The sequence below is a fragment of the Lactuca sativa genome, chromosome 4 (genome assembly GCF_002870075.4).
Source record: "Lactuca sativa cultivar Salinas chromosome 4, Lsat_Salinas_v11, whole genome shotgun sequence".
Lineage (NCBI taxonomy): Eukaryota > Viridiplantae > Streptophyta > Magnoliopsida > Asterales > Asteraceae > Lactuca > Lactuca sativa.
This window is the reverse complement of record NC_056626.2, coordinates 200,225,341-200,297,429: the sequence shown is the minus strand read 5'-3', so window position 1 is coordinate 200,297,429 and position 72,089 is coordinate 200,225,341. Positions and strand designations below refer to the sequence as shown.

The following is a 72,089-nucleotide window of genomic DNA, read 5'->3' as shown; positions in this document are numbered from 1 at the left end:
TCAAGAAAGGAAAGGAAAACCATAAGTTAGAGAGGGTCGACTCGTCAAGTCCAGGGAGGAACTCGGCGAGTCGGAGCGGGATCCTGGTGTAAAGTAAGTGACCGAATCGGCGAGTCGGCAAGTGGACTCGGCGAGTCTGGTCTGGGTTGGGAAACCCGAATTCCAGGACTTGGTACCCTATTTAAGCACCTTATTCTCTTCCCCAGGGCTCATTTGCGGCCCCTATAGTCCAGAACCCTAAACCCTAGCCACCATATCCTTTTTGGAGCAAGATCTAGCCTTGGAGAAGTAATTTGCAAGCTTTGAAGAAGAAGAAGAAGAAGGAGAAGGAGTTGGGAGGTCCAAGGAGAAGCTTGTTGGTCCAGGATTAGCTTCTCAAACTCATCACTTTCTGGTAATAAAGCTCTCACCTTGGCTATTGTACTTCTAGATCTAGTTTGCCCCCAAATGGATGGTTTTGAGCTCAAAAACCATAAATTCATAATGATGAAGCAGTTGTATCGGTTCATATTGTATATCTAGACATCCTTGAGCTCTAGGTGCTCAAGAAAGACATCTTTTGGTATCCATGACCTTGTTCTAGCGCAATTAGCATCCTTAATAGTTAATTTGTAGTGTTTTGGCTTCATTGCATCATAGACACACGTAAAGTTAGAAACTTTACGTGTTCAGATAGTCTTAGAAAAACAGATCTATTGTTTGGAGCAAAGGAGAAGCTCTGTGACTCGAAAATATGGGAATGCACATATGGACTCGGCGAGTCTAGGAGATGACTCAATGAGTCGGGCTAGATATCAGACTTGAGTCGCGTAGTAACTCGGCAAGTCACATGGGTAGACTCGGCGAGTTGTATGAATATGGGTAGGAACTCGACGAGTTGGAAGAACAACTCGGCGAGCCTGTTGAAGATTGCCTTAGACTCGGCGACTCTGTTCTTGGACTCGGCGAGTCAGGTCGCGAAATCCAAACCCTTCGAGTTAAGACTCGGATCAGTGAGTTGAGTGGGGACTCAGTGAGTTGGACAACCCAGGACTCGGAAATTAGTATACTCGGCGAGTCATCTTCTGACTCGGCTAGTCGAGTCGCGAATGAAAGGGGTTTTTGAGCTTATGAACTCGGCGAGTCAGTAGGATGACTCGGCGAGTTGGGTCAACCTGGAAGGTTGAATTTGACCAGGACTTTGACTTTGACTAGAATTGACTTAGTTGACTTTTGGAGGACTGTCAGACTAAGTGTTATATTGATATTGGTAGCACGAAGAGCTAGAGGAGCTGCGCCTCAGAGGGTTGTCGGTTAGCAGCCAGAGGGTTATCAACAGAGCTCAACAGTTCTGGTGAGTTTTCCTTCCAGTAGGAACGGGTCTAAGGCCACAATGCCGACCCGTTTAGCTAGCAGCAGTTTCCAGACTTCGGCCCGATGTAGTAGTTAGTATGTTGATGCCTTCGTGGCTCAGACAGGATTTATATGTTATGTGTTCCGGGCTACGGCCGGATGCAGTATGCAGTATATGTGTTCATACTAGTTGATATGTTTATGTTATGCTATGTTCAGTTAGTTCCGGACTTCGGTCCGATGCAGTTAGTCCGGACTTCGGTCCGATGCAGGGGACAAGGTCCCAGTCAGTTTCCAGACTTTGGTCCGATGCAGGGGGCAAGGCCCCAGTTAGGGGACAAGGTCCCAGTCAGTTTCTGGACTGCGTTCCGATGCAGGGGGCAAGGTCCTAGTTAGTCCGGACTTCGGTCCAATGCAGGGGACAAGGTCCCAGTCAGTTTCCGGACTTCAGTCCGATACAGGGGCAAGGCCCCAATTAGTCCGGACCTTGGTCTGATGCAGTGGGCAAGGCCCAGTATGTGCTTTATATGTTATTGTATGGTATGTGGTAGTTTGAGGGAGCTCACTAAGCTTCGTGCTTACGGTTTCAGTTTTTGGTTTCAGGTACTCAGTTTTCAAAAGAGGAGCTCGGAGAGGTTGTAGTGCACGCACCATAGTTAATTAGCTTGGGAATATTTACTCTGATAATAAGATTATGTTTTGGATTAATACTCTATGTTATGATTTATGATGCGGTTTTTATAAATATGGTTTTAGTAATGTTTTTAAAAGAAATTGTTAGTCGTGATTTTTGGGTCGTTACCCATCATGAGCGAAAACTGAGACGATGCTGAAAAGACTATTTGTGAGTGGGCAACATAATAGGTTACCCAACAACCTTTGTGTAACACCTTTCCAGAAGCTCAGAACTTTGAGCTAAAATCCAGTTTAATCTATCTACTGCCCGCATTCCGAGGACTTGAGAATGAAGACCCTCACAAATATCTCAAGGAGTTCCATGTCGTATGTTCTGGAATGAAACCCCATGCAGTTACTAAAGAATTGATCAAACTAAGGGCGTTTCCTTTCTCTGTTCAAGATGCAACAAAGGAGTGGTTATATGACCTCCCGTCTGGTTCAATCATAAGCTGGAATTAACTTGCCAAACTTTTTCTAGAGAAATATTTTCCTGAGGCGAAAGTTTCAAATATGCGCAGAGAGATTCTCAGTATAAAGCAAGGCAAAAGAGAGGCTCTCCACACTTATTGGGAGCGGTTCAAAAATTTGCTAGTCCGATGCCCTTAATAGGTCATTAGTGATTATCAGCTATACCAGTGTTTCTGCGAAGGCTTGATACCCATGGAGATGCGACTTATAAATGCATCAAGTGGAGGGTCAGTTTTAGACATGACACCAACAGAGTTCCAGACATTGATTGCAAAGTTGACAAATGAATCAAAGCATTCAGAAATTGAAGAAGAGTGGTACTCGGAGCAACCAAGAGGAGTCAAAGAAATAAGTAATGCCCACTGGAATCTAAGATTTCAGAATTGACTAAGGCCGTCCTTCTGTTGACAAAAGAAAATTTTATTGAACCAAAAGTCAAACCTTATGGGATCTGCTGCAAAACTGGTCACCCAACAAATATGTTCCCACTACTTCAAGAAGACTCTGAATCTGTTCAAGCTATTGGAGGACTTCATCAAAGTCCATTTGATTAGCATCACAACAACCAAGATTGGGGAGGACCTCAAACTAACAATTTCCAGTCAAGGCCTCAATAGAACTTTCAGCAAAGAAATCAATACCAGGCTCCACCTGGATTTCAACAACCTTTTCTGTAGAATCAGCATCAAGGTAACTTTCATCAACCACATGTTCAGTCACAAGCTAGTAGTTCCATCATGTATTTGGAAGACACAGTTAAAAATCTTTCTACCAGTGCCTAAGCTTTTCAGAATGAAACCAACTCCATCATAAAAAATTTGGAGCAACAGGTATCACAACTCGCGAACTCTATGAGCAAACTAGAAGCACAAACACAAGAAAAATTCCCATCTCAAACTATGAAAAACCTGAAGCACAATGGTTGTGTTGTCACCCTTAAAAGTGGTAAAAACTAGAAAGGACTAGACCAGCAAGAATATGAGGAAGAAGAGATCGTGGTTGATCAAGAATCTGAGGCAACTGAACAGGTGCAGAAAAAGGATGGACATGCTGAAGCTTAGGTAAAAATCACTCCTCCTCCTTTTCCCTAAAGACTGAAAAACACGAAAATAGAAAAGGAAGAAAAAGATATCATGGACTTCTTTAGAAAGGTTGAGGTAAATATTCCCCTTCGTGATGCTATTAAACAGCTACCCCGGTACGTTTCTTTGCATTCAATTATTTGTTAAAGAATCTACCCATCTAAGTATAAATCATTCTTAACAGTTGGTATCAGAGCAGGAGACTATGTAATTCATACGCATCTCTTCTGTTAGAAGAATATGTTTAGGGTTTCTTCTTTTATCGATCTATAGGAGCCATCATCTCTTTATTGATAGTGTTTCCTGTGTTTGATAAAACCCTAATTCAATCTTTACAAGTCTGATTCTGAGCAGATAGTTGAAAGAGGTCATCATGTCTCAAGAAGATTCTCAAACCAATCCGATCAATATCTCCAACAGCATTGGATCTACAACTAAGAATCCAATCCTTTACACTCAAGATTATGAAGTTTGGATGCATCACTTTGAAGACTACGTAGTTGGATCTGAAGACAATGGTTATCTAATCTGGGAGGCAATGACATTGGGTACTTTTATTTATTCTGGAATAAATAGAACCATTAAAACTTAGATGGAGTATAACAAACTCTTGACCGATGTGGATAAAATTCCTCAAGACGAAAAGGACAAGCTGTTATGAAATGTCAAAGCTATGAGAATGATCAGATTCGACTTACAATTTGATACTTTTCGATTGGTATGTCTATGCAGCATTGCAAAAGAAATATGGGATAGGATTAAGGAGTTGTATTCCACTGATGAAGATCTAGAGCATTCGATCCAAACTCTTATGCTTTCTGAGTTCAGTGCCTTCAAACAAAAACCAAAAGAAAAACTTATTCAGATGTTTGATCGCTTTAATCATATTCTAAGCAAGATGATAAAGCATGGTATTGACAGAGAAGTGATCGAGCAGAAAGTCACATTTATGAATGGTTTAAGATCCGAATGGATGGCTGTGGTTTCAACTGTGAAAGTACATGAGCAGTTTAAAACCTATTCATTGGCAAAGCTAGTGGGTATCCTCAAGTCACATGAAAGTGTTGTGACAAAGGAAGCAAAGGTAGTGTCTGATATAGGATCCTTGGCCCTTCTCTCTAAAATCAAGCATGTAGCAAAAGATGAAAAAGGGTCTGAATTGTCAGAATTTGATCTTACAAATGAAGAATATGCTATGATGGTTTCTAACCCGAAGCGGTTTGCTCGTAAAAAGTTCCCTGTCACAAAGAACCGAAATTGGAAGGGAATCTATAGCTCTGAGAAGGCGAAAGAAGAGACCAAAAATGCTCCACGAGAAGAAGAATAGAAGAAGGAGTGCAAGCTGTTAGGAGACTCCGGATATGATTGCAACTTTTTCCATGGCAAAAAGCATTTTGCCAAAGATTTTATGTTGATAAAGCTATCGGAGAAGAAGGATGGTGAAGATGATGAAGCTTACTATACATGTAAGATGGAGGAGTTAAAGTAGAAGAAAGCGTCTTACAGTAACATGAATGCTCTGATTGTGCAGGAGAAAATTGTTGACGATGAGTTTGGAGGCGTAGAGGTCTGGTCTACCGACTCAGAAGATGAAGAGGTTCGCAAGCCTTCACATGGCAAAGCTTTTGTGGCCAAGGAAGATCGTGAAAAGTATGCTGGTAGATGTTTAATGGTGACTGCTAGAGCTACGTAGATGAGGGGCTACCACATTGTATGACGGGCATAATGAGGCAAACCAGAAAGAAGATAAGTGCCTTGCTACCAAAACATTGAGCGAACAGATCAATGACTGCGATCAGTTGATCAAGAAGGTACATTCTGTCCTCGGTTCCCTTAAAGTACCAGTAACAGATTATGAAAAAGACTTAAATGAATTAAAATTTAAATTTACTAATTTAAGTGGAAGTCTAATGCAAACACGCCTATCAAATTCTATCCTAACTAATCAACTCAGCAGGATGTCTTTCAAGAGTGACGAAAGAAGGATTTGGATAGAGCAGAAGAAATTCGAGTTAGTTAGGGCAAGAGATGAGCTCATTTATTTATAGCGTGATAATTTGAAGCATTTAAAACAAAGGAATATTTTTTGCTTAATTGCTAAACGTTTATATTATAATATCACCCAGTTTCATCTAGATTGTGAGAGGCAAAAAGATCCATAAAATGATTTTGCCCTTCCTTGAATTCAAGGAGGACGAACTCGATGCTGATTGTTACAACCGTGAATCCATTGTGTCTTCAGATGATATCTTAGATGCCTACAAAGTTGGACTGGAAAAAATCGAGCCCTTTATTGAGTCCAAGGACCATAAAGGCGAGTTTAGAAAACTGTTGGACGAAAATGACAAATTGAAAATTAAGACCGAAACCATACAAAAATTTGACTCATTGAGTACCAAATTAAGTTCAGAAAATAAGATGAATGTGGAAAACAATTCTGAATTTGATGAGAACAGTGATATGAGAGAAATCTCTATAGAGGAAGAGGTTGACTGTTTAGAGTTTCTTAAAAGCGAACCCAAACCGGAAAAACCTCTCATATATGAAAACTCAGTTGAGTTCTCTCGTATGTCCAAGGAAAAGTCCAAAATCCTTAATGAAAATGCAGTTGTTTATCAAAAGGTGCAAACGGTTCCAAATCAAGTGTATACCGTCATAGGCATAAGCAAGGACCAAATAGCGGAGTTGACATCCTTGGTTAATGAAGACAAGTCTGATGGTTGTGAAAATTATTTCTGGTCAGCCCTCATTGACAATGCAGATGAGACTGTTGGTTTATCAGAGAGAACCTCATGGAGAGTTAAAAGCAGATATGTGGCAGAACCACTCAACAAGCCTACAAGCTTTGACGTACCAAGCACAAGTGGTACCAAAGAGATACCAAGTGAGCCTGTGAAGGTGGCAAGTGAAACCGCTTCATTGAAGAATGAAACTCAAGCTGAGAAACCAAAGCTGAAAGGAAATATTCACAAATCTCAAAAGAACTTGCTGAACAAAAACGCCAGTGAAACAGGAGAAATCAAAAGAATCTCAATGAAAGGAAGCAATTTTTGGCAATCCCAAAACTCTGATTATGTTCGCACAGAAAAGGCGTCATATCTCAAAGCGAAAGCAAGATCAAAGCTTAACTCTGGTCCATGCACTTATTGCCAATCCTGCAGTCAGGCAAACCGAAGAAGCAGTTTCGGTCTAAAATCGAGTAATGACAACAACCGAAAGACCAAATATGGGTCCGAATCTCATCCTTCCCATTCTTACTCAAGGAAAAACCCCAAAAAGGATGTCAAGGATGTCAAGGGAAAAGGGAAACTCGTCTATGAAGACAAAACACAAACAAAAAAGACGTTAGCTAACCTTAGGAAACTCGAAAACAAATCTGTTAACAATCAAAATAAAAATTCTCAACTTGATTTAAACAAACCAAAAGATAAAAAAAATCAAGGTTTTTACCATCAAAAGAAAAGACGAAACCACCCTAATAAAAAGAACCTATATGGTTGATCTTTCAATTGCTATTCCCTATTTAGTAAAACGCTCACGTGGACCCAAGCAACTTTGGCTTCCTAACTTTGCTTGATTTTTGCAGATTATTCGTGACGAGCAGTTTGACGACGAATGATACATTAATAGTGGCTGCTCACATCACATGAGAGGGAGAAGGGAAGAGCCGAGGGAGTTTCAGGCTCTAAAAGATGGTGGAAGTGTCAAATATGGAAACAACTTGTATGGGACGATAAAAGGCTACGACATGATCAGAAATGGAGAATTCTGAATCCGAAGAGTTGCCTATGTAGAGGGGTTGTAGCATAATCTTATAAGTGTCTCGCAATTGGTTGTGGGAAGTGGTCTGAAAGTCTCATTTGATGATGAAGGTTCTGAGATAGTTGAAAAGAAGATGAAAACAGTACTGTTGAAGTCTAAGCGTAAAGGCGAAATGTATCCTCTTAATCTCAATCTGATATGATGGAAGTCAGTTGTATGCCTACTGACGAAAGCTAATTCAGATGAATGTTGGTTATGCCTACTGACGAAAGCTAATTCTTGGTAATCATGTGTGAGGATTTCCTCTTCTCATGTTTGATAAGGAACCTTTATGCGCTGCATGCGAAATGGGAAAGCAAAGCCGAAAGAGTCATCCCACTCGTGTTAATTCAAAGATCATTGAACCCCTTGAACTTCTGCACATCAACCTATGTGGCCCTTCTGTAATTGAAAGTATCGGTGGTAGTAAGTTCATACACATAATTGTTGATGATTTTTCACGTTTCACCTGGGTTTTCTTTCTTCAACAGAAATCAGAGCCGACACTAAAACTCAAAAAGTTTATCACACAAGTGGAGCTTCAACTGTGAAAGGTTGTTCGAAATATCCAAAGTGACAATGGTTTGGAATTCAAAAACCAAAAGTTTGAAGGATTTCTTGCTTAAAAAGGGGGTGTCTCATAACTTCTCTGCTCCCTACACTCCACGACAGAATGGTATAGTTGAAAGGCAAAACCCTTCATTGTGTGAAGCTGCTTGAACCATGCTAAGCTTCGCTTCTCTACCTTTGTATTTATGGGCTGATGCTATAACCACTGCTTGCTATACCCAGAATTGATCCTTCCTCAACAAGAGATTTTCCATCACTCCATACCGAATTTTGAATAATCGGAAGCCAAATGTCAAGTTTTTCCATGTATTTGGTTCCAGGTGCTTCATTTTCAATTCTAGAGAAAAACGAAACAAGTTTGATGTAAAGGCAGATGAAGGGATTTTTCTTGGTTACTCACTCACATCAAAGGCATATAGGGTTCTGAATAAGCATTAAAAGAAAATTGAGGAAACTTATTATGTTACTTTTGATGATAACTACATGAAGAAACTTCGAACAAGCGAAGGACCAATGGAGGAAACCTTTCAAAAATCAGGTCAAGTCTTAGTTCCTTTATCTAATTTGTTTGAAGAATACATGCTGCTATTTGATGAACCAGAGATAGCAATTCACTCTGAAGCAAAAGCAGCCGACAATAAAATCGACCACTTGAAAAAGATCATCTATGAAACTGCTAAAGGCATGGAAAGTGAAGTTCAAGGTCCAATCGAGAAGCAAAATCCAAGCAACCCATAAGACTAAAGCGATCGTCAAGATTCCTATGAACCTCCAACAAAAAGCTCCACTTTCCACGGGGAGATTCCATCATCAACTTCAAATCATTGAAGTCCAACAGAGGGGGAGAATCCATCATCAACTTCAAACCATGGAAGTCCAACCGAGGGGGAGTATTCTGAACTGGATGTTGAAATAGTTTCTTCATTTGAGGGGGAGAATAATAAAACAAATGACAAAGATTCTCAATCAGAATATAAGGAAGACATAAATGTTGAATTGGATCCTGCTTATGATCCAAATTATCCTCCACTCATTAAATGGACACGCGATCATCCAAAAACTCAAGTAATTCACGAATCATTTCAGAGAGTTCTCACACTCTCTCAACTGAAAGCGAAGCAAACTGCTTTATTCTCTCAAGTAGAATTTTAATGTTTAACTCCTTCGTTTCCAAGATTAAGCCGAAAACAGTGAATATTGCACTTGATCACTCTGATTGGGTACAAGTTATGCAAGACGAACTCAATGAGTTTGAGCAAAACCGAGTTTGGAGATTGATTCTCACACCTAAAGATGCATCTGTAGTCAGGTTAAAATGGGTTTTTAGAAACAAGATGGGCAAAGAGGGAAATGTAATTCGCAACAAAGCTAGGTTGGTGGTGAAGGGATACTCTCAGGAAGAAGGTATAGACTATGAAGAGACTTTCGCTCCAGTAGCAGGGTTGGAATCAGTGTGAATCTTTCTGGCAGATGCTGAACACAAAAACTTTGAAGTTTTTTTGATGGGCGTAAAGTGTGCTTTCTTAAATAGAGAACTAGAAGAAACCATATACATTGAGAAACCTCCTGGATTCTTGAGCGAGAAGTATCATGATCATTGCTATATTCTGGATAAAGCGATATATGGTTTGAAGCAAGCCCCAAGAGCCTGGTATGAAACACTAACTCGCTTTCTCAAAATGTCTAAATTCAAACAACGTTCGGTAGACCCAACCTTCTTTCATAAGAAAGAAGGCGAACACCTAATGATTGTCCAAATTTATGTCGATGACATCATCTTCGGTTCTACGAATCCTAGCTTAACAGCTGAATTCAGGAAGTTGATGGAGACTAAGTTTGAGATGAGTTCAATGGGTCCGATTAACTTTTTCCTTGGACTGAACATAAGATAGGGACCCGAAGGAATATTCATTAATCAGGAGGCTTACACAAAGACTTTACTGGCGAAGTTCGGTATGATGGGAGACTCGAGACTAAAGGTTCCAATTGCTTTCGGAACAAAGCTGACATTGTCTCTGGAGAAACCGGCACCTGATATAACCCTCTATCATTGAATGATAGGGTCATTCATGTATCTAACAGTTTGTATACCAGATATTATGTTTTCTGTTTGTGTGACATCCCCAAAATCACGGCCAGAAAAGACCGATTTCATTTATGCTTTTTAAAATAATTTCAGAGTAAATCCTTTTGATTTGAAAGAGTTGCGGAATTTGTTCCCAAAACAAAACATGATAAAATAATATTTATCCAAAGCATTTCATCAAGAGATGCATTTTCATTTATAATCAAAACTCCAGATGTCATGTTCTGATACAGACCATAAAGCTTAAACGATAACATTACAAGCCATTCAACAAATATATACATATACAGATTTGTAAACAAAGCAACAAGATGATCCATCCATCTTACACCCTTGCGCCACTTCCTGTAATACAAATAAAACTGAGTGGGTCAAACTTGGGAGCCTGGTGAGCATATAGGGTTTTCAACCCACAATAAATAAATTATATTTAATTTCACCAACCAACACTATCCCGATTACCCGTTCCCGTTATCCTCACTTTACGTCCCTAAAACAACATCTATCTCAAGGGACCTAATCTAGGATTTTCATCGGGACAGACATCACTGCTAAGGGGTTTCCTCAACAATAGATATCCTAAAGGCAACCATGAGGGGGATAGAGTACACCGGTGAACACATCGTTCACAACACCTACAGGTTATGAACCTGCTAGCGTTCCACAAGACTGTCTAGAAGGAGTCTATGGTCGTTATCCATACTCCGCTGAATAACTAGATCAACAACAACAACAACATCGAGGCCTCTCATCTGTTTATTACACACCAACTATCTACCCATGTTCTACCCAACATATTAGTAGATACAAATATATATTTTCATACATAGTTTAAAACTTGTAGAGCATTTTCATTCAATATATATTCCACATAACAGATGAGGCACACCCACATAACACTTATTTCATAGAAAACAAATCAGATCTATGAGATAGAAGAGAGTGAATATACATTCACACACATAACAACAAAATATACACATAACACGTATTTCGTATAAAATACTTCATAATTATGCGTTAGAAGAAAGTAACTACACACTCACTCATATAAACAACAATATACTTAATACACTCAAACCATACTTGTACTATTATCGTGTTTATGAAAGGTAGTATACACTCACTTGATCAGAAGATGATCGGACAGCACTACGACTTGCAGAAGTAGTAATCCTCATCAGATCTAGAAGATCTCTACAAAAATCGAACTTCTCGTGGGCAGAGCTTCGGCTCGGGAACCGCACTTCTCGGGATCTTCGGGGCTTCGAAACTTGCTTCGGGGCTCGGGAATATTACCGGGGCTTCGGGGTACTTCTGGCACGCAAATCGAGGTAAAAGGGAAGAGAGAAGAGAGAAAATGAACAAAATAACCGGCTGCCCTCGCATCCTATTTATAGGAGGCTGGAGCCTCGGAGTACGCGGGGCGTACTGGTCCGAAATCGTCACTGCTTACGCACCGAAGAACTCGAGTGCGAGTGTCGACATCCCTCGGTGTACGTGGGGCGTACATGAGTACGCAGGGCGTACTTCGGATGAGTCCGATGACTCCTCTTCGGATAATACCGGGATTTTTCAATTAAAAATAAATACAAATTATTTAATAAACTTTGGAAATTCATATCTTCTTCATACGAACTCCGTTTTCGATGTTCTTTATATCCACGCGTAGGTGAGACTACGCTCTACGACTTACGTTTAGACTCCGTCGGCTAATTTTGACTTTATTTTTATTATTTATTTTTAATAGGCCGGGACAGAAAATTTCGTTATAAATTCATAACTTCTTCGTTTGACATCCGTTCTCGCCTAACTTTTTATCGCTTTGATACCAACAACGAGATCTTCGATTCTCGTTTAGATTGCTTCGGCTAAAAACCGCTCGATCTCAAATCGAGTATTTCGGGCTGCATACCGCTAAGTCGAAACTTCAGAAAATCATAACTTCCTCATACGAAGTCAGATTTGGGTGTTCTATATATATTCGGAAACGTCGTTTCAACTACTACAACATTATCCAAAGATATCGAGTTTATTTTACACTTAAATTTTGACGCTTATTTTTATTCTTAATTAATCAAACCACATAATTAAGCAATTAAGCACAAAACACATAATACTCAAATAATACACTCTTATTATTTCAAAACGGGTTACAAAGGTTAACCTAGACTATTACATTGCTAAAAATGGCAAGCCCGGAAACACAGGCATTACAATTCTCTCCACCTTAGAATGATTCCGTCCGCGGAATCACACATCAACAAACAAATGCGGATAGCAACCCATCATGTCACTCTCCGTCTCCCAGGTGAGATTCGACGCATTCGTGTGTTTCCATCGGACAAGCACTAACCCAACCATCTTGCGTCGCAACTTCTTAGTCTTTCGGTCAACAATTGCCTCTGGTTCTTCAATCAACCTTTTGTTCTCATCGATTCTCAACTCCGAAAGTGGAATCATGTCGGAAACTTCTCCCGTGAACTTCCTCAAATAACACACATGAAAAGTGTTATGAATTCCATTCAGTTCTTCTGGTAGTTCGAGCTTGTAAGCTTGGTTCCTAATCCTCTAAAGAACTTTAAACGGTCCAATAAACCTTGGACTTAATTTTCCCCTTTTAGCAAATCTTATAAGTCCCTTCCACGGATAGACTTTAAGCAAAACCGAATCTCCAATCTCAAAAGTCATCAGTCTTTGCTTTTTGTCAGCGTAGCTCTTTTGACGATCCTGAGCTGCTAACATTCTTTCCCTAATTATTCTCAACTTTTCAGCAGTTTGATGAACCATCTCCAGTCCCATAAACTGCTTTTCCCCAGCCTCAAGCCAACAAGACGGCGTATGACACTTTTGTCCGTACAAAGCTTGGTAAGGTGCCATCTTTATGCTCGAGTGGAAACTATTATTATAGGAAAATTCTACCAAAGGTAAATGTTCATCCCAATTACCTACGAATTCCAGAGTACATGCCCTCAGCATATCTTCAAGTGTTTGTATCATTCGTTCGCTCTGACCATCAGTCTGCGGATGGTAAGCTGTACTTAAACACAACTTGGTACCCAATTCCTCTTGTAGACTTTTCCAAAACCTCGAGGTGAAACGACTATCACGATCCGATACAATCGTTAACGGAACACCGTGAAGCCTCACAATTTCCTTCACGTAAGAATTCACAATCTTTTCCATAGACCATTTCTCCTTGGCCGCTATGAAATGCACACTCTTAGTGAATCGATCAACGAAGACCCAAATCATGTCGTGACCATTCTTTGTTTTGGGCAGTTTAGTGACAAAATCCATAGCAATGTGTTCCCACTTGTCCATAGGCACAGGCAATGGTTCTAAACTCCCGTATGGTTTCTGATGTTGTGTCTTGACTCTCGCACAAGTCACACACTCAGCCACATACTTTGCAACATCAAGCTTCATCGTCGGACACCAGTAGTAGGGTTTTAGGTCCCTATACATTTTAGTGCTACCGGGATGAATCGAGTACATGGTCTTGTGAGCTTCTTCCATCAGAAGATCTCTGACTCCTCCTGTCTTAGGTACCCAAATACGATCTTGGAATACCTTCAGTCCATGACTGTTTACACCGAACACCAACGTTTTGCCCAAACGTTCTTCCTTTCAGTCATTCTTCTCAGAAGCTTCACTTTGAGCTTTCTTTATACTTTCCACAATGGTCGAGACAACTTCAATTCTCAACGCTCTTGGCCTTCTCTTTTCAAGATTGACTTTCCGACTGAGAGCATCAGCAACAATATTAGCTTTACTGGGGTGGTAAAGTATCTCGCATTCGTAGTCTTTAAGTAATTCTAGCCAGCACCGTTGCCTCATATTTAACTCTTTCTGATTGAAGGGATATTGGAGACTCTTATGATCAGTGAAAAGTTTGCACTTCGTTCCATAGAGGTAATGCCTCCATATTTTCAGAGCGAAAACTACCGCTGCCAACTCCAAATCATGAGTTGGGTAGTTCTTTTCATGCTCTTTCAGCTGTCGAGACGCATATGCTATCACCTTTTCTCTTTGGGTCAAAACACAACCCAATCCAACCCCAGACGCATCGCTATAAACAGCGAAGTCTTCAACTCCATCGGGTAGAGAAAGTACCGGTGCCTCGCATAGCTTCTTCTTTAGCTTCTCGAATGCTTCTTTATGCTTCTCACTCCAAGCATAAGTAGCTCCTTTGTGGGTCAAAGCTGTTAATGGAGTAGCGATCGAAGAAAAGCCTTGGATAAACCTTCGGTAATATCCGGCTAATCCCAAAAAGCTTTGGATCTCCGTGGGACTTTTCGGTTGTTCGCACTTCATCACAGCTTCGATCTTCGTTGGATCAACCATTATCCCTTCTTGGTTGACCACGTGACACAAGAATTGGACTTCACGAATCCAAAAATCACATTTAGAGAACTTAGCATACAACTTCTCCTTCTTCAAGACTTCTAACACTTCTCGCAAGTGTCTGCCATGCTCCTCCTGGCTTTTCGAGTAAATCAGAATGTCATCTATGAACACTATTACAAATTTATCAAGGAACAGATTACAAACCCTGTTCATTAAATCCATGAATGCTGTTGGAGCATTGGTCAGTCCAAACGACATAACCAAGAACTCATAGTGTCAATATCGCGTTCTGAATGCAGTCTTCTCTATATCCTGCTCTCTTACTTTCAACTGATGATATCCTGACCTAAGATCGATCTTTGAGAAATAGCTCGAACCTTGAAGTTGATCGAACAGGTCATCAATCCTTGGCAACGGATATCTATTCTTTATTGTTGCCTTGTTCAGCTCTCTGTAATCAATGCACATTCTCATGCTTCCGTCTTTCTTCTTTACGAATAACACCGGAGCTCCCCAGGGTGACGAACTAGGTCTAATGAAACCTTTGTCCAATAACTCCTTAAGTTGCATCATTAGCTCCTTCATCTCCGTCGGTGCTAATCGGTAAGGTGCTTTTGCAATTGGCGTTGTCCCTGGCAACAAGTCTACTCTAAACTCCACTTGTCTATCAGGCGGTAATCCGGGAAGATCTTCGGGAAATACTTTCGGATAATCACACACCACTGGAATATTCTGCATCACCTTCTTTTCCTTCTTAGCATCGATCATGAATGCCAAGTATGATGTACACCCCTTGGTCAAACACTTTATGGCTTTCATCAATGAGATGATTCCAGAATTTACTCTGCGTTTATCTCCATACACCATAAACGAATCTTTCCCAGGCGGGTTCACTTTGACTATTTTCTTTTTGCATAAAATCTCGGCATCGTTGGCGCTAAGCCAATCCATTCCCAAAACGATGTCGAAACTGTTAAGTTCGATAGGCAATAATTCCTCGTGGAACTTATTCCCATTCAGATCAATTAAGATGTTTTTCATACGATAGCTAACAGGTACAAACTTGCCACTAGCAACTTCGACTAATAAGGCATTATCTAGTCTATCAACAGGCAAAGCTAGTTTTCTACCAAATTCGTGCGATATAAAGGAGTAGTTGGCTCCAGAATCAAATAAAATTTGGGCAGGCAATTTGTTTACGAGAAAGGTACCTGAAGCGACATCAGCTTCATCTTTAGCAGCTTCCAGTGTCATCTGGAATGCTCTCGCTTTTAGCTTTGGCGGAATGTTGGGTCTAGCTGCCTCCTTCTTCTTCGGGCAGTCCCTTGACAAGTGTCCCTCCTCACCACAACTATAGCAAACCTTCTTAGAGAGGGTACATTCATTTGCATAGTGTCCTGTCTTTCCACATTTGTAGCATGTGGCCGCTACCTCGCATCTTCCATGATGCTTCTTTTTACATTTGTCGCACCATCTTGCTTCGCCTCCACTTCCCCTCGAACCAGACTTCGAGAACTTGTTTCTCTTGTTGGACCCTGAAGTTCCATCGAACTTCCTCTTTTCACCAACTTCTATCCTTTCCAGACCCTTTTCCTTCTGCTGGGCCTCCACATTCTTGGCTGCACGAACAGCCGTTTTCAGAGTGGTTGCCATCTTGACTGTCGGACAAAAGTCGGCAGGCAGTCCATTAGCAAACCTCTCAATCTTGGAGAGTTCCGTTGGCACTAGGTACGGAAATAACTTCATCTTCTCAGTAAAGGCAGTGGTATAGTCATCTATGCTCATCCTCCCTTTCTTCAAGTTTTGGAACTCATTGTTCAGATCAATCAGATCTATCTCTGAACAATACTGCATCCTTAGTTGTTCCAAGAACTCCTCCCATGACATTTTCAGCGCTTCTCCTCGTGGCATAGTATCTGCCAACAACTTCCACCAACTCAAGACTCCAGTCTTCAGTTGTCTAACTGCAAAGGCGGTCTTCTGTTTGTTGCTACAGTCGTAACTTTCAAATACCATCTCCATTTCGGAGATCCAATCCATTATTTCAACAGGCTTCGGGCTTCCAGAAAGACTTGGCGGCTTGGCGCCCAAGAAGTTCTTGTACATTCGCCCATCCTTATTGTTTCTCCTTTCCGGATCGTTCCTTCGTTCCCCTTGAGTCCCAACTTGACTCATAATACGACTATTGTTCCCTTCCTCCGATTGCTCGGGAATCAATTCAGGTTCCTCAATAGGTACGATAGGTTCGTCCCTATTATTATGCAACATCTGTCGCATTTCCTCCCTTTGTTCGGCTAACATAGCCCGAATCATGGCTTGCACCCCAGCCATTGTTATTGGTTCTGGTGCTGCTGCTACAATCGGTACTTGTTGAATTACAGGCGGTTGATTCCTGTTTTCATCCGCGTTTCCAACGCCACTCCTTGTTCTCACCATTTTTGATCTACACACCGAATAGGGTGAAATTTAGATCTTCATTCACGATAGATATCAAATCATCCTTCGTACACCAACGATTACATGCTAGTTCTAATATCGTATACATACGCTTAGAATCCTAAACACATAAACCTTCAGATCCGGTTGGCAACAAACCGTAGATCCGAACAAATAATATCATATATGGCAACATATAACATTTAGCACGTAAAAGCATTTTAGGCAACTTTCCTAAAATAAACTAGTGCTCGTGTCTAAAATCCAACAGTCACACATCTCAAAATTCCACTTAGCATCCTAAGTTTAAGTCTAGAAATCCTACAAATTCCTAGTTCGCTTAAACTAATGCTTTGATACCAACTGTGACATCCCCAAAATCACGGCCAGAAAAGACCGATTTCACTTATGCTTTTTAAAATAATTTCAGAGTAAATCCTTTTGATTTGAAAGAGTTGCGGAATTTGTTCCTAAAACATAACATGATAAAATAATATTTATCCAAAGCATTTCATCAAGAGATGCATTTTCATTTATAATCAAAACTCCGGATGTCATGTTCTGATATAGATCATAAAGCATAAACGATAACATTACAAGCCATTCAACAAATATATACATATACAGATTTGTAAACAAAGCAACAAGATGATCCATCCATCTTACACCCTTGCGCCACTTCCTGTAATACAAATAAAACTGAGTGGGTCAAACTTGGGAGCCTGGTGAGCATATAGGGTTTTCAACCCACAATAAATAAATTATATTTAATTTCACCAACCAACACTATCCCGATTACCCGTTCCCGTTATCCTCACTTTACGTCCCTAAAACAACATCTATCTCAAGGGACCTAATCTAGGATTTTCATCGGGACGGACATCACTGCTAAGGGGTTTCCTCAACAATAGATATCCTAAAGGCAACCATGAGGGGGATAGAGTACACCGGTGAACACATCGTTCACAACACCTACAGGTTATGAACCTGCTAGCGTTCCACAAGGCTGTCTAGAAGGAGTCTGTGGTCATTATCCATACTCTGCTGAATAACTAGATCAACAACAACAACAACATCGAGGCCTCTCATCTGTTTATTACACACCAACTATCTACCCATGTTCTACCCAACATATTAGTAGATACAAATATATATTTTCATACATAGTTTAAAACCTGTAGAGCATTTTCATTCAATATATATTCCATATAACAGATGAGGCACACCCACATAACACTTATTTCATAGAAAACAAATCAGATCTATGAGATAGAAGAGAGTGAATATACATTCACACACATAACAACAAAATATACACATAACACGTATTTCGTATAAAATACTTCATAATTATGCGTTAGAAGAAAGTAACTACACACTCACTCATATAAACAACAATATACTTAATACACTCAAACCATACTTGTATTATTATCGTGTTTATGAAAGGTAGTATACACTCACTTGATCGGCCAACACTACGACTTGCAGAAGTAGTAATCCTCAGCGGATCTGGAAGATCTCTACAAAAATCAAACTTCTCGCGGGCAGAGCTTCGGCTCGGGAACCGCACTTCTCGGGATCTTCGGGGCTTCGAAACTTGCTTCGGGGCTCGGGAATATTACCGGGGCTTCGGGGTACTTCTGGCAAGCAAATCGAGGTAAAACAGGAGAGAGAAGAGAGAAAATGAACAAAAGAACCGGCTGCGAGTGTCGACATCCCTCGGAGTATGCGGGGCGTACGCCAGTACGCAGGGTGTACTGGTCCGAAATCGTCACTGCTTACGCACCGAAGAACTCGACTGCGAGTGTCGACATCCCTCGGTGTACGCAGGGCGTACACGAGTACGCGGGGCGTACTTCGGATGAGTTCGATGACTCCTCTTCGGATAATACCGGGATTTTTCAATTAAAAATAAATACAAATTATTTAATAAACTTCGGAAATTCATATCTTCTTCATACGAACTCCGTTTTCGACGTTCTTTATATCCAAGCGTAGGTGAGACTACGCTCTACGACTTTCGTTTAGACTCCAATGGCTAATTTTGAATTTATTTTTATTATTTATTTTTAATAGGCCGGGACAGAAAATTTCGTTATAAATTCATAACTTCTTCGTTTGACATCCGTTCTCGCCGAACTCTTTATCGCTTCGATACCAACAACGAGATCTTCGATTCTCATTTAGATTGCTTCGGCTAAAAACCACTCGATCTCAAATCGAGTATTTCGGGCTGCATACCGCTAAGTCGAAACTTCAGAAAATCATAACTTCCTTATACGAAGTCAGATTCGGGCGTTCTATATATATTCGGAAACCTCGTTTCAACTACTACAACATTATCCAAAGATATCGAGTTTATTTTACACTTAAATTTTGATGCTTATTTTTATTCTTAATTAATCAAACCACATAATTAAGCAATTAAGCACAAAACACATAATACTCAAATAATACACTCTTATTATTTCAAAACGGGTTACAAAGGTTAATCTAGACTATTACATTGCTAAAAATGGCAAGCCCGGAAACACAGGCATTACAGTTTGCTATTATGATAGGTTCCAAGCCAATCCACGAGATCTTTATATGGTGAAAAATATCTTCAGTTATTTGAAGCGAACCTCATCTCTCGGTCTTTGGTACCTAGCGAAGTTAGTCTTCTTTGTTCAAGCATTCTCTGATGCTGATCTTGGAGGATGTGGTCTTGACCTAAAGAGCACCACTGGTGGTTGTCAATTCCTTGATGGTAAACTTGTTATTGGCAATCCAAGAAACAAACGTGTGTGTCACATTCTACAGCCGAAGCTGAATACATCACAGCAGCGTCATGCACTTCACAGGTCATCTGGATACAAAGTGAACTTAGAGACTATGGCTTGAACATGAAGAAGATTTCTCTCTATTGTGACTCAGAAAGTGCTATTTGGATATGTCATAACCCAGTTCAACACTCTAAAACGAAACATATCACACTGAGATATCACTTCATCAAAGATCACGTTGTAGATGGTAACGTTGAAGTCCAGTTTTTTCGATCAGCTGATCAAGTAGATGATGTTTTCACAAAAGCCTTACCTGAAGCAAGTTTTAATAAAATTCTCCAAGGCTTAGGAATGATGGAAGCTGATTCAGTACTAAAACCTCTTTCACCTCATTAAAATTGATCAAGCGGAATTTTCAGGTACCGAAATGAACCGAACGCTCGGTCCATTTCGCTTCATTATTTCTAAGGTATAGTTTCAGTTGTATATTTTTTTTGTCCTTGTTTATTAATTTTATGTTTTTCTTTCTTTTCATACAATCCAAAAATATTTTCCTTTGTGTTTTTATTTCTTTTCAGGAAATTTCTAAAATTCCAAAAATATTTTCTCTTCTTCGTTTAGTTTTATATAAAATCAAAATACAAAAAATATTATCAGAATGGAATCATGGACATCTTCCAATGTAGTAGCTGGGGTAGGTATATTTCTCTTTATCTTTGTACTAGCTAAGTGTCCCTAGAAGCATGCTGTTGCATGTTGACCGAAACCTCAAAGACTTCAAGTGAATCCTTAATGATTCGATATACACATATCAATTCTTCTCAATTAGGCTGATAAATTCACTCAAGTCACGAGCTACCTTACTCTTCTCATATTGAGTAAAGAGTTCATTGCTTGGTCACTTTCTCATATCAGAGGTACTTTCGGTTCTTTAGCAATCTCATCACTATTCTCCATAATACTTCACTTCATGAATATAACCCTTGAGACTCTTAGAATTTACCACTAAGGTTTATGGTTACACAACATCTGTGTTAATGATCTTAGTTTTGTTTCACCACGTGCTGAGTGAAACCCAAAATCCAACACCTACAATGAATTGACGGTGAATAATAAAATCTTCTAGTTTTCAGCCAAGAATTAACGAAACCATGTTAGTGGAAGGTACCAAGAAATATCTTTTTATTTTTGAGCGATCTTTAGGAAATTGTCTAAATACCAAGACTTGTCTTCCCAAAAGATCCAGTTTTTTTTAAAGATTTCTACATTGATCACCAAGTCACTGAAAATTATTCAAACCTACTTGTTTTTTAGGCCGCATCGGTCTCACAAGTACTTCGTCCTATGTTCGGTCTTATATCAAGATCGGTCGTTCGATTGAATCGAAAACCACCCTAATAGCCTTATTCAGAAAAGATGCATTTCAATGCTTCTTGAAAAGCATCTAATCATATTTCAACGAGAAACCACACAAAAACTTCTAAGTCTCTCTTGACTTTGAAGGAATAGATTCGTACCCAGGATCCATAGATTCATGTCTTATTTGACATCACATATATCCCATAAATCATTTGCTTTATTTCTTTTTCTTTGGCATACTCTTGCACGAAGATCTTTATGATTTTCAACAAGTCTTATTCATGGTACTAATGGCAATATTTCAGATCTATTGTTTCGGTTCCAAATGTGTTGATGGTTCACTTTGTTAAGGAGCGAAGGAAGTCTGATTTATATGAAGCTAAAGGATGAATCTCAATTTCCAAGGGAATTTGAACTGTTTCGAAATTAAAGAGGCGGTTAATGGATAAAATTTAAAGCCGAGTCACTAGATAAGAATTGAAACGGGCGCGTGAATTTGAAACGACTTCCTTATGTTACGCCGACTGATACCATTTTTCTTGGGGAAACAAAGTTGTCAAATCGCGCTTTTTCAGGCGTAGATTTCGAAGATCTTGGAATCATTACTAAGGATTCTTTCTCCCTCCTGGTAATCGAATATAATTTCTTTCACACCCATTGTACCTCTTTATGACTTCCAAATTCTCTCAAATAAAGCATCGGCGAATTCTACTGTTCATCTTCTTCTCCAAACCTGCAACTATGGCTGAATCTTCCTCTGTTCATGAACAAACTGCTTCATCTTCTCTATTGACCACAAAGCCCAACCAAAACCTGATTATCGATCTGAACCCTTTCCATTATGATCCCTACATGATTCAAGTGGTTGAATGCCTCAAATATTCACCACTTGTGATCAATATGACACAGGTGGAATCAGTTCGGATGACTTTGCTTTCTCAAGTATATACAACGGCATTATATGACAAAAGTAAGGAACGCATTTTCTTCGAGATTTTGAATCACAAAACTTCAGTGTCTAGAGTGTGATTTTGCTCCCTGCTAGGGCTAGACGCCGATGATACCTTGGTGAATCCTTATTTAATATCTACAACTCAACTATTCACTATGTTCTATGATATGGGATACATTGACCATCTTACGACAGCCACCAAGTTCAAGAAATCGTGCCTTCCATCACAGTGGAATGGATTATTTACTCTTTTTTTCAAAGCCTTTGCTGAAATGGTTACTAGGTCAGACGGAGCAAGTAAAGCGTTCATGACCTTACTCTATGGACTTTATCACAACATCAACATGGACTATGGATCCATTATATGGTCACAACTGGTACAAAGTATTAATTCTTCTTCTTGACATTCTAAAATCTCTTGTGGAAGGTTTTGGACTCTCGTTACTCAACGGGCCATTGAGAAGTTTAATGTTCCTATCATGGCGGATGCACTGCGATCGTCGATCAGCACCCTCCACACTACCAAGATCATCGACTCTGATCCGACCCAATTCCTGTTCGTAGGTTCAATTCCTGAATCAATGTATCGGTGTGTCTCTGCTGAAAGCAATGTCATCAGTGAGTAGAAAAAGCTCTCCTTTAGGACCCAGACAACTCACTCCCGAAATGCAGAAATCTCTTGAAGAAGCTGACAGGCCAGCAAAATGTGGGAAGAAGCGTGAACAAAAGAAGCAATAGAAAGAAGGTCAATCCTCTAAAGCTTCTACACCTAAAAAGCATAAGACCAAACCAACAGTTCTTTCTGTGCCAAAGAAGAGAAAGTTAAAGAAAATGGCTAGAAGACCGAAGGTACCTTCGCCTAGTGACTCTGAGTATGTTCCCTCCGATAATGTTCAGGAGGTTTTTGGTGATAGTGATGGTCATCATTCTGAAGGCTCGCCTAGAGGAGATTCGCCTCACCATACTACATCTACTGAGGTACCAATCTATGACTCCATTTCAACTCCTCCTCCTTCTCCACCTCATACCACTATGCCACTTCGGTAGGTTCCCAGCATATTGCCTTGCTGGTGCAGAGGTAACAGGAGCAGCAGTGGGGGTAGTAGCAGCATGGATTGCCACTATTCGTTGCTTCTTGGAAGGTTCCTGTGAAAATTGACTCTTCCTCTTGTTCCAAAACTTGTTGTTGTTGGTACTGGTGTTGTTCTTGTTTTTTCCTATGGTTTGCTCCGGGACAGCAGTTGCGAAGCCTTGACAGACTCCATTGTCAACGAGAGCTTGTGCCAACTGTTTGGCGCTATTAAAAGTGACTGGTTTAGAAGCTAGTACACTTCCTCGGATCTGGGGTGACAGTACCCATATGTATCTTTCGATCTTGTTGCTCTTTAGAGCAACCATGCCTGGTCAAAGGATTGCCAGATCACTAAACCTATTGGTATAGGTTGTGATGTCCGAGCCTACCATAGTAAGGCCCCAAAGTTCTTTCTCTAGCTTTTGTACTTCTCCCCTTGGACAGTACTCTCGCATTAACATTTGCTTTAGATTCTCCCAGCCCATTGAATTTTCCACTACCAGAGTTAGTGACTTGATGTGGCCATTCCACCACGTCAGAGCTTTCTCGGAGAATGTACAAGTGGAAAATTTTACCTTGCTCACTTCCAGACATGCACAGACCTTGAAAACCGCTTCTGTTTTCTCTATCCATTGTGATAGAGCCATTATCCCTCCAGATCCATTAAAAGTTATGGGCTTGCTATTGGTGAAGTCCTTAAAAGTGAGGTCCCCAGAACGGCCCGGGTGTTGGCCATTCGTAGAGCTATTTACTCCACTTTCGGACCCATTATTACTCATCTGTGCCATTGTTGTTGTTACAGCAACTATCAAGGCGGCATTACCCATTGATGGAGGTGGTGGTGGTGGAGGTGTTGCGTTGTTGCCATGGCGTGGAGATCTACAGGGCGGCATCGTGCTGCTAAGGAAATAGAATCAACAACATAAGTTTTTAATGATTTGAAGTTGTGTGTCAATAAGTTTGTTTTTTTTTTATCAATTTATAAATTCGACTGACCTACCTAAGGTTTAGAGTTTGACTCATAACAAAATCTTGAATAGTGATAGATAAACTTATGAATATGAGTGGTAGTCCAAGAATTTACACACAAGGAATTTCTTCATATATATTAAACACATTCCGAGTTACATTAGAAGTTAGGAAAATTTTGACCCTTCTAAGGATCTCCGATACAGAAGTTAAAGAAAAGTAATACTTTTAGCTTAGTTCCTATTCTATAACAAAATTTTTTGGATTTCGTCAAGTACTACTTGCGTTGAAGGTTGTGTTTGGAGCTCGACTCCGTGTCTGATTGCTTTGCTTCCATAAGATGCCTATCGAAGGCGGCTTGCTGTTCCCTTATCTTACAGAGGGCTGCAATCAGTTGTTCTTGGAATGTGTCGGCGCGGAGTTGGGCATTATCCTGCAACTTGTCCAGTCAACGGATGTCGGAAGTGTGAACTTGTACCTCCATGTTAACTTCCCGAATCCGGTCAGCTTGAACCCCGGATTGATAGGGCTGATTGGCTAGTTTTTCCCACCATGACTGGGAGTGCTCGGTCTGTTGAACCTCCATCCATGACGTCATAGAAGTCCCGACACATACCGTAGGGAGGACGTGACCCTTGTTGTTGGCTCCAATGGTGAAGGTGACTTCTCCAGATGGGAGTTGGTCCCTGAAAGTTTCTCCTAACTGCGGGAGGTTGAGCGACTCGTAGGTTGATTACTTCTGGTTCTGATTCTGTTCCAGAGTCATCCCCTTCCTCCAACTCTATAGGTTCTTCATCCTCTTTGGGGTCCTCCTCTACACATCCTCCATTGCCCTGATTTGGGTAGTAGGGATCCCCTGGTGGGTGGAATCCATCCATTTCGTCTGTGCGAGAATAGTGATATGAGATATGTCTAGAAATTAATACATGTAAATCTAGACACATAGGTTAAACTATTATATTTACCAAATACTCCTTTAGTATTTAAGTTTATATGTTTGATACTAGTGTTATTTTGGTAAGTTTTGACTTGTTGCTCACTACGACCATCCCTCGACATACATTAGTCCGATTTCGGATAAATATACTTGATCAGTCTATATTCGTCCCAAATCCGATTACATCTGGGGTTGTCAACCCACACCTGTCGGTTTAACTGTAGCTAACAGTTTAGGTGTGGGATTGTCAATCCCGTATAGATCTATACACAAGTATCATGCTCTCCCTGCAAGAGATTATGGTATATAATACAGGACTACTGCATACTTGAAAGTACGTGAAGTTGAATGTCTCACAAAACTTAGTATCAAATAGATTTACGTATGAAAAGTTCATTTTTTTTGTATATGAAAGTATTTCCCTAATATAGTACTCATAGTATGTAAAATCTCTTGAATATCTAGTAAACTATACCTATTATAGTTTTTCTCAAATGTATGATTCGTTTGTAGGAATAACCCTAGTGCAGTATCAGCTTGGTATGTAAGTATAACATTTGTAATAACATTATTGAACATTATACACCAATATATAAATAAAGTGTTTGATATTTTTATAACAACATGTTTTTACTCTTGAAGGACAAAATGTTATTGAATAAGTGTTGCATGCGAACATTTTCATATGATAGTTATGAATCACGTATGATTTGTCATATAAAGATAAATGTAGTAAAAGCTTAATGTTTTCCACATGAGAGTAACCATGTGTTTACTTGTATTTCCCCCATTTAAAGTGTATAAAAGCATTTGAAAACGTAGTGGTAGAGGTATGAGCTCACTTGATAGACAAAAGAAGGTGAAACAAAAACTGAGCAGAACTTCGAGTAGGGAAAGTTAAATTTCTCGGGATTCTCGGGAATCTCGAGAGTGAAAAACCTTCCTTTGGAACTTGGATATGAAGACCGGGGCTTCGGGATGGCTTCGAGGGTTTAAACGCAGAGCTTCGGCATGAGAGAGAGAAGAAATGAGCACTCGAACCCAACACCTTCGGCTGCTATTTATAGCCCAAATTTGGTCACCACGTCATGGTACACCTCACCACGTCGTGGTGAGGGATTCTATCCTCTTCCATTGATGAGACGTTTGCTGACGCACCTGGCACCCATCAATCACATTACCACGTCATGGCCACTTTACCACGTCATGGTGGGCCTTACAGCCTCAGATTTTGTGCCGAAAACTTATAAAATTCATAACTTCCACGTACGAACTCCGTTTTTAGCATTTTTTATATCCACACGTAGGTAAGATTATGCTTTAGAACTCTCATTTAGACTCCGTCGGCAAATTTTGACTTTATTTTTATTTTTATTTATTTTTATGTATTTTTAACGGGCTTGGACACGAAAAGTCCGTTAAAAATCTATAACTTCTTCATGTGATGTCCGTTCTCGTCAGACTTTATTCCGTTGTGCTACTGTTGTTGAGATCTTCGATTCTCATTTAGGTTGTATCGGCTAAAAATCTCTCGATCTCTGTTTCGAGTATTTTAGCTGTCTGCTGCTATATTTGAAACTTGGAAAAATCATAACTTTCTCATACGAAGTCAGATTTGGACGTTCTTTTATATACGCATACGGTCTAATGATATCTACAACTTTTATTTAGATACCTAAGACTAAATATAATTGTATTGAAACTTCGCGTTTTACGCTTATTAGTGTTGCTGGTTTTAGTGTGATTCTTAGATTGGTCATAACTTCTTCGTTATAACTCGGATTTTTGTGTTCTTTATATTTCTGAAACCCTTGATATGATGTTTTTCATTTTATGTAACCCAATAGAGACTTTTGAACATTCCAAATTTTGATGCAAATTTCATTACATTAAAAGAGATTACAAATTCTTGACTTTTTAGATCATTACAATGATCCGAAAATATCGGGTTGTCACAGAAGCTGATCAAAATCCTCCCAAACAACCTCTTGCAAATCTGAAAGTCACCACTAGACCGAAGGTTAATGAAGCTTCGGGTCCTAGTGTGAAGGACAAAGGAAAGGGCATTATTTTTCAAAGTGATGAAGAAGAAGATACTGAAGAGGATGCTCTGAGAAGGAAAAATCAAGACAGAGAGATTGATGAAAATCTCAAGATCGCAAGAGCTGAAGAAGAAAGGGAGAGAAGAGAGAAAGAAGCTCATGACACTTTGGTTTGTAGACGAGCTCTTTTTCCACTGTGGACATTAGAGAAATTAATCAAAGAAGCAATTGCCTCTCCCAGCTCTCATTGGCTTGAACCAGTCGTTTCTTTTGACTGCGAGAATACCAAAGATTCTCAGTTTGATATGCCGATCACGTGTAAGGCATTTGTGTTTCATTGTTCTAATCCGATAGCCAATGTTCCTTCTCCTGACCCGAAGGCTGATCGAGATCTGATTAACTACTCTCTTAATTTCTCTCAACCGCAATATTTGACTTGGAGCTCATAGAAGATTACATCAGTCAAGGTATTGAAACCAACTCCTGCAGGGCCATTTATAAATGTCAAATTCAGGGTAACCCGAGGATTTCACAATTCGGTACATATGATCTCTTTGGCCGATCTACCGAATCTGAATCCACATGATTGGATCCTTCTCAACAACATTCTGCTTTCTGATCAACTGCAATATGAGACCATTATTGACCATATCAAGTGAATGTTAGCCTCTTACATTCATGAGGTTGCAAATATGGATCAAGAGATTGCAAGCGTCTTATGGACGAAGCCCACTATCAAACCGATTGGGAAGACGGGCAATGTGAATAGAATGCGGTTGGGCAAAATTGATTCAAAGTATCACATTGTCATGTTCTCTCGAGGCAAAGGTCAAAAATTTGTGTTTGCTCTCGTTGATAAGAACCTGTTCTCGACTTCTTGTTTGGAGCATATTATTGATATTATACATAGGTGCAAACAGAATAGTGAAAATGATAAGAAGAACTTTACGGATATGCTTCGGTGGTACATTACTTTTCCTTAAACTCTTCTTGCCATCATACCGAATATATTCAAGACTGTGAAGAAATCCAGTCTTGCTCAACCAACATGATCTCACGCCTCAATCGACGCAAAGTGTGGGATTTTTGAGACTAAGAGGTTGCGTCATTAGGCTTAGCTCTTAGGTCCATTTGTTTACTCGGTCTGGGCCTGTCCAGTCGTGTTTTGTTATTAGGGTTTAGTATAAATAATGCATGCATGCATTATTATCGTTAAGGTTTTAGAAAATCACTTTTGTTTAATCGTATTGTAACCCTAGCACGCCTCTACAGTTGTAGTTCTTTATCAAGCTCGTCTGAGCTGGGGCATATTAATCGTTCGACACTGTTTGATTCAATTGAGTGTTCATTTGTTTCTTTGCAGGCAATTATCTGTTAAAGAATCTATCGATCTAAGTATAAATCATTCTTAAAAGTTATGTACTTCAAAAAGAAAATTAAAAGGAAACAAGACAGTTAAAGTAAGTGAGAATGTTTCAGCTGTTTTATAGAAAATGTTGACCCCAAAATGCAAGGACCCAGGAGTACTTACTATTCCTTGCAAGTTGGGGAACCTTTCAGTGTCACAAGCATTGTTGGACTTAGGAACTTCTACAAATGTTTTTCCTTACTCACTTTTTAAAACTATCGGTGTAGGGCCACTGAAAAGAACAGGAGTTATTATTCAGTTGGCTGATCATTCTCTAGTACACCCAAAAGGTGTCCTGGAAGACGTTTTGGTTCAAGTTAATGAACTCATATTCCCAGCTGATTTCTATGTTTTAGATATGAGGGGTGATAATTCACCAAATTCAGGTTCCATTCTTTTGGGGAGACCATTTTTAAAAACTGCTAGAACCAAAATAGATGTTTATGATGGTACCCTTTCATTGGAATTTGATGGTGAAGTAATTAACTTCAATATTTATGACGCCATACGTTATCCTGATGATGTTTTGGCCCTTAATTTCATTGATGTAATTGAACCATTATCTTCTGAATATTTTGAGATTGCTAACCGTGAGTCACTAGCATTGGTGCTCTCCAAAAATTTATCTATTGATGCAACTCAGGCTTTATCAGAAAATTATGTGGTTGACAGAGAACTTCAAGAGATGGCAGCTCATATGGACCAGCAGCGAAAGTTGAGGTATGGTACCCAAACTCTTAAATTACCAGTTTCTAACTCCAAACTTTTTCCCTTTGTAGTGCAAGCACCCATATTGGAGTTGAAGACACTCCCAGAAGATCTAAAATACGCATATCTTGGAGAAAAAGAAACACTTCCAGTTATCATCTCCAACAAGTTTTCAGAAAAAGAAGAGTTGTAACTGATCGAGATTCTAAAGGAGTATAAAAGCGCGATTGGGTGGACTATTGCAGACATCAAAGGACTCGACCCATCTCTCCACATGCATAATTTTTTTATGGAAGAAGATTATAAGCCATCGAGAGAAGCCCAATGCAAATTAAACCCACCAATGATGGAGGTGGTTAAAAAAGAAGTTATGAAGTAATTGGATGCTGGGATGATATACCCAATATCTGACAACAAATGGGTCAGCCCAGTCCAGATCGTACCAGAAAAAGCTGGGGTGACAGTGGTAGAGAACTGGTTCCGAATCGGGTTCAGAACGGATGGCGCGTTTGTATTGATTAAAGAAAATTGAACGCAGCCACAAAAAAAAGATCATTTTCCTCTCCCATTCATAGATCAGATGCTTGAGTGGCTTGCTGGAAAATCTCACTACTGCTGTTTGGATGGATTCTTAAGTTTCCGTCAGATTCCAGTTGCTCTAGAAGATCAGGAGAAGACTACCTTCACCTGCCCATTTGGGACATTCACATACAGGTGTATGCACTTTGGACTCTGCAACGCACCCGCTACCTTTCAAAGGTTTATGGTTAGTATATTTTCTGAATATGTCGAGAATATCATAGAAGTCTCATGGATGATTTTACCATCTATGGAGAATCCTTTGATATTTGTCTGAAAAACCTCACAAATATTTTGCAAAGCTGTATTGAAACAGACTTGGTCATAAATTTTGAAAAATGTCAATTTATAGTTGACTAAGGTTTGATTTTGGGTCATATTGTTTCGAAATGAGGTTTAGAGGTCGACAAAGCAAAAATAGACATTATAAAAAGCTTACCATACCTGAAGATTTTTCAAAGATATCAGTTCCCATGTGCCACCTGCTGCAAAAAGATGTTGGATTCAATTTCAATGGAGATTGCAAGAAGGCTTTTGATGTGCTGAAAAATCTTCTTACTTTTGCCCCTGTTATTTAGCCACCATACTGGAGTTTAGCATTCGATATAATGTGTGACGCAAGTAACACTGCTGTTGGAGCTATTTGAGGACAGATAAAAGACTGGGTTACCCACGTTATATATTATGCATCAAAAACTTTGGACAGCGCCCAAACAAATTACTCCACCACAGAAAAAGAGTTGATGTCAATTCTTGTTGCATTGGAAAAATTCAGACAATATTTGTTGGGGACCAAATTCATAATCTTTTCTGATCATGCAGCCATTCGGTACCTTTTTTCCAAAAAAGAATCAAAGCCAAGGTTGATCAAATGGATTTTGCTGCTACAGGATTTTGATATAGAGATCAGTGACAAAATTGGGAGAGAAAATTTGGTAGCTGATCATCTGCGTCGACTCACCCCACCTGAAGACCTGACACCAATTTGTGAAACCTTCTGTGACAAGCATTTATTTGCTATCCAGAACCCTCCTTGGTTTGTTGATATAGTGAACTACTTAGTCTCTAGAGAACTCCCTTCAGATCTCACCCGAGCCCAGAAAGATAAAATAAAGAAGCTGGAAAAAAGGTATGTCTGGGATGAGCCATATTTATGGAAACACTATGCTAATCAGGTGATTAGAAGATGTGTGCCCCAAGATGAAGTCAAGTTATGGTCCACAATGAACCACATGTAAGGAATTGGACATCGGTCTTTATTGGCTTCAAATTTGTCGCAACTCCTTTTTGTTTTGCGAAACTTGTGAAAGGTGCTAAATGACTCGGTCTCTAACATCTCGGACTCAGATACCACTTACTCAGATTTTGGTATGTGAAATCTTTGATGTTTAGGGTATAAATTTCATGGGCCCGTTTCCGCCATATTTTGGGTTTGTGTATATTTTACTTGCTGTGGATTACGTGTCTAAATGGGTCGAGAGAAAAGATACATGAACAGAAGATGCCAAGGTTGTAGTTCATTTTGTCAAGAAAAACATATTCGCTAGGTTTGGGACACCGAAAACCATTATTAGTGATTGGGGTATGTATTTATGCAACCGCACCCTTGAATCCGTGCTTAAGAAATATGGTGTCACAAATCAGGTATCCACAACATATCACCCACAAACGAACGGGCAAGCAGAAGCTTCAAACATACAGATCAAGGGAATTATAGAGAAAATCATTAATTTGGTCAAGAAATATTGGAGCATTTCGTTGGATGACGTGTTATGGGCTCATCGGATAACATACAAGACTTATGTCGGTATGTCACCATACCAAATTGTTTTTGGCATACCTTGTCAATTACCGGTTGAATTGGAGCATCGAACATATTGGGCCGTCAAAAATTTGAACTTGAGCATGGATGAGGCTGGGAAGAAGAGAAGGTCAGATATCCAGGAGTCAGAAGAAATTCGGAACGATGCTTACAAGAATAAAGCAATTTATAAGGAGAAGACAAAAGCTTTCCATGACAAAATGATCTTGTGAATGGTATTCACTGTCATTCAAAAGGAACTCTTATATTATTCTCGTTTCAAACGTATTTCCGGTAAATTAAGGTCTCGTTAGGTGGGACCTTTGTGGTTACTAACATGTTTGATCATTGTGCCATTAAAATAAAGAGTGAACTAACTGGAAAGATTTTTAAGGTTAATTGTCATCGTCTCAAACCATTTTACGAAGGGTTTCATGTTACAAATGAGGAAGTCGAGGTCATAGAGGTCCCTACTTACCGAAATTTAGGAAATCAAGTGACAATGTTGAGCCAACGACAGTAAAAACGGGTAGCTTACCGAGAGGCGACATGGGCGCTTGTTATTAGTTTTCATTTTTGCAACTTAATTTCGCTTTTTGTTTGTTTTTAGTTACTTAGGTCATCTCTTTTTAATTGAATCGTTTTTTTCGTACAAAAAGGAATAGAGACAATTTGAAATGTTTTGAATAAAATCAACTTTTGTGGTACATGAGATCGCAGTTCAACCCTTACGATCACGTCTTATGTTTTTTTGGTCGCAGGAGGTAATCGAGGATTTTTTGAGCCGATATTTATCAAAATTAGAGTTTATGTGATCGCAGTTTGTCCCTATGCGATCGCATGTTTATATTTTTTTTTTTCAATATTACATCCTCGAACCATTATATAACGAATCAAGCAACTTTTATAAAAGTTGGGATTGTAGGTTGCATACATGCGATCGCATGTTTTGAGTAATTTATGCCACGAGGTTCGTTAATGCTTAAAACGTTTATTTTTGAAAAAAAAAATAATAAGTTGGTATCGCAGGTTGTCCCTATGTAATCGCAGGTTGTGTTTTTCTATAAATACCACTCGCAGCCTCATTTGACACACACCACAACTCAAAAAACTCTCTCTAATTTCCAATTTTTTCGATTTCTCTCATCCAAAGTCACACAAATCACTCGTTTTTCCTCCAAATCAAGCAAAAAAGGTATTAATCTCTTCTATTTTACTTTTACTACATCTATACGGTAACAAAATCATTATTCTACGGAGGAAATTCTCCAAAAATATAGTTTTCTTCATTTTGAAATTTGAATTTTGGCGAGTTTCTTTTTCAGATCTACACCCCGTAAGCACTCCGCAGGTTCCAAAAACATGAAACGTTTGCACCGGACACAATTCAGAAGAGGTTCGTCCGAATGGAATTTTAAAACTTGAAACTTTTCAGACGTGAAAAATATACTGCTGCTCAGTGCGCAGTCAGGTATATTCGTTCTAAAACTAAACTCTTTTGTTTTTATAATATTTTTGTGCAGGTTTGCGTATCTGCTGTTGGAGTAGTTAGAAAAAGTTATTTATGCTTGATAATTGTTTATTTGGAAATTGTGTCTGACCTGTCCCAGTTTTTGACCTGAAAAATGCCTCCTTGACCTTCCTGTTCACGAAGAAATGTTGATACTTTGGACCCATCTTACATTATTCAGGTGGACAATGTGACCTTAGATTTAGGCTCCCAGGCTACATTAGACGGTTTTCAGCAGCTTCAGGAATGAGAGATTGTATCGCAAGCCTAGTCCCCCAGCCGCACATTGATCCTGGAACTCCATATTTAAGATGGTGTTCGTGCTCTCTTCACCAATATTGGCTGGGAGCGTCATTGAGCTGCGAATTTGGGTACTTGTCCTTTACTGACTAGAGAGTTTTTAGCTACATTAAGTGAAGTTAACCAGGAAGGAAACTTTGCTTTTCGCATTTTTAGTACCCCTCACTCTATCCATGTTGACCAGTTGTGCACCTTTTTCCGTACACCCATCACCAACTTATCTCATCCTGCCCCTACTTTCGATGTGCGCGATTTTTGGCATTCCATTACAGGATTGGACTATTACGAGTCGTCCCAATCCGTTCAGACCAACATTATCCATCAAGTTCTAAAAATCACTTAGAAAATTATTTGCAATATTATTTACGCGCAGGTTGAGACTACCAAAGCCGACAAAGTCGGGCTTTTCATCTTATGGTGCATGGTCACCGAATCGTACTGCCCTCATTTTGGTGATGTAATCATAAAAAGATTCCACAATGTTATAAACCTTTGCACCGTGCCATTCATTGTGGTGGTCTGATCACCGTCATTGCCCGCACCCTCGCGGAGTAGTCTCCCCAAGAGTACACCTTTTTTTTCGGGTGACTCCTTTCGCTTGACCCTATGAAACCTTAGGGCCATGCACCAACTACATCCCGCTCCGGGTGGGAATGTAGGGATGCTTGGTCTATCCACTTATTTCAAGCTCACTGGTCCTGATGACATCGCCCTTGCTAACCCCATTAGCGAGACTGCATGGGCTCTTTCGTCAAACACTCCACCACCTCTTCGCCCACTTAGGTCACAGCAACCCCCCCTCCCCCCCACATCCGCATTTTGACAAACCATCTTCATCCACTATGCACCCTGATTACACGGACACCACACCACTCTCCTATAGTCAGCCTGATCCCACGCAGACTGACTTTTAGGACGAACCCCATCATACCCAACCACCTTATCCTGACCCCAATTCCCCATTTACTTATCAGCACCATCTTGACATCCGCCATGATATTGCGGCTCTTCAGCAGACTATAACTAGTCTCCGCCTCGATTATCAGCTTTATAGCTCTCAGGTTTCCAGGTATCGTGACGAGGTCTTAGGTTATTGCGACAACTTTACCGATTTTCACGATGAGTTCTTCCATCACTTTCTAGAGTAGTCGTTTTCCACTCCTCCCTAAGCATTAAGGAAAATGCTTAATTTTATGCTTGGGGAGGGGATTTGTTATCTTTTTGTTCTTTTAAAATAATATGTGTGTGTGTGTGTGTGTATATATATATATATATATATATATATATATATATATATATATATATATATATGATGACACTCTTTACATATGATAGCTCTGTGAAGTGGGATATTGATAATTAAAACTGAAAAAAATCTAAAGCAACCTGATAGTTATTGGAAGTGTAGAATCAACTGTCATAACTAGGGGACCCAAACACCGTAATTCGAGAACCCAACCTTAGATAATAAAAAAATGGAATACTGAAACGTCTTATGGACGACAATAAAAGCTTTAGGATGATTTGCTTTTGAATGTATAAAATGAATCTTTATCGACAACTCTAGACCCACATAACATGATCCTAATTGTTGACACGCGTTACCTTTACGATAACAAAGAGCTTAAGTATGAGATCCACACAGTCAAAGAAGAATAAAGGGTACAACGTCATATATAGTACCCAATTCAAGAATTTCAAGTGCTCAATTGCAGAAATTTCAAGAAATTCCAAAAATAGATTGAAGAATTAAAGCTCAAAACGAAGTTACAAATCCAAGTTCAATCAAATTAGAAGCCACTTCAAAGTCATATCTGGCGAATAAAGAACTATGTGATATGATACTTGTGGCTCTCGAAAAAGTGAAAGCATAGAGCTCACACTCCTACGGGGGTTAGCCCTTGCTGCTTCGGCAAAAGCTGATTTGGTCGTGCCAGGTTCTTAAGGATGTGTCGATTATGATTCTTACCTATCTAGTCTTAGGGACATGTGATCCGGACTGTGTTATTTTCTCTCATAAAGCTAATTAAGGTTTAAAGTTTAAATAAAACTAGGGTTGGACTATTAGGTTACACCGTTTCGAGGTCTTCCTCACTTTGGGGGTCTGTGATACATGAACGATAGCAGGATGGTTGCTTTAGTGTTAGTGATTGGAACCCTTTTCGATGTAAAGTCTGATCGTATATATATATATATATATATATATATATATATATATATATATATATATATATATGGGACATTCAAATAACAACAGTAAATAGTGTGACAACGTAAAAACACTATTTTTATGTTATTGTTCTGCAATGAATTTTGAATCCACAACTTTATGTGATTATTCAGCAATGAATAAACGAATAGTCACAGGTTAAAACTAAAATTAGAAATTACTACAAAAATACACATACATAAATTCATAATAGAATAATAACACATATACCACATTCATTACAGAATAATAACATAAACATAGTGTTTTTACGTTCTCACACTATTTAATATTTTTATTAGAACTTACTTCAATATAGGATATGGATCCAATAAGAAGTGAGAAAATGGTAAGAAGGTAAGAAGAAAAAGTAATCAATGCTGCACAAAAGGTATAGTGGTAATCTTCTATCTAAAAATTTATTTATGTAAGGGTTCTTTATATGGGTGGGAGTAGGTCACGGTTCCAATTTTACATAATAAACAAATGCATCAGTTACAAATGAAAAAAGGTCTGCGTTTTTTTTTTTTTTTTTTGGGTTATTTTTTGTATCATCAAGACATAAACAAAAGCAACTATTATTACGAAACTAATATGTACATCAACCAATTCACGACCAACAAGCTCATATGTACAATAACAAATTAGAAGATTGAAACTATTAAGCAACATATTCATGCGAAGAAAGAGACGGAAAAGTACATAGGTTTGTGTTTTTGTTTTTTTTAGTGTTATATAATGCAGATTATAAAAGTGATAAAGAGTGGGAAAATTGATTCAATGAAGCAATGTTTAATGATTCAATAGAGTTTGTTATGCTATTCATGTTAGTTGGTCCTGTAAGAAAAGAAGATGACAATTGAATAGCAAAATATGTGAATCAATTTTAGTTGCAAGAAGTCGTATGGTAGACTGATGGTGAATTGATTGGAGTATATTGTGAACTAGTGTTGTAACAGTTATATCATATTGATTTTGTTAATTTTTGTTAGTTAGCATTTCACTAAATCTGACATAAAACTTGATATGTGTTGCAGATATGTTTGATTCGTAACAAACAAGTATTCAATCTGATGGGGTGCAATGTCTTCAAGTTGTTGAAAAGGGTATGAAGCTTGAATAAACCTTGTCAAGTACGCACTAAAAAGACACCAATAACATTAATTTTTTGTTTATTTGTTGCAGATATGTGTGAATCGGAACCAACAAGTTTTCACTCTGATGGGGTTCAAGGTATACTAGTTGAAAAAAGTTGGACACCAAAAACTGAGTTGAAACCATTTGTAGGGAAATTATTTCCGTTGTATGATGATGCACTATCGTTTTATAGAGAATATGCACGTAAAAGTGGGTTCGAGATACGAAAAGGTACTACAGAGCAATCAAAAACAAGAGATGGGTACTCGCGTAGGTACATATTATGTAATAGGGAGGGCGAGAAAAAAAACAAAAACGTTCATTTGATAGTTTGAAAGACCGGAGCAAACAAAGACGAAATCCGCCAAGTCACAGAAAAGGATGTAAAGCTTGTATCCGATTGAAGCTCAATGATGAAAATGTTTGGGTAGTCAGACATTTTGAGGAGAAACACAGTCATGAGTTGGTTAATCCAGAAGACTTCCATTTTTTGAAAAGTAGCAGGAGGCTTACATATCATCAAAAACAACTTATTCATGATGTATCAGATATAAACATTGGTCCGGTTAGAGCCTTCAAAATATTGAAGCAAACACAAGGAGGATTTCTCAACATCGGGGCAACAGAAGTTGAATGCAAAATTTTGAAAAGGGATTGGATAGAATACATTGGTGAAAATGATGCGGACATGGTAATAGACAAGCTCAATAAAAAAAAGAATATTTACACGACTTTTCTTTTGAATATCGTGTGGACAGTGAGGGAAAGTTGTGTGGTTTATTTTGGGCGGATGAAGAAGCAAAGTGAAATTATTCAGCATTTGGAGATATTGTCGGATTTGATGCTACATACCGAACAAACAAGTACATAATATCTTTACATATTAAACAAATATCATGGTTGTTAAATTAACGGTGGTAATAACTTGTATAATTCATATTGTATATTTGTTATACAGGTACTTCATGATTTTTCGTGCCATTTACAGGTATTGACAATCATAAAAAGTGTGTCACTTTTTTAGTTGGGCTGCTTTCTAGTGAATCAATAGAATCGTATAAATGGTTGTTAATGGCTTTTAAAACGACTTTTGGGCGAGAACCAACTGTGTTGATGACAGATCAAGACGCAGCTATCAAGCAAGCGATTCCAGCAGTTTTCTCACCATCTTGTAGGCATCGATTGTGTATGTGGTACATATCACAAACGTTCACCGACAAGGTAAACAATATACCCTCAAAATAGTATGTATATATGGGAATATTTAGATAGTGTAACTGAATCGGCACTTAAAATTAGTTGAAGCATCAATTAAAATCGTATGGGCATTGAAGAATATTAAGTTAGTGAAACTGAATCACGTTTTGTATGAAGCACTTTAGTTCTGGTACTAATTTCAGTTGGAATCACAGTAGCTTGGAAGTGTAAGTATTTTGTATGGAATCGCAAAGATATTGAAATTGAGGCACCACTAAGAACTGAATCACCTGTTACCAAAAGAAACTTAGTTGAAGCATCACATAAAATCGTATGTATGTACAGAAATTTTAAGGTGTTCGTGACTGAATCATGTTTTGCATGAAGCAATTAAGTGTTGGTACTTGAATCACTGGGCAAAACTCAATTCAGTTGGAATCATATTTTGCTTAGAACTGTTAGTTAGTATATTTAAATGAAATGGTTCAATTTTCACTATTGAAGCACCTGTTACCAAACAAGATTTGTTGAAGCATCAGTTAAAATTGTATGCACGTATAGGAATATTAAGTTAGTGTGACTGAATCATGTTTTACATGAAGCACATAAGTGTCGGTACTTGAATCACTTGGCATAACTCAATTTAGTTTGGAATCACATTCTGCTTGGAAGTGTAAGTTAGTATATATGAATGAAAAGATTAAGTTTTTGCATTGAAGCACCTATTACCAAATAAACTTTGTTGAATCATCAGTTAAGATCATATGTATATAGGAATAGTAAGTTAGAGCGACTGAAGCATGTTTTGGATGAAGCACTTAAGTGCTATTACTTGAATCACTAGGCAGAACTTGCTTCTGTTAGAAGCACATTTTGCTTGGAAGTGTAAGGTAACATATATATATATATATATATGAAAAGATCAATTTTTTACATTGAAGCGCTTGTTACCAAACAAACTTTGTTGAAGCATTAGTTAAAATCGTATGTACATGTAGGAATATTAAGTTAGTGTGACTGAATCATGTTTTGGCTGAAGCACTTAAGTGTTGGTACTTGAATCACTAGGCATAACTCAATTCTGTTATAATCACGTTCTGCTTGGAACTCAACTCTCTTGAAGCACCAGTTACCAAACAAATTTAGTTGAAGCATCACTTAAAATCGTATCTATACATAGGAATAGTAAGTTAGTGTAATCGAATGATGTGTTACATGAGGCACGTAAGTGCCGGTACTTGAATCACTAGGTAGAAATCTATTCATATTGAATCATATTTTGATTGGAAGTGTAAGTTAGTATGTAAAAATGAAATTATTCAATATTTTCTGTTGAAGTGCCTGTTACCAAAAAAGTACTTGGTTGAAGCGTCATGTATAATCATATATAAATATAGGAATATTAAGGTAGGTGTGACTGAATCATGTTTTGCATGAAGCACTTAAGTATCGGTACTTGAATCATTAGGCATAACTCAATTCAGTTGGAATCACATTGCACTTGGCAGTGTAAGTTAGTATATATAAATGAAGTGAGTCAATTTTGTCTATTGAAGCACCTGTTGCCAAAAAATACTTAGTTGAAGCATCACTTAAAATCATATGTAGATATGGGAATATTAATGTAGATGTGACTGAATCATGTGTTGGAATCACATTTTGATTGGGAGTGTAAGTTAGCATATATAAATGAGATGATTCAGTTTTTTCTATTGAAGTAGTTGTTATCAAACAAACTTAGTTCAAGCATCACTTAAAATCATATGTATTTGGAAGTGTAAGTGCTGGTACTTGAATCACTAGGCATAACTCAATTTAGTTGGAATCACATTGTATTTGGAAGTGTAAGTTGGTACTTATAAATGAAATGATTCAATTTTTTATCAAAAAAACTAATGATGATTACCCATTGCTTTTTCAGTTGGGTTCCCATATGTCAAAGACGGGGGTTTTGCAACGATTAAACGATGTTATATGGAATGAACGAATCAATACAAGAGAGTTTGAAATAGAATGGCAAAGGATAATGGATGAGTATGAGTTAAATGATAACAAATGGTTTAAAGATATGTTTGCAATTCGTGATAAATGGATTCCTGCCTATTTCAAGGATTGCCACTTTTCAGGGTTAATGCGAACGACATCAAGATGTGAAGATGAAAATTATTTCTATGGGTTGATGACAAATACATATTTGCATTTAATTGAGTTTCTCGGTCATTTTGAAACGGCAATGGAAGCACAACGTTGTGTTCAACGTAAAAATAATCATGATTCCCGCTACATAAATCCTGATATTAAAACAAACTTGTTGATTAAAGAGGAGGCATCTGAGACCTTTACACGAAATGTGTTCTTTGAAATCCAAAAGGAGATAATGGCATCCATGCTTACATGTTACTCAATTAAAGTCGAAGAATATGACAGAATTAATAAATTCAGCATCAAAGATACTGACAAAGACGTTAAGCATTTTGGTGTTTTTGAGGTATGTAAATTGTACTTGGTTTTATCTAGAAACGGTTTTAAAGAAAACAAATTTTAATACTTTGCTATATTGACAGGTTTCATTCATGAAATCTGATTGCACAATTACTTGCTCTTGTTTACGCTTTGAATTAACCGGGTGCCTATGTAGACACTACTTTTATGTATTAAGGATGTCAGGAGTAGAACATTTCCCTAGAAAATATGTTTCAAGAAGATGGACAAAGGATGTGGTATCGACTCCATCAAGTGGGTATAATATGTGTCAGTCTCCTAAAGATGATGCAAATGATGCCTCTAAATCAAAGATCCGGGACATATACTATTCTGTTGACTATTGTGTTGATCGGCTAGTTTCTAATATGGAAAAGTTAAAGTTGTATCGAGAGAAACTAAGGGAGATGACGCAAGAAGTTGATGAAGATACAAGAAGTGTACAACCCATGACGAACAGAGGCTTCATTGAAGCGGTGTTTGGTGTTGAGAAGCGAGATGAAGTAAATGTTAAAATTCCAGAAGGAATTAGAAACAAAGGTAGTGGGTCGGTTAAGAAAAGGGTGATAGGAGAAAAAGAGATGGCGATTTTGAAGGCTAAAAGGGGTTCGAGAAAATGTGGACGATGCGGGGAGTATGTTGATCATAATGCTCGTACTTGCAAGAAAAAAGCAAATGACTCTGCTTCTAAATAGTTTGGTTTATTTGTTTCTTCTTAATTATTAAGTATTCAAGATAACAATGTTATTTTATGAGTTAACGTGAATCTTTGAGTTTAACATTTAGAAGCGTTTTATTTTTAATGCAGAGAGTTAGAGGCTTTTTATTTTTAAGATATTAGTATCTATGTGTGAATCAAATGTTATGGTCGTTGGAACGCATACATGATAAGTGATGCCATAACTACATGGAGCATCAGTTTAGTTGGCATATGTAGTTAAATGACATGAATTAGAAAAAGTGATTGACTATCATGAACGCTTAAAGTGAATGGTCAAAATTGAGTAAAATGAAGATGTCACTAGGTCGAGGTAGTAAGATGGTATTCACTTGAATGTTAAAATAGAGTGTTAGTAATAAAACTCAGAACAAAGGACTTATTTGTAGTGGAATGAATCAACATGATTTAATATTATGTTTTTAATGCAGGTGAGTCATACGTAGACCTAGATTGCAGAATGTGATTGGAAGGGGTAATTGCAATAAAATATGAAATCAGTTTTAATTGTCATGATGGCTTGAAGTTAGTGATAAGAAGAATTCCTGCAATTAGATTTTTGTTATTTGTAATCCATGGCAGTGTAAGTGTCATTGTAACTTTGTTTCAAAATTGATAGTAAAAAAATACGTAAATGGTATTAAAAAGGTAAATTGTAGTAAATATCAAACACACATAATAAATTAATAAAAACTATTGTAATTAAAGATTGGTCACTTAAAATCAGACAAGACAAACGTAAATAATATTATTGTCAAACCTTTCAACAAAACAAAAGTAAAAATAGCGTAAGACATGGTTCAAAGCTTAATGTAAATCTAATAAAACAAACTGATTCTACGCTCAATGCGTTGGAGATGTTCTTTAGTGTTCAAGTTTTCCTTCTCCGCATCAGATAACTTATCGTATAACGCTAACTTTCTATTGAGAGATGGTTTGATAATGTTCAAATCTGATCTCAAAATTTTTGTAACATACTTCTTTCTCAATTCATTTAGTGGTATCTGTTGGTCATCAGTGTCTGCGAATTCAGGCTCCAAACCCACACTCCATTTATTCGGATCCCCACCTTTATATGTTTCCATGTGTTTCATATGGAATAACCCACAATCTATGTAGTTTTCCTTTCTCATCCATTCCATAGACGATCGAACTATGATTGCACTCTTCATTGAATTTCTTCTTGGATGATTCCAAGCATCAATGTACAAAGTAAACAATATTTTCTGGAATAAATATGATAGGTGATCAAAATATAATATATGATCCTGGTTAAATTAAATATATATGAAATTTTGTTACTAGATCGTTAGGCACGTTTTCATAAAGCACTTCAATCGACTCTTCACGGTAAATGTTGTCTATGATTACACATTCGGATTTTATGAAATCAAAGACAATAAGGTAGTAATGTTCATTGTCAAGCACGGGTAAGAATACCTGATGTCCATAATAAAATTGGTTGAACATAGTTTTGTGTGAAACAAGTTGGTTAATGTAAATTGATTGAATAAATGAAAAGGACATACAAGGTCCACATCTTTGAAGCTTGTGCATTGTTTGAATTTTTCGATATGCTCATTCATGCGATCAACAAACCTTTTGTATCGCTGCTCAATACAAATCGCCTCATCCAGTATGAAGTTGCTCTGGAACTAAAATATGTAGATTATTGGATCATTTAAAATAAGTATACGACATAAAAATTAATTTTACCAGAAGTGTGCAGGATAAAAACATCCTTGATGGTGACTTCTTATTTCTGCGTAGTTCCTGATGGTTTAGAAGAGTAGCCCAAATGTCTATTATTGTTACATGGACTTTGGATCTAGGAATCATACTCTCGGAAATTCCCCTATGTCCGCTATCTCCAAAAGTTGATTCAAATACAAGATCCCTAAATTACAATTAGTTTTCATCAATAAGTATATAGTTACTATGATTCTTTATTTACTGTAGAACGGATATATTGATTTAGAAATGTACCATTCCTCGTCCAGCCCTGCGAAAATCCAACCGGACACTCTCTCCTCGATTGCTCTAAGAACTTTGTTTGGATCAACGACCCTATTAAAATAAGGTGATCTAAGTTTCTCGGTTAGTTGCACCAATCTTCTTGTCCGTCTTGGTGCCACAACAGTGACAGGACTAACCACCAATCTTGATGTCCATCTTGGTGCCACAATAGTAACAAGAACCGCGTTTACATCATCAATTTTGATATTTGGTTCGACATGATCCGATGTAGTTGAAAGCCTTGTAGAGGTGGCAAATGCTGATGCTAACATCATGTCAAAAGCATCTGCATTAAGAATTTGTGTAAAAGGTGTACACACATCATCAATAAGTGGCTCATCTGCCATTTGAGCTTCCGTAAACTGATCAACTTTAGTTTTAGCTGTATTATCTCGGACTGGCATAATAGGTGTCGCGGCTCCATTCAAAAATGTCCCGGCATGAGAGTCAACAGATGTTGAAAAATCTGGCCAAGCCAAATTGAATTCGTGATGCCTTTTAGTTACTAACATGTGCAGTTCGACAGAATCTGGAAACTTCTTTATACCTTGCATCAACAACTTCTTTATAGCTCGCATTGCATTGTCGCATGCATTGAATTCGATGTTAATTTTGCTCATAATATCCTGGAATGAAGCATGGCATAAGTAGAATGCTATAAAAGTGATAGCATGAAATGGTAAAACAAATGTGCTGAAATACTGATTTTCTATTTGGTTTTATGTTGAATTAGTAAAAGCACAAAAGTCACACATATCCCGATAAGGACACATATACTAAAGTTCTTTAATAGTAGTAAACAAATAATGGTTTTACATTGTATAATGTGTATAAAAGAACTAGCACATGGAACAAATTTAGTGAATCGGTGTACTAAATAAAGCACTAAAATCACGAATTTTACCATGATTAACATTAGTAATAAACAAAATGGCATCATAAATTTGTTGAAATGTATAGTTTCATTACCTTCAAGTTGTTATCTGCATCATTTTCACTTTGTGATGTTTCTTGAACTACATGTTCAATAAAACCTGTTGGAGATTTACAATCTCTTTCAGATCCAGTGGCGTCATCGTCCTCGCCATCTTCTGTTTTGGAATTTCCGTATGTGAATTAAAGATTTGTATAATTTATATGCTTAATACTATTCAAATAGTTTGAAAATGGTAGAATATACCTTGTTTAGTGTGGTTCATGTTCATGTGTTGTGATGATATGATTACATTTCCGAAACCTTCTTTAGACAACTCTTCTAACTCCCTCTTATCTAACATGTCTGTTGTCCATTACATCATTCCAGTAGTTGGACTTTGAAATGTGGCATCCTCAACTTTTGTGCAACTAAGGTAAAACAACTGAAAAGAATATGTTATTGAAGAAAATATATGTATATAAGCATCTTTAATCATGTTTTGATATATTTCAGAAAATGTGTTTACCAAAAGAATACAATGGGACCACTGTAAACGCACTTATCGTTCAATCTTCTCCACATCATACGACTTGATTTCAAACATGCTACAACAAATCCGCACCAGTCTAATTCTTTGATATCCATATCATCTGGAATATTCTCCAAGAATCCTTGATTGACAGTCCCCATCGTTGGATACTCAATCATCACAAATACAAACAACACAAGAAAATTCATAATAAAAAAAGGACCAACATTTGTGTCCTTTTGTATCATGTCTACAACGTGTGTTAGTCGTATTCGTTTGAATGATTTTGGAAATTGGGATTTCCAAAGTTTGACAAACTTGTTTCTAGAGTTTGCTCTACAAGGGTTAGACATTGGCATGTCACCCATTGGAATCCCATATATATCATGTACCCTCTCCCTTGTCACAACAAGTCTCTTGTCCTTTACATGAATCGAATTGGCATTTGATCATTGTTCAACAATGCCATGGTTTTGGTAATGTGTTCCGGAGGGAACCTGGTGTTCAAATATCTTAAGGAATCTTCCACTTTTCCTGGATTTGCCATTCTAGTTTGCTTTTTCACGATCTTTTGTATCGGAATTGTAACAGGTTGTGGGTTTACAAAATCATCATCATTTGGACGCTTTCGAGAATAAAAATCTGATGTAAACTTTGTCCTGCTTTGTTCTGAAAAACCATCCTCATATACATATTATTAACACATAAAAATAAATATAATAAAACATTAAATAATGATTTATGATCATTGCTTTATACTTGATTTTGATATATTGGATTCCATATCATTATTGATGGAAATGTCTTTGTTGTTAATGACTGTAGTGTGTTCGCTCTGTTTCCCTGTTGATTGAGATAGAATAAAAATTATCAAAAATAATTAAGAACAATACAAAGACTTAAACAGAAGCATATTTATTAAGTTTCATTTGACAAAAAAGTACCGGTAACACCTGAATCATTTCTACTAACATAATTATATTGTTACCTAGTTTTTGTCACTACTCTAAAGTTACCACCATAAACAGTAACAACACTTGAAGCACTAAAACAACTAATATCATTAAGAACAAAAGGTGTAAAAGTTGAATAAATAATGTCAATTCCACAGTAAAAACACATCAACAACATTTTATCAACCACTACAATCCTGAATCACCATAAATGAAAACCAAGAAGATTATCAAAAATTACTTACGTTGTGAGTCTGGATGAGGTTCTGATACACTTACAGACTCCATAAGTCCAAAATTTCTAACTCCAGAGCAAAACACAGATGAAATTGTGGCTGATTGCTAAATTTTGGTATGAACCCTCCTACTAGAAACTCTTTATGTAGCTTATCAAGCCAGTGAATCTTTATAGAACCATTATACCAGAAAAATTCGTAGTATAATATCTTGAATTTAATCATATCCAATCTCCAACTAAAAACCATCGATTCTTCTTTATCAATTTCCATCCCGAAATTATGAAGCTCATTATGGACCCTTCCAGCAGAAGTTAAAGCTCTTAGCACATAAACAATAATTTGATTGTACCCAATATCTTGAATTTAATCATATCCAATGTGCAATTAAAAACCATCGATTATTGTTTCTCAATTTCCATCCTGAAGGGTTTTTTTGGGCGAAAATTATGGTTGGGAAGAGATAAATCCAATGCGTGGTCGATATCCTAAATAGTTGATGAAGCTCGTTATGAACCCTTCAAGCAGAAATTGAAATAACTTTGAATTTGATTACATCGAAATATCTTGTAAAATACGATTGCCTTTTCAAATTCAATCTCTAATCTGATGGCTTCTTTTGGGCGCGGAAATTAGGGCAAGGAATAAATGAAGAGGTGTGATATAAATGGGATACGAGATATGAACTTTATTAAATGGCATATATATTTGTAACGTATTTATCTTCTTTCATCTTTTAAATTAATAATAATTGTCATATATACATTATAACAATTGAATCTAATATTTTTAAGGAACCATATACCTTCTCACCCTTCGTATGTGAATGTATGACTTAATATCAATCAATGATCAAATGTAATCTGCCAAAGGTAAAATTAGAATTTCATAATAAACTAAAATATTACCTAAAATAAACAAACCAATATATAATGATATCAAAGATGTGTTATATTTTTTGAATCAGGTTCTTGAACTTCATCTTATTCCATTATCATCTTCATCATATCCTAAGAATTGTCCTCGTCATTCATAATAATCGATTTTCAAGAAATCAAATCTAATGTTTTGATGGTTCTTCATAAATCGATTTTGGCATATATCATGTGCAATGCATGGATGAAACAAACACTACCATTCTTTAAGCATATACCAAATACATCCACAATTTGTAATATGTGGATAAAAATCATAACATAGTTATGATTTGAAAAAAAAAAGAAAAAAAAAGAACATATATGACAAACATATACATTCTGTAAGAATAAGTAGATTAAAAAAAATCATTCTTTAAGTGACAAAAAATATGAATTTTATTTCTATATGTGGATTAAACTAATAATTATATTCTTTAAGAATATAAGATGTTCTTTCTCATTTTTTTTTTTTACTTTTACCAAACCATAAGTGTGACATCTACATAATGCTTAAACAATGTGAAGAAAATTAATTTTATCATTGTAACCACAAACATTCTTAAATAATACATATGTTATATATGATTTTCCTTTTTTAGAACTTGTTACTAGAAGAAGCATATGAAATTATGAATAAAAAAACCTTTAGACATTCAACCTTCTATAGTGAAAAAAAGTACATAAATAGTCAAATTCTTTAAGAATATATGGTGTGTCTTCTCATTCATTCATACTTTTATCATAAAATTACTTTGACATCTCCATAATTCTTAAATAACAAGAAAAAAACTACTTACAACAATTTATCCACATATATTTTTACCATCATTTTTTCTTCTATAAAACTTGTTCTTAAAAAGTTATAAATAAATAAATTATAAATACATATTAACCAAAACAACGCAACATTAAAAAGAAATATTACTTAAGTCATTAAACAAAGTAATTTGATTGTGTATGTGAACTGATTTCTAACAAAACATCACATAATTTTCAAAACAAAAAAATCAAATTCTTTAGGAATGGGTTTATATTCTTCAAGAATACATGATATTAACAAACATATATGAACTACGAAAACCTTAATTGATTAAATCAAAATTAATGATAACAACGATCCAATATTTAGTCAACAAATACACGAATCACTCAAAATAACGAAAGCCTTAACGAATTACATTACTTATATGGTTCTATTTTTCAAGAATATATGGAAAAAATGTGGTGGAGGATTCTTCTATTTATACTAATATCATGATTCTTGCCTGGTTAATCGTATCTTCACATGAGCAGATCATCGTCACGCCTTCATAAAAATTTGGAAGGAAAGATAGTGGATTTAAAAAATAGAAGCGTATGTAGATTAACTGGCGATTCAAAATTTAAATTCCTACAAAATGAAATTAGTTCCCAATTGATTAAAGAATATATGGCAAATTAATTAATTGAACCCCATTCTTAGCCTTTAGAGTTTCTAATCCAATAGTCCATATTAAGTCATATATTCACACAATATTTAGGTTTCACATTTAATCCTAACTCACTCTCTCTCTCTCTCTCTCTCTCTCTCTCTATATATATATATATATATATATATATATATATATATATATATATATATATATATATATATATATATATATATATAAAGACGCATGTTTTTATTTTTAGTTGTGCATTATTCATTTTCTTCACTTTTGTCATGCATATTTTATTTTGTTCTGTTTATTTTCTGTAGTTCTGCTTGTTAGAGTTTTTTTTTTTTTTATTTTATTATTATTATAGTGTGTGTCTAGGTTACTTAGTTATTACCCTAAACCTCTATTCCATTTTCAAATTTATCATTTCCTTACTTGAGGGCAAGTAATGTCTAAGCTTGGGGAGGTTTGTTAAATTTCTTTTATATGAGTCTTTTAGCATGATTTCATCGGTATTTTGTCATAAAATGCTAACTAATTCCCGATAATTATGTATTGTGTGTTTCGTGATTATTTTGTAGAATGCTCGTACAACTCAAGTTGTTATGATTTTTCAGGGTAATTTGGAGCATATGGATGATTACACGAGTTCGGGATGCATTAATGGATGCTTTGGAGCTTAATTGGAGTCTAGACTAAGGAAGGATGCTGAGGAATGAACAAGAACTGCTTGGAAGGAGGAACGACGATCAATAAGTCACAAAAATGACAACATGCGATTGTATGTTGTCCCTATGCGATCACATCTTTTCCTTACGATCATAGGTGATGCGGGCCCTAGTGTGGAGGATCGGGCCCTTGCGTTCCTAGAGGCCCACAATCGTGTGACTAAAGGGGCTTCACGAAAATGGCCATAACTTTGGCTACGAATCTCCGTTTTGGGCCTACGACCAGTCAAATCGAAGCTTGGAGCAAGGAGCACGTCTAGATAAGTCCCCAAAGGGGACTTACCCATTTTTGAGTCCATAAATCGCTTTCTAAATGGAGTTATGAGCAATTTTTGTTATTTTTCCTTAATTTTTGGGTTTTGTTTTTGGGTTTGTATTTGGCCCATGGACTTTTAGGGTTTCATTTTAATTTCTACTTCTTATTTAACTGTTTTTGATGTAATTTGGATGGTCAATCATCAATTTTATGAACTTTCGATTTTCTCCCAAATTCTGTGTGTTAACCCAGATTTTGAAGTCAATCCCACGGTATTCGTAGAATCAACGTGGTTTTGAAGAGATTGTCCTGGCTATTCTTTTAGAATCAACAGGTTCATTCTTGGTTATCTTTGTGTTGTTTTTTTGTGCTGCATCAGTTGGTATCAGAGCCGAATTCCTGGTTCAAAATGCCTCCGAGGAGAAACAGGACGCCCGCTAATGTTCATGAGCAAGAACTAGAAGAACGTATTATGGCACGAATGGAGGAGAGGATGGATCAAATGGTTGACCAACTGACTGATAGGATGGTCGAACTGATGAATCGAGGAGGGGAAAGGTCTCGAACACATTCTCAAGTGGAAGATGGTGAATTTGGGAACCCGTTCGGCGGCACTGACGGTTCATATTCTGAAGATGATCTAGAAAGGCGGCCAAGGCGTGATCATAGAGGTGACAATAGGCGTTGGGAGGCCGGAATGAGAATTGATATCCCAGAATTCGACGGGGTCAGTTTGAATCCAGAGGGGTTCATCGACTGGTTGGCTACTGTTGAGGAAGTTTTTGAGTTCAAAGAAGTCCCTGAAAACAAAAGAGTGTCATTGATTGCTACCAGGCTACGTGGTAGGGCATCTGCATGGTGGCAACAACTGAAACTGACACGAGACAGGCTCGGAAAGTCAAAGGTCGTGACTTGGAGGAAGATGAAGAAGTGTTTACGATCCAACTTCCTACCCCATAATTTTCAAAGGTTGATGTATCAACGGTTGCAAAATCTGAAGCAGGGTGCCAAATCAGTTGACGATTACACAACTGAGTTCTACCAATTGATTGCCCGAAACGATATCCAGGAGACAGAGGAACAACTCGTTGCTCGATATATTGGGGGTCTACGGGTCCAAATCATGGACTCTGTAAATATGTTTGACCCGGTATCTATTTCTGAAGCGCACCAACGGGCGTTGGCTTTTGAGAAACAAAGTCGTCGGGTGGGCGGTTCATCTTCAACTGCCAATATTGGAGGAAGTCCCGGGACGGGTGGTATGGTACCCCGTGTTGTTCCTAATCAACAAAGACCGACATCTAACAGTGTTGGACCAAACCCTAGGACAACTGTTAGTAGCAGCTTGAAGTGTTTTAGTTGTGGGGAGACAGGTCACCGACAATCAGAGTGCAAGAAGGTCGGAAAACGTCATTTGTTCGCTGAGCAAGATGATTGGCAAAATGATGATGCCGGTGAAAATTACGAAGATCCCCCTGTGTATGACGAAGAGCATCAATGCGAGGAGGAAGTTGTAACTGGAGATGTGGGGGTAAATTTGGTGGTAAGGCGGTCTTGTTTTACACCAAAATTTGTTGGTGATGATTGGCTCAAACACAACATCTTTCAGTCGACATGTACTATTTTGGGAAAGGTTTGTACTTTTGTTATTGATTCAGGAAGTTGTGATAACCTTATATCTGAAGAAGCAGTTCAAAAGTTGGCTTTGAAAACAGAAAATCGCCCTAAGCCTTACAAGCTACAGTGGCTTAAGAAGGGTAGCGAGGTCACTGTATCTAAACGAGCCCTTGTTCATTTTTCTGTTGGTACCACGTATAAAGATGATGTGTGGTGTGATGTGGTTGCTATGGATGCATGTCATTTGTTGTTGGGCAGACCTTGGGAGTATGATCGTAACATAGATCATAACGGGCGGACTAACACTTACAGTTTCTTGTTTGGTGGTGTGAAGATAACATTGGTTCCCAGTAAGCCAAATGAGCCAGTTCCGAGAACTTCGGGTACTCTACTAACCCTTAATCAGTTTGAAGACGAGTTGGAGGCGGAAGGTGAAATTTTTGTATTGCTCGGGAAGGAAGTCGCTAAGGAGGTTGAAATTCCTGAGGCTATGGTCCCTCTGCTCAAGGAATTCGCTGATGTTTTCCCTAATGAATTACCTGATGGTTTGCCACCTTTACGTGATATCCAACATCATATTGATTTACAACCAGGAGCTCAGTTGCCTAATAGGCCACATTACAGAATGAGTCCCGGAGAGCATGAGGAGTTGCGACGACAGGTGGAGGATTTGATTTCAAAAGGTCATGTTCGAGAGAGCATGAGCCCGTGTGCTGTTCCTGCTTTGTTGACTCCTAAAAAGGATGGTACTTGGCGTATGTGTGTTGATAGTCGCGCCATCAACAAGATCACGGTGAGGTATAGATTTCCAATTCCTCGACTTGATGACCTACTTGACCAGATTAGTGGTGCCTCTATCTTTACGAAACTGGACTTGAAGAGCGGGTACTATCAGATTCGACTTAGGCCTGGGGATGAGTGGAAGACTGCCTTCAAGACTCGTGAAGGATTGTATGAGTGGTTGGTGATGCCTTTCGGTTTATCAAACGCTCCTAGTACATTTATGCGTGTGATGAACCAGTTGTTCAGGCCCTTTATTGGTAAATTTGTAGTCGTTTATTTTGATGACATACTTATTTACAGTGCTACTTTTGGTGAGCATGTCAACCATGTGAGGCAGGTTTTGACTGTACTTCGACGGGATAGTTTGTATGCAGCTATGAAGAAATGTGTGTTTATGGTTCCTAAAGTCTTGTTCTTGGGGTACGTTGTTTCTGGGGAAGGAATACAGGTGGACGAGTCTAAAGTAGCAGCTGTCAGACAATGGCCAAGTCCAACTACCATCACTGAAGTTCGAAGCTTTCATGGCCTTGCTTCATTCTATAGGAGGTTTATTCCAAACTTTAGTTCTATTATGGCACCGGTGACTGATTGTATGAAAGGGAAGACCTTTACTTGGACCGAAGCAGCAGAATCAGCTTTCCAATTAGTAAAAGAGAAGCTTACTACATCACCGATTCTTGTATTGCCAGACTTTTCTCAAGTGTTTGAATTACACACGGATGCTTCCAAGGTTGGGATTGGAGTAGTTCTAAGTCAAGGAGGATGACCGGTTGCCTATTTTAGTGAGAAGTTGACGGGGCCAAAGCTGCATTATAGCACTTATGATGTTGAGTTCTATGCAGTGGTCCAAGCTGTAAAGCATTGGCGCCATTATCTATTTCATAAGGAATTTGTTTTGTTCACAGATCATGATTCATTAAGACATATTCGCAGTCAAGATAAGGTGTCACACAAACATGGGAGGTGGATGTCGTTCTTGGAAAAATTCACTTTCGTGGTTAAACACAAGTCTGGGATGTCAAATCGGGTGGCTGATGCATTGAGTCGGAGGAGTAATTTGCTAGTTTCCATGAGGGTTGGTGTGCCGGGGATGGATGTCCTCATGGAGCAGCTAACGATTGATCCTTATTTTTCTGTTGTTCTGCAGGGTATACAATCTGGACAGATGTCTGATTTTCTACTGCATGAAGGTTTTCTTTTCAAAGGCAATCAATTGTGCATCCCTGATTCAAGTCTCCGCCTTCAAATCATTAGGGAGCTGCATGGTGAAGGGCATGTCGGCCGAGATCGCACTTTACAGTTGGTACAATCATCTTATTTTTGGCCTACAATGCGCAAGGAGGTGGATAGATATGTTAAACGGTGTCGAATCTGTCAGGTGTCAAAGGGCACATCTACCAATGCAGGACTCTATATGCCTTTGCCTGTTCCATCACAACCTTGGGTAGACATCAGTATGGATTTTGTGTTGGGTTTACCACGTACTCAACGGGGAAATGATTCAATATTTGTGGTTGTTGATCGTTTTTCTAAGATGGTGCACTTTATTCCATGCAAAAAGACGACAGATGCAGTTAATGTAGCCCAGTTATTCTTTCGAGACGTCTACCGTTTGCATGGATTACCGTCTTCTATTGTATCAGATCGAGACACTAGGTTTTTGAGTCATTTTTGGCGTAGCCTATGGAAAATGGTGAACACTCAGCTCAATTTTAGTAGTGCATATCATCCTCAAACGGATGGCCAAACAGAGGTTGTCAATCGATCCCTTGGTAATATTTTGCGGTGTTTAGTGGGTGATCATGTGAAGACCTGGGATCAGAAGCTTTGTCAAGCTGAGTTTGCTCATAATCATGCTATCAACCGAAGTACTGGATATAGTCCATTCCAGGTGGTCTATTCTGTTCAGCCACGGGGACCACTTGATTTGATGTCACTGCCTGTTTCTAGGGTAGTTCCAAAGAAAGTGCAGGATTTTGTTGGAGGACTACATGATGTTCATAGGGCTGTTCATGACAACTTGGTCCGAGCTAACTCCAAGTACAAGCAAGATGCAGATAAAAAACGCAGACAAGTTGATTTTGAAGTAGGTGATTTTGTTTGGGCTGTTTTGACTAAAGATCGTTTTTCGGTTGGTGAGTACAACAAGCTATCAGCTAAGAAGATTGGACCAGTGGAGATTGTGGAGAAGATTAATTCCAATGCTTACCGTCTACAGTTGCCAAGCCACATTCGTTGTTCCGATGTATTCAATGTAAAGCATTTGCTTCCTTATTATGGGGATTCTTCTGATGATGACCATGGTGCACACTCGAGGTCGAATTTTGTCTACCCGGGAGGGGATGATGCGGGCCCTAGTGTGGAGGATCGGGCCCTTGCGTTCCTAGAGGCCCACGATCGTGTGACTAAAGGGGCTTCACGAAAATGGCCATAACTTTGGCTACGAATCTCCGTTTTGGGCCTACGACCAGTCAAATCGAAGCTTGGAGCAAGGAGCACGTCTAGATAAGTCCCCGAAGGGGACTTACCCATTTTTGAGTCCATAAATCGCTTTCTAAATGGAGTTATGAGCAATTTTTGTTATTTTTCCTTAATTTTTGGGTTTTGTTTTTGGGTTTGTATTTGGCCCATGGACTTTTAGGGTTTCATTTTAATTTCTGCTTCTTATTTAACTGTTTTTGATGTAATTTGGATGGTCAATCATCAATTTTATGAACTTTCGATTTTCTCCCAAATTCTGTGTGTTAACCCAGATTTTGAAGCCAATCCCACGGTATTCGTAGAATCAACGTGGTTTTGAAGAGATTGTCCTGGCTATTCTTTTAGAATCAACAGGTTCATTCTTGGTTATCTTTGTGTTGTTTTTTTGTGCTGCATCAATAGGTTTGGTCGCAACTTCAATTCGGAGATTTTTCGTGCCAAAAATTAAGAAAACCCACTTCATGCAAGTGCAGGTTGTCCTTATGCGATCGCAGCTTGGCCAAAATGCATTGTGATGGTATCGTACTTCATTGAAAAGGCCTGTGACGCGTTTTCGTAATACATGTGATCACAGTTAGTCCTTAAGCGATCGCATGCACGACATGTTTATAGCTAGAGTATAAATAGAGCAACAGACTCATCTAGTAACCCTGATTGGCGATTCTAAGGCGATTTTCAGAGACTTTTGAGTGAAAAACATACATCCGAAGGAGACGATTCAATTTATTTTCATTGTTTAGTAAGATTTATCATTTAGACTCTATTTTCTACCGTTTGTAATCCGTTTTAGCTATGTCAGGCTAAAAATTTAGATTTCAGTTTAGCAAAGACATAAACTTTTTGTATGATTAATCATTAAGCACTATGTTTGACTGTGATTACTGTTTAGTTTGACGAATTATGTGTTAAATTGAATGTTTGATTTTGATTTTAATTTCTTTTGGCCACTTAAATTGTTTGTGGATCATTCTAGTTATCCAATTGTTTAGATCTGCAATTGTCTAGAATAATTGGTAAATAGTAACAAATATTGGATTAATTATGTGATTCGTCCAATATGAAATGATTAAACAAGTTTTTACGCCTCCGAGCTTAAGAGAGGTATTGGAGTTTACTGGGACATTACATTATGTTTAATGCAACTTTACTTTGTTAATCAAGTGTTTGTTTGGTTAATTTGGTAAAAGTTAGGTTCAATTCAAAGAACTCATTTTGATTAAATAATTTTTGTAATAGAGGTCATTAGAGCTTGTTAATGAACTTCAGTACCAATTTCAATAAGTACACTGTCAAATATTGTTTTAAAGGTTAATTATATGATCAGGAGAGTCACTGCGAAACTAAAATTGTTCTCTTATGTGAATTTTTACAACCTTTAAATTCAGTTATTTCTTTCATCACTTTCGATTTTTATTAGTTTAAATTTTTAGAATTAAACCCTCCATTTTACGTTTTATTCATTTATCGAGAATTAGTCTATGCCTTACGCAAAGAGGCGAAGACTTTAGGATGTGTCCCTGAGGATCCGACCCTGCTTACGAACACTACCTGTTAGTTTAAAAGAGCAGTCTTATTTATACTTTTATTTGTTTAAATCTTGCACGACAACGGTTTTAACAGATGGTAATTTTTAGAAGAGGAGGTTCAGGTTCGGGATCAGGTTCAGGCTCTAGTGCGGTGCTTATTTATGAGATGTTGTGTGAGCTGATCGCAGCTGAGGTTAATCGAGGCGTCCTTGATGCTACCTCGATGATTTTTGGTACCGTCAAGGAGGGTATCATGGAGATTATAGAGGAGAGACTTAGATCTTTCCGAATCGAGATTGATGCGAGTCAGGTTGAGACTGGTACTCACTGATTCCAGGAGATTAAGGCGTGTGGTACGCTTGAGCTCTTTGGGGTTAAGTACCCCATTGCTAGTCATCACTAGATCGCTGACATGGAGAATAATCAGAACACGAGTTTTTTCCCCAATGGCAAAGGTGGGATTCACATCGTGTATGTTGAGGGACTGAGTGCAGTACTGGTGGGAGGAGGTTACCTACAAGGTGGGGTTGGTGGGTGTGACTATTATGACCTAGGGGAAGTTTGTACAGAGGTTGATCGAGAGTTTGCATCGGCCATAGGTGTTCAACAGCTGGTGAGGGAGTTCCAAGACCTTCAGTAGACCATGGAGACTGTAGCAGAGATTACCGCCAAGTTTAGGGAGAGGGTGCTTTTGGTTTTGCAATACGTTGCCGAGGAGGAGAAGAGGAAGATGAGATATCACCCCATGCCGAGGGATGATATCTGGGCGTTTGTGAGTTTCTTAGGGTGAAAAACTCTGAATGACATGATTAAGAAGGTCTGTAAGCGGGAAATTGAATTTGAGCTCCACATGAAGCGAAAGCAGGAGAAGGTTTCGATGGCAGTGGGTCAAGCCAAGAAACCAAAGACCACCGATGTTCATAGCAGAGGCGAACAAGGTCGGGACTGATGCACCAAGTGCGGCAAGTCGCATGGTGGACCTTGTCGATCAGGATGTTTTGGTTGCAGTCAGTCGGGCCATATAAGTAAGGATTGCCCTCAGAAGGCCTTGATTTATTTTCATTGCAACTAGACTGATCATAAAAGCCTAATTGTTTGAGGTTTTATGGTGGAGCAGTGGTGGCTCCTGCTCCCGCTACATTAAGTATTACAGATGGACATCTGGGCAAGGTGAAGAGTCCTGCGGTGAAGAGCCTAGCGTTTCAGTTGACCATGGATGAGACCCGACTAGCACCGCACGTCGTGACTGGTATGTGATTTATCTTTATCTTTATTGTTTTATTATTCTTCTTGTGCTTATTTTGTCATGATCTCATTTAGGGACCTTTTTGGTTAATGGGTTGTCAGCTCATGTTCTTTTTGTTTCGGAGGCTCCCCGGTCATTTGTATCTCTTGCGCTCAGCAAGAAGTTTCGAGATGCTTCAGGGACTTTGGATTCCCCTCTTGAGGTGGAGATTGCAGATGACCGTACTACGAGTGTTGCGATGATATTTCGAAGGAGTTTTCTGAAAATGTTCGGCTAAAGGTTCCCTATCGACTTGGTAACAATTCCCTTGAGGGGATTGAAGGTGAACATAGGGATCGATTGCCTGGGACTCAATGGATCCATGATTGATTGTGAGCATCAGTTGGTGAGGGTTCGTACCTGAAGTAGGGGAGAACTAGTCATTCCTAGTGAGAGAGCTTCGTATGCGCTAGTCCTCTGTTCAGCAGTGAGGGCTAGGACACTTCTTTAGCAAGATGCCTCTTGGTTTCCCAAGATCGACCTTCGGTCAGGCTATCATCAAATACGGATTAGGGATGAGGATATTCAGAAGATAACCTTCAGAACTCGGAATGGTCATTATGAGGTGATTCCATTCAGGCACACCAATGCTCCAACAATGTTCATGGATCTCAGGAACCGGGTGTCCAGACCGATGTTGGATCGGTCTGTTATTGTTTTTAAACATTCTGGTGTACTATAAGACCAAGGATTAGCATGAACAGCATGTGAGGGAGGTATTGGAGACCTTGAGGAGGGAGAAGTTTTTTCCCAAGTTCTCCAAATGCGAGTTTTGGTTGCGTGAGGTGCAATTTTTGGGGTACATCATCAACCAGGGTGGTATATTGGTGGATCCAGCCAAGATTGAGGTTGTGATGCATAGGTAAGTCTCAAAGAACGCATATGAGAACCAGAGTTTCCTGGGTCTCACAGGGTATTATTAGAGGTTTATCCAGGACTTCTCCAAGATTACAGTTCCTTTGACTCGTCTAACCAAGAAGAATGTAACCTTTCGATGGGGTTCGGATCAACTGTTGGCCTTTGAGACAATGAGAGAGAGATTATGCGAGGCCCCAATTCTTGCATTTCCAAAGAGATTGGATGATTTTGTGGTGTATCGTGACACTTCTATTTCGGGTTTGGGAGCTATCCTTATGTAGAGGAGGCATGTGATTGCTTATGCCTTGAAGCAGTTGAAGCCTTATGAGGCAAATTACCCCACTCATGATTTGGAATTGAGGGCGGTGGTGTTTACTCTCAACAATTAGAGGGATTACTTGTATGGTGTCCAACGCACTACTTACACTGATCATAAGGGTTTGAAGTATTTAATGGATCAGCCAAACTTGAATATGCTGCAGAGGAGGTGGTTGGATGTGGTAAAAGAATATGACTGTGAGATTTTGTACCATCATGGGAAGACCAATGTGGTGGCCGATGCTTTGATCCAAAAGGCGACCAGTTTTCTAATTCAAGATATTTGTTTGAGGATGACGGTTGCATCACGATTGATGGATATGATTAAGGGCCATAGGTTGAAGGATTGAAAAAGGAAAATTGGAAGACTGAGTGGATTAGGGGTCAGATTCCATTGTTTTCTAGAGACAGTCGTGGTTTATTGACTTAGTGTGGTAGGGTGTAGGTTCCGGCATTTAGCGGGGTGAGGCAAAAGATTTTAGAGGAGACGCATAAGTCAAATTTTATCTATCCATCCGGGGGCTACAAAGATGTACCGAGACCTAAGATTGAGTTACTGGTGGCCCTGCATGAAGAGGGAGGTTGCGTAGTTTATTGAGCGGTGTTTGACCTGTAGGAAAGTTAAAGCCAAGCATCAGAGGCCTCACGGTAAGATTCAGCCACTAGCCATCTACATGTGGAAATGGGAGGAGATCACCATGGATTTTATCACGAAATTATCTAGGACGGCATAGAGTGTTGACTGTATATGGGTTATTGTGGACATTCTAACCAAGATTGCACACTTTATTCTGATTGTTGAGAGTATATCCGCCGAGAAATTAGCAGATCTTTATATTCGGGAGGTGGTAGTCAGGCATGGATTGTCGGTGTATGTGGTCTTGGACAGCGATGTTAGGTTGACCTCTAGGTTCTGGAGGAAGTTTCTTGAGGAGTTAGGCACTCAACTACATTTCAATAAATCATACTACCCCCATGTCGATGGACATAGCAAGCAGATGATCTAAACGCTCGAGGATATGCTATGGGCATGCGTTTTAGACTTTAGAGGGAGTTGGGATACTTCCCTCCCACTAGCAGAGTTTTCCTACAACAACAATTATCATGCTAGCATTTACTGACCCCCATTCGAGATGTTGTGTGGAAAGAGATGAAGGACTCTGGTTTGTTGGTGGGAGGTTGGCCATCGAGTCATGGGAAGCACCAACGTGGTGCTTAAGACCACTTATCTGATTTTGCAAGTGCATGATAGGATGTGAGTCACGAAGAGTCGTCAGAAAATTTATGCTGACTGACGCCGATCGGATCTCGAGTTTCAGGTGGGGGATTTCGCATTGATGAAGGTCTCGCCCTTGGAAGGGTGTATCCGCTTTCGGAAGAGGGGAAAGTTCAGACCCCGATTCTTTGGTCCATTAAGGATATCTGTCCGAGTAGGCAAGGTTGTGTATCGGTTAGATCTCCTAGAGGAGCTTAGTCAAATCCACAACACCTTCCATGTGTCTCAGCTGTGGAAATGTGTGTCAGATGCGGCTGAGTTATTTCATTGGATGATATTCACGTGGATGAGAGCCTGAGCTATGTTGAGAAGCCCATTACTATTTTTGATAGAAAAATTAAAGCTCTTCGAAATAAAGAGGTGAGGTTAGTAAAGGTGCAATGGCAGCACCGGACAAGATGAGAGAGCATTACAAGGATCTATTTACGTCTGCAGACTTTGAGGACAAAATCTAAATCAAGTGGGGGAGAGTTGTAACATTAAAAAATCCAGGTATTTCATTTAACCCTTGAAGTATGTAAACTTTAGCATTTGAGGACCCTTAATATGTTGGGCGTAAATGTGTGTATACTTAGCGTACACAAGAAGTTGCATTGGGTGGCTTAGGCTCGTACGAGAGGTGTACAAGCTGGGACGTGGGGAATACGAGGTCAAGGTCTAAAACCCTAATGATCAGACTTGTGACCTATTGAAACTCCTTTTTGATCTTGGACCCCCTTCCTTACCAGCCTCCATTACTTTCAAACATCTCTAAAACCCTAAATCTTTTATGAGTGATTCTTGAGCTTGAAGAGCCTAAAATACCCCCTTTTTGGTTTGCTAGTAAGGAGAAGAAAGTGGTGAGCAAGCCTTGAACGTGGGAAGAGATTTTGGATCCTGAATCTAGAGTATCTTAGGGAGCTTGTGGAGGTAAAAAGCTCATACTTTGCTATTATCCTTGCTAGTTTATGTTAGGGTCTGGCTTTAAGTCCTTTTCTTGGTCCATGAACCCTCTTTTGCGAGTTTGGGCAACTCCATAGGGTTGAGATGTTAGATCCAAGCTCTTTAATCATGTTGAAAGTATAAAAATATTACCTTGATGATTATTAAGACTCCATGCATGAATTTAGGGTCTTAAACGGGGTCTTAATGGGTTAAATGAGGTGTTGGGTTCCCATGGGGCATGCAAGGGCATAAAGTTGCCAACTTTATACCCTTGGACTTCTTAATCGATGCAGATCTGGTTTTAGACGTTGAGTTTCGACGTATTAAGTACTTTATGGCTTTTTATGCATAAACTTCTTGTATGTTGGGTATACTACATGGTACGTTGTGCATACCTTCAGTGGGAGTTGGGAATTCGGTGGGATTTTGATCCATTCAGGGTTTTTTTAGTCTCAGGCCTAGATCAATTAGGGTAATTGGACTTTGGACATTATTTTGTGTCCATGGGAGTCAAGGGTGGGCCTATTGGGCATTATGGCCAATTTAGGAAGTAAATTATATGGGCCTTAGTAGAGGATCTTGGACTTAGGATTTTGGGCCTTTTGGCTAGGTTGGGTCATAATCCTAATTAGGGTAATTTGTATGTTTATTCGGTTTGAGAACTTTGGATCAGTAGACGAGTAGTTTTTGTTTCCGCAAACTGAGGTATGTCTTCTCACCATAACTTCGGGTCTAAGGCACCAAGGCCGACCCGGTATTCATTATGTTACATGTTAGTTATTGTATATTTTATGATGTGGTTGGGTTGAAATATACCCCAGGGCGGGGGCCTAGTATGACATGACGGGTTTAAATATACCCCAAGGCGGGGCCTATTGTGATTTGTTGGGTTGAAATATAGCCCTGAGCGGGGGCTCATACTTGTTTTGGGTTTGGATTGAACCCCAGGGTTTGGCCCATTTGTATGATTTACATGTATTATTTTGGAAAAACTCACTAAGCGTTTGTTTACAGTTGTATTGTGATTTCAAGTGTGTATGGTTCCAAGGGGAAACGCCCGGCTTGATGGCACAACATGCACTCTCCACTATTTCCGCACTTATTGATATGGATACTTCGATGATTTTGTATGATGGTTTTTATGTAATGGATTTTTAGTATTAAACTTATGGTTGTAAACCTTATTTATAAATGAAAATTTTTATTTGGATTTTTGGGCTGTTACATAAAAAAATATATCGAAAACTGATCCAACTCCTTTACTTTGTGCTTAATCTTCTGTGGAAGATTGACCATCTCGAATAAGGTTGCATCAGCGTCACTGTCTCAACTCTTTCATGCTTTAGTTACTTGTTTTCATACATAAATATTTTTACCATACTTATTTTGCATATTTTTAATTGAGTGAGTTGACAGAGATTTGTTACGGGTTGAAAAGATGGAAGAAATAAAAAAGAGAAAAACTGATATGTAACTGATGTATAGTGGGTTACGTGGATTCGAAGGCTTCTAATCCTAGAAAAAAAATGTCGCGATGAACGTATCACATCAATGATATAAATAATATGACATATCAGTGGTATATCAGTGATATAAATAGTGAGACATATCAATGATATAAATAGTGTGATATATAATGAGATAAATAAAGAAATTCTATTTACACACTACTCATTACTCATGACCAAACAAAGTGCACTCACATCATCTCATGATTATCCTCATATCAAAAATAAATTTTATATTTATATAATTTTATCTTTATCATTTATACTTTTCCTTTTATGTTATTATATTATCAAAACTAAACTTTTACGTTTTTTATTTTTCTATTTTATTTTCACTAGTTGTAAAACTCATATATTATATAGGTTAATTTTAAAAAAATCAAATATAAATATCAAACTATTTGAGAACTTTGGATTTATAGAAAATAACAAAATAATTTATTAAAATTAAAAATATTTTTATATTTTAAATTTAAATAAATAATTTAAATAAACAAACGAAAAAAACTAATAAACTTTAATTTTAAATTTTAAAAATTAAAGACAAATCCATTAACGAAATTGATATCTATCTAGTACTATATTTATCATAATCATTAAATTAAAATCTTATGTGAAATTTAATAAAATAGAAAAAACTGTAAAATAACATGTGGACTAAAATTAATTAAAAATAACCACAAAATGACATTAAACAAATTGAATAAAAGTGTAATAGTTGACCAAAATCTTCGTTTATTAGAATACATATCTATTTGTTTATAAAGTTTGTTTATTTATTTATATTATATAATAAATTATATCATGTCGTGACTTCAAGTTAATCTCATTTTTATATGGTTTTTGGAAGAAATTCGTATATATATTCTTATTAAATATCAAAATAGCGTATTCATGACTTAATTCCTAGATATCATAATTCCATTATACCAAATTTGTCCAAAATTTTATTTTAACATATTATAATTATTATAAATTTTTATTTTTATTGATTAACCATTATACCCCTATTATAAATTTAGTTAATATAATTTATTGTCTTTATAAATTTTTAAACAATGATATTGTATTAATAAACTAAAATATAAATAACCATACCTAATAATGACTTACCCCTAGTGCATACAAAGAAGTCGCGTCCAGACGCGCCAGAGAATGCCCCAAGGCATGCTACACTCGGCGGGTTAAGTCCGACGGAACCTAGCGGCCATTAGCGCCCCTAAGAGCAGGGTGCTCGCGGAGAAAGGCTCGGCCACGCCAGGGGCGCCTTCCACTCAAGGACAAATGTAACGGTCTCAGGCGACAATGTAGATGCTCAAAGCAATACCACCTGAACCAATCGTTGGCTCTGACAGATTAAGGAGCACGATCGCCCAATCATCGTCTCCAATCCTGTCGGGTCTAACGCCCTTGTCCTGTACGGACTAGTAGAAGGACTCAGTTTAAAAGGCCACCCAAGTGCTTTAGGAAGTAATTCGCCTTCTCTCAGTTTACTCACAATACAATATCAAGTCTATCTACTAACTTGACAGTCAGAGTGTTTTCCTGGGAGCCTCCTCGTGGAGAAAGGTGAACGATCCTTTCTCGTTGTGACCTCACTAGGTACCGGAATCACCAAAGGCGTGAAGCACTGTGGAAGAGGTACCATGTGACAACCCGAAATTTTCCATCCAGTACAGTCAAACACTTCAATTACAATTTAAATTCTTTTCTGCAAATTTTAGCCAGTTTAAAGTCCGTTTGAGTATTTTAATTAATTATTCACGAATCGGACGGATAAAAGGAAGTGATTTCTAGTTAATCGGGAATGTAATGGAACGAGCAACACCTTGAATTGGTGTTCACGGCCAAACAAAGAGTTTTGGGCCGTGAACTCTCTTAGGGCCGAAAACTCATTCCTTAGGCATGAGTTTACTCTCCATTCTTTCATTTCCCCATTTCCAAACTCAAGAACCAAAGCCATTCTCTCTCAAGTAGCATACCGTTCTTCACCCGATTTTCCGAGAATATAAGTATTACTTGACTTGATTTGTTGTTATAACCTATCTCCAAGTCATTATACATCATTTCATCCATTCAATTGTTGATTTTCATTAGATCTTCAAAACACTAAGAACACACACTAGTGTTCTTGGACCTTAAACACCCAATCGAGCTCCGATCTTGTAAGTGAACTTGCTATAGCTTCTTGTATGCTTAATATGAACTTGATAACACTTGAAAATCATCAAATAACACAAGAACAAAGGAGTTTACGGCCAAGGATGTTCTTCGGCCGTAAACCCCTTTTTAAGTGGTAAAATGGACATTAGTCCCTTCCTAAGCCTTGGATGCCAACCTTGAACCGTCCAAGAAGTGTTTAAGACCTTAAACAACAATCAAAACATGTCCCTAAGAGAATTTACAGTCGTGAACACATAAGAATATGGTCATTTTGCCGTAAACTCCACAAGGTGGTCTTATTATCCCCATAATCCTTTCCTAAGGCTTGGACTTGATCATTTGATACCCAATCATGACTTGTAAGACCTCAAAACACAATTTGGCACTTAGTACCATGATTTTACGGCCCTAAACTCATGGGGAAATGGTCATGGGTTGTAAACTCCATAAAGGGGTGGTTCATGGGCCATAAACTCCAATGCCATGTCATATAACCCTTAGGAGCAACCCTTTCGTACCTGTAGCACTTGAATCAAAGTGTTTCTCTGACCTAGGGTGTCTTAACTTGATTAATTAGTTATTAATTAACTAATTAGATACATATATGTTTGATTATATGTTAACTAGGCTCATTGTGTGTGTCTAAGTCTTCACTTGAAACCAAGCACTTGCCCGACACTTCCATCCGATCCGCTCACTACAGGTGAGTTCATACCCCCTTAATTAACCTTTTAAATGTTTTTAAATGCTTTATGGGGGATACAAGTTGAATCATGCTAATTATTATATCAATCACATGTGATTAATAACTAGCATGCAAATGGATTTACTATACGTCAACTGTTTTACCAAACAGATTTCTTCAAATGACTTTCTTAAACGTTTTTATATGTTTAAAACCATTTATCAAACTGTCTTACATACTGAATGTTTCTTTTCAAAACTCCGTTACAATCGTGTTTCAAAACAAAGGTTTCCTTATACTTATAACTGCCCTTATCAAATAAACTTCTTTCAAACCGTTTTACAAATTGACGCCAAGTTATCCTTTCTTAGCTCTTAAACTCTTCAAAGGTTTTACAAAACTTCTTTTATACTTTTATATTGTCAATTGCATGCCTAGATATGTATAGTTATATAAGTAATGTTTAAAGGACTTAGGAAGGCTAGCTCGCTTTATCTCCTTTTCCTCGTTGGGATGTGGCTTTAGGGCATCGGTCATCCGTCCGATGGTCGTTTAAATATTAGTTATATATCATGTGTACATATATAGTCATAAAGTTTCTTCCAGTCAATTCAATACCCTTGGGTAGCAAGGGTATACCTCCATGTTGATATGTACAAGTCATATTACTAGTAAACTACAATAGGTGTAGTTTAGGGATTTACTAATTCTAATACTAGGACAATGAATCATACAAAGAGTCAGTTCATGCATGAGTCAATACTTGCTAGATAGAGAAAACACACAATATGGCTAGTACACACAGAACATTACAATACTTGCTAGATAGAGAGAACACACAATAAAGCTAGTACACACAGAACATTACAATACTTGCTAGATACAGAGAACACACAATACAGCTAGTACACACAATACATTACAATACTATACAGAGAGAACATACAGGCTAGACAGAGGGAGAACATACAATACAACTAGCATACATTACATATACATTACATTCAGTTATGTGAGCCATTAAACGGGACATGGCACTACCTTTCATGACCGTTTTTGTATCCAGAATCTCCTTAATTGGGGAGCGTATGAGTTTGCGTATAGATCTATAATGGAATGACTATCCTACACCTTGTTGCTCGTTACAGTGGGACATACAAGTCTACGGGTGCCAAATGTCATTTCTTACGGCTTCTTACATCGTCGTTTTACTATTGAGTCGGTAGCAGGATACAGGTTGATCACATGGTACTTTAAATTCCATTTTGTTTAAGGTTGTTAGTACAACAGTAGTCACTTATTATAATACTACAGTACTATATTATTTCCCCATTATATTCACTTCGTGAACATTCACACGATGCACGGTAACGTAAATACTATATTTTTGGTTAATGATAGTTAGATTTGGGAAAATACACACTCTTACAAGAGATACAGTCAGATACTAGATGCCTTGGTAGAAGTCTACTTTCAGTAGGAAGTATAGGGTTTTCTAGGTTATTCAAAACTTTTACATACTCATACTTACAAAGACAGTCTTACAAATACATTCTAACAAATACATTATTACAAATACAGACACTAAAATACTTATGATCTCACCAGCTTTAAAGCTGATACTCTCTTTCAAAATAACTTGTATCCTCAGGTCAACAGTAGACAGGTACCGATGCAAGGTTTAGAGAAGATGGAGCTCGTTCAAGACTCATCTTTCATTTTTGATTTATACTTTAGTGTCTATTAAAAATGTCATAACACTTGTATTAAAATTATATTATTAATGCAATGGATGATGTTGTTGCTTGTTTACTACTATTCATTGTTGTGATACTGTACATTATGTCCTCCGCCCCAGAACGTTTCCGCCGTTCTCAGTTTTGGGGTGTGACAGATTGGTAGTAGAGCATTGTTTATAGTGAATATAGTATATCAACCCTTAAAAGATATATACTAACTATAAATACAATGGGATTAAAATATTCTGACCAAGAGTTTATACTTTTAAATAATAAAATATTGACAAAATTACATAAATGGTCCTCATGGTTGACAAAATCGACCAATTATGGTCCCTATGACGAATTGTTTACACAGATGGTCCCTGTGGTTTCAAAATCTTACAAATACGGTCCTTTTGACTAACGGCGTTAACTTTTTCAGTTAAGTCCTATATGAAATGACATATTTGTCCTTCATGCATAAGGAAGCTTTATCTAATATATTTCTACCATAGGGACCATTTATGTAATTTTCTCTATTATTTATTATTTATTTATTTATTTTAATTATATATTTAAGTATTTAGATTTGTTTAAATTTATTGTTTACTATATATATATATATATATATATATATATATATATATATATATATATATATATATATATTAACATTTTATAACGTTTTGCTCAAATTATTTTTTCTAATCTTTTTGACATTTTCTTCAAGTAAATTTATTAATGTTTTTTATTTTGATGTTTTATTCGAATGTTATTTATTTATTTATTTATTTGATGTTATGTTCGAATAGATTTTTCAACATATAGTATGTTTATATTTGTTAAAGGATTTCATGGCTATTGTAATTATAATTCGTAACTTAATTCACTTTCAATTATGTTTTCATTTTTTTTCTTTTATCAGGTTATATAATTATTTTTTTTAATTCAAATATTTAACTATATAAGGTTGTATAATTATTATTTTTGTAAACTAATGTATTAACATTTTTTTATAAAAAAGTGTAAAATGTTTGTTAAACGTGAATATGATAAATATAGATTAGGTGGACATAAACTACGCTGAGACCGCCTCACAACGTTGCCGAGAATGAGCGGGTCATTTCACATTGGATTTAAATGTAATTATTTCGAGTTATTTTTATTTTTTTTTGTTTTTAGCAGTGTCGTAAAAAATTACAACTAGATCCCGATTAATCTCAGATTAATTCCTAAGCGCTACCTGACCGATTAGAGGCCCTCGCGTTGTGAGTTTTTACAACACTGGTAAAAACAAAAAAAAATAACTCGAAATAATTACATTTAAATCCAATATGAAATGACCTGATCGTTTTTGGCGTGAGGCGGTCTCAGCTTAGCCTATGTCTACCTAATATATATTAATCATATTCACGTTTAATAAATATTTTATACTTTTTATAAAAAAAAATGTTAATAAATTAGTTTACAAAAATAATAATTATACAACCTTATATAGTTGAAAAATGTATTCGAACATAATGTCAAAACAAAAAATAAACAAATAATATTCGAATAAAACGTCAAAATAAAGAACATTAATAAATTTACTTGAAGAAAATGTCAAAAAGATTAGAAAAAATAATTTGAGCAAAACGTTAACAAATGTTAGCATATATATATATATATATATATATATATATATATATATATATATATATATATATATATATATATATATAACAATAAGTTTAAACAAATCTAAATCCTTAAATATATAATTAAAATAAATAAAAATTAATAAATAATAGAGAAAATTACATAAATGGTCCCTGTGGTAGAAACATATTACATAAAGCGTCCTTATGGATGAAGGGCAAATATGTCATTTCACATAGGATTTAACTAAAAAAGTTAACGTCGTTAGTCAAAAGGACCGTCTTTGCAAGATTTTGAAACCATAGGGACCATCTGTGTAAAGAATTCGTTATAAGGACCATAATTGGTCGATTTTTTGTCAACCATGAGGACCATTTATGTAATTTTGTCTAAAATATTTAACAAAGTATACGTGCCTGCATTCATTCTAAAATCAGTGTCATTAGGACAGTACAAAAGAATTACGATTGTTGGGCAGCACAAGTAGACTTGGAGACATATAGTCAAAACTGGGAAGATATAGCCTGATCAACTATATTATCCGAGGGTTGACTAGCATGTGCCTAAGTGTAGTTGTGAGGTTGCAAAAAGTCTAAAATCTTACCAACAATACCACAATGAGAACAATAGAACATAAACCTAAAATACTATAGGAGTATTTTGTGTTACTATAATTACTTACTTGAGAACTAAAAGTAATCTTCATTACTAAGTTGATAGTTTCTAAGTGGGTACACTAAGGTTATATGTAACTAGGATGTCATAGACTTAGAATCGGTGAAATTTTTGCTTTACCCCTATTCCGTGTGAATTTGGAGTTAAGGTCACTCATTTGAAGGCCTATCCTGTTTTACTTACATATAACTGGTATGCACTTTACAAATAGTGATGTAACTGATGGAGATTATCTAATAATTATCTAGATAGTTCGTCTAATAATTATTTTTCCCCTAATTCTCGCGTAGATAACATGGCTGGACTCCATCCCCACGGCAACCCGTATCTTCCGAATGAAGGCAATGCTGGATGGTTTGAAGAAGAACCCGAGAATGATCATCCAATCCCTTTGAACGATCACCATGCTGAAGACCTTTCGGATGATGATAACTCCGAACCCGAAGTTGAGAACCTACCCCCGGTAGCTCCCATTCCAAATCCTAAACCTCGTTCGGCTTTTCATGGCCCGACGCCTCCTTGGGTCGAATGTTTGGAAGCATGGAGCGAAGATCAAGATCAACCTATGCCATTTAATGGAGACTGAAGCTTCTACAATGTAAATGAAGGGAGCTCAGTAGACAGAGTTCTACCAATCCTGATCCATAGAGTTGCCCGAAATGAAATTCAGGGCAGGACAACTCTACATCGTATCGCAGAAGTTGACACCAATGGAGGAATGCATACCCTACGCACCAATCACCTTGAACATGCTCGGGAGAGATCTGAGAGAGACCACGAAACCCTGCTGCAAGCACTAGCTGAAACCCGAGCTGAAGTCATAAAGCTCCGAGTACGTCAGCGGGTATACGAAAGATACCTGCTTGATATGGAACGTCAACTAGCTGAACTAAGGGTTCACCATAGGGGTGACCGTCGCCAGTAGGAGATACTTTACTTCCCTTCTTTGTTTTAAAGAACCGTGTTCCTATCTATGTCATGTGTAACACTTATCTATGTGACTACCTTGTACTGTAAGTACTTTAGTTAGGTCTTTATGCTGTCAAAGACTTTTCTACTCCAGATGTGATGTAAGACCTACTACCAGGTCAGTTTTTCCCAAACTTATTACATCTTAAACATCGATGATATTGACAGTCGACTAACTCCTGATTTATTCTCTGTTCAAATACTTTTATCACACCTTCATTTGAGTCTATCTGAAACTTGCTTTATTCAAGTCTTTGAACTATAGTAATTTAACTCCGGGATCATTTTCAAGCCTCTTTCAAAGGTTGGATCATATTATCCACCAACCAATAATACCTCGGCTTGAACGACAAAACGTCTTGAGACCATTCTACGAACTTACTTCTACTCTTTACTAGGACTACATCACAGGGATGTAGGTCAAACCTTTGAGAACATTCTCTTACCCTTTCATGAAAGATCGGACTACATCTAAGTTCAACCATAATAGCTCATGAACTCCTTTTCTTTCGTGTTACAGAATCATGTCGTCATCCGGAAATAGTCAGCCGAACAATGAAACCCCTGCTTTTCCTATGGACGCCGCTACTTTCCAAGCCGTAGTTATGACTGCCGTAATGGCTGCCGTAGTAGCTATCCTTGCAAACTGCAGCGCTATCAACATAAGCTATGCTGACAAAGGAGTTGACCACCCCGATAGTAGTATCAATCCAGGAAGTCATCAAATGATAACAGTTATAGGCTCACAAAGCCTAAAAACAGAGAACAGGAAATGAAAGCACCAAGCCCAGAAGGAACGCAAGCGATCCCAAAGACTTGCCATGCAACAGCAACAAGTGGCAACCCCTGCCATCCCAGTACCGAGCAGACCATAAAAGGGAAAACTTCCGAAGTTTGATAAGTGTAGTTTTCATCATCATGGGGCTTGCCATGAAATGCAATGTTGCAATTGACTAAAAATAGGGCACCATGCTCGTAGCTGTGGAGCACCGGCACGACCCATCACTCAAGCCCCTGATATCGGAGTCAACCAGGCTTGCGATGGTGGTGTTAAAACAAAACCCTATGAAAGGAAAGTTTCAAAGTGGATGAACAAGGAAAATACCCATGCCCACGTAACTCTGACTCGACACCTCACTTCCACCACCGATGCTGGTGCTAGCCAGATATGTCATTTATGTGGGGAGGTGGGACATCTCAAGAAGGACTACCCGATAGCAAAGAACTCGGGCGCATACGGGAAGATTCTCAGGATCACAGCTGCAGGAGAAACTACGTCGGACCCTCGTTAATGTAATTAAGGTGTTTCGTTGAAACAGACTTATAAACTGTTTAAAACTAGAGCAACTAGAGTCTTATCTTTTGCAAGATCCCGTTAGTAAAGGGACCCTCGTGCTGCATATACTTGCCCTTTGTAGTATACCTTGTTTGCAGCATCATTCTTGTAGTTACTCTAAAGTACTATAACTCTGTTAAAAGTTGCACTATTGTGTTTTGTCTGTAACTCCTTATGTTCAAATCTAGTTTCCTTACTTTCAAGTATGTCCGATATTATTATACCACTGGAGTGAATTCGATTCGCACAATACCAGTTTCGTACGCACATCTCTTTCTTCGAAATCGTCTTTCTAGCGAAGCCGTCATTCCAGAACACCGAAGTGCTCATTCATAGAGTACCTCATGTTTCTTATCCTTTTAGAAGAAACCTCAGCAAACCTCCCCGAAGTACCACTCATACTGTACGTCAAGTTTAATCCAAAGACCCATACGATTGATCTATCACTGAAGAATGTATACAAAGGGGTGGTATATAATCAAGGTTCTACAGGTTTAGAATTGATGATTTCACTTTAACTCTTTTCCTCGTTGGGATGTGAGGTTAAATGGAAAGAATTTATTCGACTACCTCTTCAATCTTAATTATATACGACTCGTATACACGAGACTGTGATCGATGAACCATGTATGAATTCTAATATGAACTTCAGGATGGAGACTGCCCAAAACTACGAGTAATCGCATCGTCATGTGAACAAACATAGAACCCAGTACGACTCCTGCAACCAGATCGCCCTACAGTCTAAACATCTACAGAGATACAATAACAGTCCAGACAACTTAGCGAACTACTCAGCAACAGAATGAGAAGACCAAACTCCTCGCCCTGGTGAGCTCCAGTCTTATTCCTCAGAAAGGTGGATGAATAGTATCATAAGTACATCGACTATCGAAGACCTCGTCAAGATTTCCATTGGAAATCATTATCTCTGTCTCGCATGGATGAGTTGGTTGAGCAAACGCAAGAAACAAATTACTTTTCAAAAATGGACCTGAGATCCGAATATCACCAATTTCGAGTGTTAGAGATGGATGTCCCGAAGATGACCTCCCGAACTCGATATGGACACTACTAATCCATAAAGATACCCCTCGGATAGGACCAATACGCCCGTAGTACTCATGAGCTTAATGGATAGGACATGCCATTCTTACTTGGATCAGTTCATCATTAACCTTGTAAATGACTTACTTATCTACTCTCGTAGTAAGAAGGAAATCAGAAAGTGCATCTAGAACAAAAACATGGAAACATTACAATTAGAGAAACTCTTCGTGAAATTCTCTAAATACGAGTTTTGGAAATTGAAGAGTCGAATTCCTAAAGCACACTATTAGTGATGTGGGACTTCTTGAGGACCCTTCCAACAATCAAAACCATTGAGAATTTTTCAACACCGCAGCC

At 37.9% G+C, this 72,089-nt stretch overlaps 1 protein-coding gene across 1 annotated transcript; it reads left to right on the top strand.

The window, feature by feature from the left end:
* Positions 1 to 37,625: 37,625 nt before the first annotated feature.
* LOC111877743 (protein FAR1-RELATED SEQUENCE 1-like) lies at positions 37,626 to 40,927 on the top strand. The gene is made up of 3 exons (XM_023874252.1): positions 37,626 to 37,775; positions 39,673 to 40,239; positions 40,316 to 40,927. Exons 1-3 carry the CDS (start codon positions 37,626 to 37,628, stop codon positions 40,925 to 40,927), a joined length of 1,329 nt encoding a protein of 442 aa, XP_023730020.1.
* The last annotated feature ends 31,162 nt before the right edge of the window (positions 40,928 to 72,089 follow it).

Coding starts and splice junctions, on each gene's coding strand:
- LOC111877743 (XM_023874252.1), top strand. CDS start 37,626: ATGGCTTTTAAAACGACTTTTGGGCGAGAACCAACTGTGTTGATGACA. Junction 37,776..39,672: donor CACAAACGTTCACCGACAAG/GTAAACAATATA, acceptor TTGCTTTTTCAG/TTGGGTTCCCATATGTCAAA. Junction 40,240..40,315: donor AGCATTTTGGTGTTTTTGAG/GTATGTAAATTG, acceptor CTATATTGACAG/GTTTCATTCATGAAATCTGA.